This window comes from Stegodyphus dumicola, chromosome 4 (genome assembly GCF_044657685.1).
Source record: "Stegodyphus dumicola isolate Sdum_Otavi_A_Nest chromosome 4, ASM4465768v1".
Classification (NCBI taxonomy): Eukaryota; Metazoa; Arthropoda; class Arachnida; order Araneae; family Eresidae; genus Stegodyphus; species Stegodyphus dumicola.
The window spans coordinates 177,101,222-177,173,310 of record NC_140771.1 but is presented as its reverse complement, the minus strand read 5'-3'; the positions used below and the strand labels follow the sequence as shown (position 1 = coordinate 177,173,310).

Here is a 72,089-nt window from a genome sequence, read left to right as displayed (position 1 = left end):
GTTTTTACGCTCATAACGCAGTATCATATCTTTTAAATAAATAGCACATAGATACATGTATAAATATAATTTTTTATACTCATCTTTGTTTTCCATCATTTTTATATCCGGCATATAACGCGCACTAGTAAACTTCGATCTTATTTTTTTTATTAAAATTGCGCAATTTATGCCGGCTATTCTGTAATCTAAAGATTTTTTATTAAAGCGGCTAAATTATTTGATAAAATAAATTTCATAAAATGAGAACCACAAGATGTGGTCTTCAGCGACATGCCAATGAATTACTGATATGAATGTAAAGAATTTTTTGAACCAGCTGTTAGTTCAATTAGCAAAATAATTAAAAATTTGTCGAAAGAATAGTTAGCAAAATTCAAAGTAAAAGCTGTAAAATAATTAAGAAGCTTTACTGGCTTATCAACAAAATAGTTAAGAACCTTTTTTACTATTGTTTTCAAAACTTGCTCTCAAATTACTTTGCATCAGAAGTGCATTCATCTCTTTGTTCCTTCTTTCTTCACAATCTTTAAGCAAAAAATGTCTAAACTTTTATGTGATTGCATGTATCATCTAGAATGAATCACTTGATAAAATCATTTTTAATCAACTAGTTTATATCCAAGTTAGTTTTTTCAGCTCAAAATTTGACATTTCTTATAGAGTAGGTATTTGCTGGGGAAGTCTGTAATAAAAGTAAACGGATCTAAAAAATTAATAATATCTGAAATGCGTGAGAAAATTAAATCATCAAAAGAATGCTATTTAGTCCACTTTCCGAATAACTTAGATAATCAAATGAAGCTTTCCTCTTCTTGTAATTTCAAGTTGATTCTAATTTATGATGATTAATGATTCAACATTTCAGGTTTTACGATAATGTTGAAACGGTGCCTCAGATTTTGAAGATTTTGAATTTGAGTCATTTTTAGCGTTTCTTTTCTTTTCTTTTTTTTTTTTTTTTTTGGCTAATTTTTTAAGTAACGTGAAATGCATACAAGCAGCAAAGATATGATTATATATTTTTCAGATAATAACATATATGGAAGTCCCATTTTATATTTTTCAGATAATAACATATATGACGTTATTATCTGAAAAATGTTATTATCTGAAAAATATAGAATCGAAAGCCACAATTCTTACTGCTAGCGTCTTTTAAGCCCTGTCAAAAAAGTTAGAAAACATTTGGTTCTAGCTACTTTAGCCTCTGCATAATTCAACAATTGTTTTAAGTTTAATGGTTAAGTGTTCTTTATGAATAATACATTTTCAGTTACATACGTTGATAGTTAATACCGTACACTCATTATGTTTCTTATTTAGTGCCCAATGCAAAAAAATGAAACATTCAGAATTTTATAATGAAATATTTTTTGGGGGAAATGATACTATTTTTATGGGAAATGATATGTAGCCAATCTTTGTAATATTTAAATATATTTAAAGTTTGATAGATTATGATATTCAGTATGTTTGGTGTATCAGTTGCAATTTCGTTTTCAGTGGTCTTCAAACCATTTTTTCGCTTTCATTGTATTTTTTCAGCTTAGCTTCAACCTCATAGAGCAGTGGTCTTCAAACTTTTCCTATCAATGGAGTTTTTAGAACTACACAAACTGACACAGTCTATCTCTATTGATGTTATTCTGCATTCGTATTTCATATTCCATATTTAATTTGTTTCTATATTTCGTTTTTGTTGCCATATACATTGAGAAAAATGTTTCACTTAAATACGATGCCCTAAATGGAATTAAAATGTTTATATCTATGTGATAAACTTCTAGGTGTCCCGCATGAATCTACAGCCAACATTTTAAGAGCTTAAGTTTATATTTTAACGTTGAATCAGTTGATATCTCGATAAATTGTTTCCTTTCTTTTCACTGGCAAGCCTTCTGATTTATCGTAGTACTCGAACAGACATTTTTTGTTCATTTATACTTATGTTTTTCTTCTGAGAAATATTCTTTTATAGTTCTCTTAAACTCAAAAAGGTGCTTTATCGTAAACTTTTTAACATTTTTTTTAACTTTCTAAATTCAATTAATTTTCCATTAGCAAACTGTTTGTTTTTTCAAATCCTTACGGTCATTCTCTTTGACATATAATGACCACATGTTAAGCTTTAAAACTAATCTATAATTAAAGGTAGCTTTATATTTTTTAGTTAATAAAAGCTAGACAACTAGCATGAGTGCTTTATAAATTTTCTTATCGAATTTTTATTTTGACCTGCAAAATGTTGGCGATCTGACTCGCGGAGCCACAACACTGTTTCAAGAACACTCTCATAGCGAATGTAATATAAACAAGATCTTCTACAAAACTCATCTTCGACCACTCTAAAGTAGTTCTCGTATGCTTTGCCGTAAAATAAAAAAACTGAATCTATGACACAAAAAAGTGAAGTACATATATCAGATTGCTTCCGTCTACTAATTCTCCGCTATTGAATTCGCTTTTATTTTTTAAAAAAACGAAATGAAAAATTTGGGTTAGCGAACTGAAATTTCTCATTTGATTCACTTAATTGCTTTCAACACTTGAGGAAGTTTGAAAATTCTTTTTTTTTTAATCTCCGTGTAACTGAAAAAGTCTGATGGAAATATTTATTAACAACAGGATAATAGATAAATGTTTTTTTTGTAATATTTTGCTTGCAGGTGGGAATTAAAGCTTCACTGATGAGCATTTTTAAAGAAGAATCCCAAGAAAATGTGATGTACTCGTCCTTTTCGAAGAATTTCCGAAACGGCAAACAAATTAATTTCGAATTCTTTTTTATCATAACTGTTTTTGGAGTAGTAAATGGGTCTTCTTGAAATGAGTTTTTTATTAAGCTAAGAAGAGAAAGAATTACTGTGCTACGTTGGTATGAGATAATTTCATTTTCTTGCAGAAATAAATTAGGGATTAGAAATAGATATAGATTCATTTGTCTAAATAATATTTCTATGCGATATATGAAAGCGTAAGTAATCATCATTTAACGTTATTTCGTAAAATAGTGAAAAAAGCATCTTTAAAGTTGCTTATACTTTCATATATTTCAATTAATAAAGAAATTTAGTTTATTTGGGCCAGATCTTAAAAAAATTACTTTTTAATTCTTTCTTCATGCCTTATTTTCTTGATATTAATTTCAAAAATAAATTTGGAATGGCAAAATAGTATCGCACAGTATACGCAGAATGGGCCTTTGACACAAGCGCAGGCACACAGGGAGGATGCTCACTCCGTGAATGAATTTTAAAATATATAGCAGTCACGCAGTCCGGGACGAACTCGGCAGTACCCATACGGTGCCTGCCTCGTCTGATATGGCCTACGTATAAACGAAGGTTCTTGTCCTTTGTGAATACATTCAGTTTATTTCTACCATAATTGGCACCCTCGACGTATTAACGCAGCAGTAACCAGTCTCGGTGGAGTTTCCGTTAGCCGTACATTTCATATAGGACCACATGTTTCGAGATGTGTCTCTAGGGGACGTAACCGTAGCCCCCATATCAACGTTTTCGAAATTTGGCGAGCAGATTTTATCTTTTATTGAATGTCAATTTTTCTCACATATTTTTGTTTAACTGATAAATTATCCCAATGCAAAATTTCTGCCTTTTCACCACCAGGTAGATCGAAAAAATCTTTCAAATGAAGTTTATTTGGGATTTCTAATTTAGTTCACCGAAATCTGGTGGGTTTCATTTTAAATCTTTCAACTTTTTAATTTGTTAGTTATTGTTAGCAGTGACGGATTTTTAAATTAATATATTTAATTCTTCATTATTATCTGCTCGACGACTTTAATTGATGATGAGATTGAGTTTCTAAATTAAGCAGAAAATGAAATGAACTGAATGTAATTTCAAGTCATTGGTAAAATCAAAAAAAGGTGCCATTCATACTTTGTTATTACTTTGAATATAAAATATAATTTTCCTATAATGAAACGGAACATATTTCTTTATTATTTTCACCCATTGACGAAAATGTAGAAAACCTTTTAGTTAATATAATATTATTGTTCATGTATGGCTTAAATTAAATCGAAAAGTTCCTTATGTAAAAATAACATTGGATTATTAACTAAATTTTTTAAGCATTAATAGGAATGATATAAAGAAAATAAATAAATGACCTTTTTAATAAATAAATAAAATAAAAAATAATTAAAACTTTTGAAATAGTAAGTAGGTTATACGAATACCAATGAAATTTAGTTTACTGATACCAGTATTTATTTCCATTAACTTTCATTGTTTACAAGAGATCTAATAATGTCAATTAAAAAATTCATATAAGCCTTTATAAACCAATAGAAAATCTACAGTGAAATCATTTCTGTTGTATTGGTATTAATAGAATTATATTGATACCATAAGAAAAGCCATAAGAGATAGAAAGTTTTACTGGTTTCTGTGAGAAATGTTTAGCAAAGAGGTATACAGAAATAACGCAGAATAGGAATGATTACGATCAATTCACTTATTGTAATCATTCTTATTAATTAAGATTTTCTTTGAAGATTCGGATTTAAACTCTGTAATTGTTTTACTATGATGTTATCTTTAATCACAATGATCAAGAAAGTTATGATAGATAAAATATTAACTTGTTTCTTGCTTCTTAATACATTTATGTGTTTTATAAATAGTAAACCACATCTAACACGAACTCGCTAAGATGAACATTCGGTTACCATGAAGAAGAAAATTTCGGTCCCGACAGTCGTGTCTATGATCTTACAGGACGTTTTACAGGCTAACTCGAATTTCGATTAACACGAATTAAGAACTGTTTTTCAGTCCTTCCGTCATTGTGTTTTATCATTTAATCTGAACTTTCAAAGTTTTTCGTGTTGTTTTCATGTTTCTTTGCTAGGGCTGCGTTCAGAAATATTCTGTCCCATTTAATTGAAAACCTCACAGAATAATGTGTATTTTTTATAAAATAGCCATGATGACCAACACTGCTCAAAAATTCCAGTTAAAATTTAAATGAATTGTATTTACAATAAAATATTTACATAAATTTACTGGGCTTTAGTTTAGTTTCATATGAATTTTCAGAGGGCACCAATATGTCTTTATTAAAACACACCAGAGAGAAACATAACATTTTCAAAGCAATAACCTTGTTTTTGGCATAGATTTAGTCAAGAATTCAATAGATTTCGAGGTCAAGTAGGTATAGGTCCCTCTTCGTCACGAGCAAAGAAATCTGCAAGACCTAAAATTTGCAGCACTTGAAAACTTAAATCTACGCCCAACACGAGGTTGTTGTTTTTCTAATTTTATGTCTTTGTTTTCAGAACATTCTAGCGGCACTTTTAGACAGACCTGTAGATGGCACTCTGGAAGCTTTTAGGACGCGACAATAGCGTTAAATTGCAAGCAATGAGACAGCGATTCATTGCCAAGAGGACAGGCGTAGATCTTCAAACAAAACTAAACTTCTAGAGGAAGTACGCAGTGGTGAAGACAATTGCCAAAAAAGTATGGAATTACCAAATTTACCTTAACGTAGATTTCAGTTGTTCCTGTAGTTGACTATGCTGCTTCCAAAACAAGCACTCGATAGTGACTTGCTGTTAAGCAAATCACGTTGATGAAGATGGAGCAAACAAATGGTTACATGACTTTTATCACAGTATGGATGACACTGGACTTTTTAACAGTCTTTTCAAATGTCGCACCTTCAGAATAAAAGTTTACAAGTGCCATAGTGGAGCCCGCAGTAATCAACGTTTAAATGTTTTCATTGTGGGTAATGCAAACGGCAGTGGTAAGCACCATCTTTGGGTGATCGGTAAGTTCCAGAAATCATACTGCTTTAAGAAACTAAACACTACTACTTTATCTTGCATCTACTCTCATAATAAGAAAGTTTGGATCCACAGCCCATTATTTCGTAATTGACTTCTTCGTTTTAATAGTCGAAAGGTGGCTCAGAATAGGCATTTTCTTATGGCACTGGACAGGTGGACAGCCCATAACCTACCTGTTCTAAACTTAATCCATGTAAAGATTCACTTTTCTCCATGTAAAGATTTAGTTTGCAACAAGTCGTCTTCAGCCTTTGGATCAAGGCATTATGGCAATTATGAAGAGGTATTATCGCAAGCGATTTGTGAGACCTGCAATTCTCGCTGCTGAAAAGGTGACGAAAACGCCAACTTGGAGTGTGCTTCATGCAATAAAAGGTATCGCCGCATCTTTGAAATCGGTGTCTTCACAACACATTCAGAACTGTTTCAGCAGAGTCTGGAGGCAAAGGCGTTAATCGTCTTTACGAGTTATATGGTGACAACGATACCATTTCATCTGATAAATGGAATAGCCTACAAGACTTTGCGAATCTTGGAGTTAGTTTCAAAGAGTTTTAGTGCAGAGGACGATGTTGCCGTGTGTGTTGCTCTGGAATCTGATGTATAAGCAGTTGTGTCTGAGGTGCAAGAAATGTCATCAAAAGAAAGTGAAATTATTCCGTCCACCCGCGAGGCAAATTTACAAGCCTTGAAACACTGTAGAAGGTTTTGTTCTACAACATCCGATATACCTGCTAGTTTTACAGAAGTCGTGAGTGCACTGGGCTATGAAGTTACCAGGCATTTTTGTTCTCGTCTGCTGCAGCGCAAAGTACGGGAATGTTTCGATAAAAAATTATCCGTGTTTGTATTTTTTCAAGTTACAGTACAATAATTAATGTAGTACTGTAGTATTTTCTATGACGCCATACATTATATTGTAGTAAAATTATTCCAAAAATAAAATTTGAGTCCTAGTTAACATTATCTTTTTTAACACAAACTCTTGATTTTTCGGTCCTTTGAGATTCTTTTAACGAGTTTTTATTGTATTTTATAACTCTTCTTTTTGTAGGTAATCGTAATACTTCTGTTGTAATAGGCGAAATCTTCTTTTTAACATAAAAAATGCTCATGTTGTTGAATAGTGATAAATTGTTCTTATTATGAACTTGAATGAATTGAACAGTTGCTGTAGTTTCTGATCAGTTTTCAGTCGTAACATTTTCAAAAATTTTTTTAGAAAAGTCCTTATTATTTCATTTTAAAAATCTATATATTTTATTAAGGAACAAAGTCATCGTATATAAGAGACCCAAAACCCATAGACTGCGACTCTATCCGTTCCGTCACACAATTCCGTCCACAAGTAAGAAATATATTTCTTATAGCAGTTCAGTTTTTCTATGTTTTGATACCTCTTTAAAATAAATCTGAATTTATAACACATTTTGAAGTTATCAGTTTCTGAACTATTTTAAATTTTTAGTTTTGTTTAAATTAAGACAGAATTTCGTATATTGCGCATAATGCTTCATTAATAAGATTTGTATACTTTTGAGAAAGTGAAATAAGTTTGGTGATAGTTTGTGATCCATTTTTTCAACAGAAACTTCTCGTAAACATAATTAACTACTGCTTGAGATTTTGATATGCAATATAATACTAATGTAAGAGGATTACGCAGTCGTGAAGAATTCTACGTATTTACGTATTTTTATTTTAAAGAGGTATCAAAACATAGAAAACAAGTTTTACAATACTTTTAATCTAAACAAATTCGGCAAATTAAGTGTTTTTCTAGAAAAATGTTGATTATTTTTTAATATACCTACACATGAGAACAACGATTTTCTGCTTTAAGAACCAATAGAAATGTTCTACGACAGTGATTCTCAACCAGATTTGTCCTGTGCTCCCATTTCACCATTGATTGATTGTCATCTACCCCTCCTTTCCAAAATTTGAAAACTAAATAGGCATTTAATTAAATTTTGATTATTTTGTAGTATGATTTATAAATTAAAAAAGAAAAGTATAGAAAATGTTGGCAAATATACAAACCTTGACCAAAAATAGTTTTTTATATTCATAAACTAAAACTAAATATTTAATAGGTAAATAAAAGTCTGATCGCATTCTCCCTGTGAAACTACTATGTTATTCCCTATAGTAGGGAATTACCTGATTGAGAAATCCTGTTTTACGATCAAGCATCACCTATGATAATTTACAAGCAGTTTTAAAAATTTCAATTACTAAATTAACTAAAAATTAGAAATTTAATCAAAACCTATTTTTCATAATTAGGTTCGTTGTTATAAAATTCTTATTTACTTCTACTGATCTTGATAGTTAAAATGTTTAATTTTTAAATTAACTCAAGTGAATTTAAACAAGTCCGGAAAGCTAAATCTTTAAAGATGTATTATCAAATTTTATTTGAATATTTATTACCGTTTCTGTGAGTACATTTTTAAGATAATACATTTCATTTCATGCTTAATTTCTCCGCTTATACTTTAAGGAGCTAATCTCTTAACGCATGAGTAGCAAAATGAGCACAAGCATTTGTGTTCATAGGTATTCTATCCAAGCTCTGCAATAAAATTTCTGATTCAAATTTATAAATTTTCTTTCTCCTGTAAACGAAACTAAATACAATACTGAGAGTTCATTTTGTGCTTTGGATATAGATGCTATCTGAAAGTAAGACTTCTTTTATAAGCAAGTCACGCATAGTCTCAAAACGTTCTGAACAAGTAACAGTCGTATAGGGTGTCCGCCGATAACATCGCGGCAAAAACATCGCGGAAGAAAACGTCGCGGAGAAAACAACGCAAGGCGAAAACGTCGTGCTACAAAACATCGTGGGAGAAAACATCGCAAAGAGAAAACGTCGCAGTTCTAAAACATCGTGGTACAAATCATCGTCGTCGAAAATAAAGCGGTTCAAAAACTTCGCAGTTTAAAAACATCGTCATCGAAAATATCGTGGTAAAAAATAAAGTATCTACAAATCATCGCATGACGATAACTTCGCAGACATGCTTTTTTCAGGTTTTAATTATTGTAAATGGATATTCCCATAATGATTTGTGAGCGCAGTATGTAAAGAAGGATAATTTTTATTTTCACATATTTTATTAACTAATACATGTTTGCTGAAAAAGTAAGAAGGAAACTTAAGCATAAAAAATTAAATGCAAATTATAGATTATACTTTTCATGAAAAATTACCATTAAAAACTTTATAAAAATGATTTATTAATGGCCTTTGTTAGTTAACTATGTCGGTTTAAAATTCTATTAAGTGCTATAAGTTGCATTAATTTTCTATGCTTAAGTTTCATTCTTATTTTCTCAGCAAAAATTTATTAGTTAATAAAAAGTATGAAAGTAAAAATTATCCTTCTTTCCATCTTGCGATCACAAATCAATATGGGAATATCCATTTACAGTTATTAAAGCCTGAAAGAAGCATGTCTGCGAAGTTATCGTCATGCGATGATTTGTAGATACTTTATTTTTTACCACGATATTTTCGACGACGATGTTTTTAAACTGGGAAGTTTTTGAACCGCTTTATTTTCGACGACGATGTTTTGTACCACGATGTTTTAGAACTGCGATGTTTTCTCGTTGCGATGTTTTCTCCCACGATGTTTTGTAGCACGACGTTTTTGCCTTGTGCTGTTTTCTCCGCGACGTTTTCGTCCGCGATGTTTTTGCCGCGATGTTTTCGGCTGTAACCGTCGTATAGAAATCGATTCGTACATCAACGTTCATTTCATTTGCAACAACAAGTTTAAAAATGATATTTATCATTGATTCAAGAAAATCAAAAGCCTTATTTACTGACCTTTATGTCAGTCTCCATGAATTATGGCATCAGATAAAACGGAAGTGGTAGTGACATTCTTAATATTTACATTTCCTTTTGCAAATTCTTTTTGAGTCTCAGTTTAATTAAATATTGATTAGAAAAGTTTTTGTTATTTTGTTTCTTTAAATTTTCATTAGGACAGTTTTCTTAATGCAATCAAAAGTCACTAGTAAAAGTTATTAATAGCGTTTATTTAAAAATAACATAGATTTCTCAATTTAATGATTTCTTGGAAAATAAAAGAAAAATAATTAGAGATTTGATAAAATTACCGACTTTCCAATTTTGGGCTAAAAATATACTTTAATGCTTATACATGTAACGAGAAGAAATTTTGAAATGAGCTGATGATAATAATTGGCACTGAAAGGTTTTTAAAAACTTTTAAAGCCCCTTTAAATGCCCCACTTACCTCATTGTTTATTTCCTTTTGCTTCCTAATTGCAACATGCGTTTATTAAAAATCAGTGTAGAAGAAGCCAAACGTAATTAGCTGTGATTGCAACTGTCATCAAATTCCTTATTTGTGTGTAATCTTGTGAAATTTGAATTCCATTTGCACAAACTTTTCTTTATTCTTTTACGCAGCTCAGCAAAAGTTTCTATGTCTATTATTAATTAATTTTATTATGCATCATTAGAAACAGAAAATATTTATAATAGATATGAACAGAAGAGGTGACATAGTGAAAGCGATCAAGTTCTTGACTATAGCATTGCTGAAAATTGTGCTGTAACAAATATTAGACATTTTAACTAATTAAAATACTTCTAAATTAAATTTAAAAAAGACAATTTATATACGAGAATAAGTGGCTAAATTATAGAAGAATCACGTATGCTGCTGGGCAGATTTAAAAAAAATCTACATCTGTTAATTACCAAATTATACTTAAAATATTATTGTCAATTATAAATGTTTTAGAAAAATATAACAACTGGTTTATACATTTAAAATTGTTTTAAATGTGATATTCAGAACAAAAACAGATAAGAGGAAATGCTATTTACACTTTATAATTTTTCTTACAACATTTCCGTTCAGGTAACGTTTCAAATAAAAGACAGTAATTTATATTTATATTCACCAATTGAATAGCATTAGGTTTAATTTTATATATACATACATACATATATATATATATATATATATACATACTGTAAGAAAAATATTTAAAAATTTAAAAGTGTTTTAGTAACCATTTTAAGAGTTTACATTATATAAACAGCGCTCTGTAAATTTGGAATTTTTGGGATAAATCCTTTTACTAAAAATCCTAAAATTGACATAAATATGGTCTAACTATTTTAATATTTTTACTCCACATTTGTTATCATATACTCAACAAAAACAAGTATGGCTTTTGAAAAATATTGAAAAAAAGCAAAATTATTGGAATTGCAAATACAATTAAAAGCAAAATTTTCAAAGTTTTTTTTTATATATAAATATGCTTTTTATTTTTTCTCTCAGAAACTAATCCATTAATCGCAAAATCGATCCTTAAAGTTATGAAGAACATTCTAATAAGCACAATAAAAATTATGACGAAAACCTTGGAAACTGAAGAAAAAGAAAGCTATTTTAACTGTTAAATGTTCCTTCAAAAATTTCTAATTTAAAAAGAATTACCAGCAAAATTTTTTCCAGCTTAAAATCATTTTGCCTAATGAAACATTTAATAATATTCTTAAAAATTGATGAGAGTTTTTAATTAAAAAATTAAAACATTCAAAACGTACCAGGTGACCTTAGCAAAAAGCAATTTTAATAAAATAATTTTAGAAATCTATCTGTGTTTATTGAGATTACACTTTTGTTGTCATTGTGACTTATCTCATTTGTCTGACAATAACGTCAGAAGAAACGCATGGAATTATTCATCATGGCAAGGAGTGTAAAATTGCACCTATTGTTGGCAAGAGACTTGAGCACCATACAGGTGACAGTACGACTTTGCTCAATTTCGCTCCCAATTTTGATGGAGAGCAACATGGGAGAACGGGTCCGAGGCTCTCCCACGCTTCCCCCCGGGATTCGATTCCGGACGCTTCGATACGGCAGTCAGCGTCACTAATTAGTATCCCGGTTGCATAGCGAGGTGATGCAAGCGAAATTTAGCAAATAAGGTTTAACTGAAGTTGATTTTCTGAACATAAATTGACAAAATATATTTAAATAACATTTCAAAATTCAGCAGCCATGGTTACCAGCCGAAGTTACGTTCGCTCCATGACATTATTTGCTAGTAAAATTCAGGACATATTGGTAGTAGGTTATCTATGACCTGAAGTATCGAAAGCATTCAGATTTTTGAGAAAGCGCAAGTACCGATTATTTGAAAATTCCGGCAAGCTTCGCTAAATGGCATTCCGTTCTCATTAGAAACCTTAGCGTATCCTTATGATGATCACAACATGATGTTTGTGATCCAGATACTTCTGAAACTACAGCAATAGCGTTCTTCTTTTTTTAATGATTGTTTCTGTTGAACCTTATTAAAAGCAATCTTTCTAAATCTTTAGATTAAAATCTTTAACAACTCTTTTTAATCTCATGCCAAGTAACGTCTTTGGTAGAAAAATTACATTGTCAGTTTTCAGTGAATAAGCGCAAATTGGGGTTCCCACTTTACGCTTTTACAATTTTTACAATGATATCGCATTGTCTGTGTATTCGTATAGGTCTGACGATTTTTCCGTCCACAGTAACTCTTATATCAAATTTTCAAAAATGTCTGTTTTCCATTAAGCTTTCTTCATTCATGTAAAAATTTGATAACAATTTGAATTAAAGTGAACAGACGGAAGTAGTATTTTACATGAAGACCGTAATATTTTTTAATGGACAACCGGAAATAGTATTTAAATTGAGACTCATAACAGTTTTTAATGAAAAACTGTATTAATATATAATCCAAAATTTTCTAATTTTAGTATTTAAGACTTTTACAACAAAGGGGCAAACTTATTAGATATTGGTCTAAACTGTTAAATCGGAAGTGATACTTACTTGAAATCTGGAGTATATTTTCTTAAAGAATACTTCACTATATAATCCAAAACTTCTCAAATTTGGTATTTAAAACATGCATGCAATTGAGAACAGTATATTACATTTATAAGAATTTAAAATACGAATATTATTACAGAATTAAGGATTATTCATTATTACCTATGCATTAATCATTACACTTTTGTTTCTACACTGCAAAAATAAAATTTCCTTTTTATTTTATTGATCTGACGTATAATTTATTGCTTATCACTTAGCTGAAGTCATCTTCCATTCCTAATGGCGTAATCTTTATAATAAAAAAATGGCTTAGCATTTTGTGGGAAGATTTTATAGGAGATATTTTCAAAATCAGAGACGACGTTTGCCAGTTCATTCGATATATCATAGCATTTGAGCTTGTTCAACATTTAACTGTATTTTTTTTATCTGCTAGCTCTACGATGAAATTATTTTGAAGACCAATGAACGTGGTACATTAGCGTACAATTCTTCAATTAAAAAAATATAATTAAACGGTTTTCCAAATTATGTTGCCTTATTTCAACGTGAAACAGGAAATCTCCATTAAGTGATTCCGATTCTAAAAGAATAGGGGATTTTTTATGTATAAAAAGACATTTTCTTCTCTAATTAAATTACTTTAACCCGTTACCTTTCATACAGCCCAGAAAAATAGATCTTTTCCTTTAAAGATATTAAGCAAACAGCAAACTTTCAATAGCCTTTCTTGAATCAACGAGGTGTCTTTGATCATTTGAACAAAATTAAATAACATTTTGGGGACATATTCCGGTGCGACATTTAAAGTTTCTACTGAAGTATTTCGAATGATGATTTAATTTAATAAAACGAAAATCGTAATAAATATATTGAAGAAATCGGATGTATCTTGTTAGCTAACATTCGATTGTCGTTCACTGCTTTAAATGCAAGAATTTTATTCTTTTACTTACAGATTTCATGCAAGAGGTTCAAACGTAGCGTTGAAATATTGCTGTGCCTATACTCTGGAAATAGTAGTACGTAACTTCTATATATTTGGTGAGTTTGGTTAGAGAAAAATCAAATTGTTGTTTATACTGTTTAATAATGATTATACTGTTAATAATAATTTGTCGATAAAATTACTTGCCCATTCCTTATCCTTGAATAATTCGTTACTCTTGCAAAATTACTTCAGATTTAATTCAAACATTATCTAATGCACAAAAGCTTGCTTGTTGTTATTGTTGTTACTCTTCGCTAATGCGTAACAAGTGATTAAGTGATATCATTAAACGCTGAACACTAAATTGTTTACTGGGCCACTTTATACTGCTTCGCATTTCTATGCAGCTAGGTGAGAACATTGTTAATATTATAATTGCGTTAATGTGGAGCCACACTCCCAGGATAGTGGTTAGCGAGTGTCTGCCGTACCGAAAGGCCCGAGTTTGAATCCCGGTAAAGGCATGGATATTTGTAAATAATATTTGTAAATAATTTGTAAATGTATAGTGTCTCTACGGCATGGGGCGCTCTAAATATGCAGCGAGCCGAAAGGTCCTCTTGAAACGTTGGTGTAAAGGAAAGAGGGATGGGAGACCCTCAGACCCGTCCCCTCGTGATGTTCTCTCTCAAAACTGGGGGGGGGGAGAACTGAGCTAAAATCGAGCTGTCACCTACATGATGCTCAAGGCTCTTGCTAAAGACAGGCGCACTTGACTCCTTGCCAAGCTGAATGTCGAGGGCTTATGCTGAATCCTTGTCAGGCAAGTAAGCTTGGTAACAACAATAACAACAAGCTAATGTGGGAAAACTATGCGATTCTTCTAAAGAGTCATAATTTTTTTTTTTTATTGAAAAGGATTCTCAAATCATCTGCAATTTCAAGTTTTTCGTGCCAAGTCAGTTGTGAACTTAAAACGAATATACATGTTTGTTCACAACAGAAGAATGTTATCAATACAGGGATAAAAAAAATGCTTCAGGAAATCTCAAAAACTAGTTTCTTTTTCTGTCCAATAAGTGTAACTGCATTAAAAAATTATAATACAAATAATATAAAACTGTATAATGTAAATAATTTAAATCCTAATTCTCAAATTTTGGTAATACAGTTGAAAATGTTGCGCAGATTTATTAGTTTTTGTGGCTATAGTTTAATTCTTAATAATAATTATCTCGTAGGAAACGAAAAGTAAATACAATGAACTGTTAAATTTTTAAACGTTGAATCTTAGTAAATGCTTAGTAATTGTTGTAAAACTTTGAAAAGAGAATGTAGAAAATGTACTAAATTTCATTAATAAAATTTAAGAATAATTATTGCTCATACCATAGAAAGATTCTGACTTTTCAAGGGGAATTAGTCCATAAAATATCAATAGCTGGAATGTGATCGTGTTTCGTCCGTTTTGTATTTTTGAATCGACGAGATGTAAGACAATAGAAATGCTTCTGTTAGAGAAATAAAATAGAATGTAATAGAAACATCTCTTAGGAAAATTTCTTTCGCATTTTTTGAAAATCATAGATTTTTAATTAAAATATTATGTTAATTTGTATTGTTTAGCATTTGGATTAGATATTTTCTTTAAAAATGTGGAAAAAAAAACAAAACGCGGTCACATTCCAGTTATTGATGATTTTTGACGATTTTATGAAAAGAAACCAATTCCCTTTGAAAATTTGGGATCTTATCAGCAACAATTATTATTATATTTTTATTATTTGAGTTTATTAATTAAATTTAGTACATTTCCTACATTCTATTTTCTAAAGATTTACAGTAATTATTAAGCATACACACACATGTATATATATATATATATATATAAAGAGAAAGAGAGCCATGTACATAAATTCGACCAAAGAAACAGTTTAGTACTCTTCAAGTAACTTTAATCAAAAACTAATTGAAAATAGTATTATAATCTTAGCTGCTTTAGTGCTGCATTTCTGTTTAGTAAATCTTAAATTCCACACCAGATTTTTAAGTTTTATATGTATATAATATGTGTGTGTTATAAAATTAAACAGAATGTACAGGAAATAGAAAATTTATACCTGTAGTGCGATTAGAAATATGATGATATATTTTTATCTTAGCTTTCAGGAAAGAAGCTTATTTAACTACGCTTATACATTCTTAGATGGTTATTTTATATGAAACACTTCCAATCAGACTGTATTGCTCTTAGAAAGTATATTTTAATAAAATTCTTTCAGTTAAATTACCTGCAATATGAAAAGAATTTGTTTATTTTTAAATAGAACTAAACAATATGTATTGCAAGAAAATGTGTAAAGTAAATTTAAATTGAAAACAAAATAAATGAAAACTTTTTCCAGGTTAACACATCTTATAATTCATTGTATTTCTTTCCGTCGCTGTGAGATTTACATTTGATATCGTATTTGAAATTTAATGCTAATCAAATATTTGATTTGCGTCTCTTAATCAAAGATAGTTGTAGTATAATTCTTTTCTATTCATTTAGCTCTAATTAATATCACAATTCATGTTCCGAAAACAGTCACAGACGACTTTGAAATGCACTGAATCGGAGAATCTCAGACGATTTCGAAATCTGAAATATCCTTGTTTAGACCTTTTTTACAATGATTACTTGATGATTCATCCTAAGGCCGAAAACATAAATTAAGCAAAGGTCGTATTTTTTTTTCGGTGTAAATTTGAAGATACAAAAGAAAAATTCATTCAATTCCTGATGAAAAAGAAAAGAAAAAAATTCGATCGAGGGTGGCAGAATTAAAGTTGGGAAAAAATAAATAATAAATTTGAAGTATAATTAGTCCCGACATTTCAAGGATGGATTCTAGTAGTCTTGTCCCTAAAAGCCCCGCAATAACTCACGTGACTGCTGGTGTGTGAGCCTGGGAACTTCAACAAGTGAAGAAGGGCAAACGAAAAATATCTTACTCGTTTTAAATAACTTTCTTTTGAAAATAACTTTGCGGATATTAGATAGAAATTAGAGCTTCGTAAACAGCAATAATAACAATTTCGTATGCAGCAATTAAGGCTGGAAATAATAATTAAAAAATCACACTATTAGTGAATTTTGACATTGTATTAATAAGAGAGTATCAGAAACGTTTAGAAACATCAGTAAAAAACTTGAAGGAGAAATGAAATTTTTCTAAGTGTATAATGCCGAATTCTAAATTCTAATTTGAAGTTTGCAACGCATGGAAGCTAATAAAATTGCATTTATCTTAATTGCAATAATCCACAAAATAAAAAAAATAGATAGACGATTTCAATTTCTAATTGAATATGAATCTGGTGGAGCCGGAATTTTTAGGCCATCAAAAATTCATTGAATTTTATTCATCTATTGAGCTTAGACAGGGCCCGTTTAGGGTTATAAAAAATAGGCCTATCACAAATCCGATATCTAGGACAGTGGATGTTTTCAAACGAAATTGACAGGAAAAAATTTAAACTGTAAATTGTTTTAAATTTGAATTACCTTCAGATATTTATGAAGTGTTAGATGCCAGATGCCGCTGAAGATATTGGCTTAAAGATATTGGCCATAATTTTCATGACTTATACTGTACGTAACATTAACAATTAAATTTATTGTGATGATACAGTCTATGAATTTAGAGAAACGTAAATTAAAGTAATAAAAATATATGTACATTTACTGCATACGAATAATTTCATAAATATCATGTGTAGACAATAAATGAATACAGACAACAGAAAATTATACTGCATTTATTTCATCATAATAATCTGCTTCTAAAACCACGCGCAAGGGATATATAAACGTGTTGAGACATGCATTATTAAAAAGAAATTTAGGATTGAACCTGAAAGAAAAATTTCTCCAAGTCGAAAATTTAAATTAATTTTTTACTGTCATTTTTATTGTCATTATAAAGTAAAAATTGAATTTACTGTGGTAGATATACTCTCATGCACTCTTTTATAAATCTAGATGCAAAAATATTTTGAGAGAAAACGGAATTGCAATTTTAAGAGAAAAACAAAAAAGAAAATTTCTTGTAACTAAATCGGGCTCAAAACAATCTTGTGCATAAGGAGATAAGAGTAGTTAAATAAACCTATGGTGGCAAATGTTTTGATTTTGACAAGCAGAGAAAGATTTATTGCATTTGAAAAAAAGATAAAAAGTATAAATTAGGAGATAATTATAAAATTCATGTTTCTTAAATTTAGTGTGTACTTGATGACTCATGAACTGTTTATTATAAAGATATTTATATCATTAATTGAACTTGCCTATAATACCTGAAAAAAATATTAAAGCAGCGTTAAGGAAAATATGTGACTCTTCTAACTCTAAATTAAAAATTCCAACGTATACCGAAAAATAAGTATTTAAAAGTAAAGTTTTTCTTTAGGAAGACTTGACACTTAAGCTGTTCTTTAAAATAAAAATGCACACATTGCATTTCTTTATTTATTGAAATAATTATCTCTAATTACTGAACTAAATTTCATCTGGAATATATTCGAAAGAAATTTGTTGTCTCAAGCGTTTTGTGTTCAAGCATAGATTGCAAAGATTTCTATTTATCCTCCATTTGGAACCACATTCTGTCCTTATTGAAATCGTATAAATATCTTGCAAAAAATAATCTCGGTTGCTTAAAATGGAAGCAATCTCTTTCCAGATAGGACCAAATGAATATCTGAGTCTGATATAGCCAAAGGTTTACAAAATAGTTTCAAATAGTTCCTTGTTCACAATTTTCTTAAAAATGTGCCACTTAATCTAAGGATAAAAGCATAAAAAATACGAAGAATGTAGAACGCCGTAGAACATTATACAGATTTAGGATGAGAGCAGAAATGTAGCCGAACTAAGGGAAATATATAGAATTTTATCTTGCACAAAAGTAAAAGCAAATCCTTAAAACACCAGAGGCACATTCCGTAGGTGCACTTGTCGATAGTAAAGTGGATTTCAGATCTCGTCTTTCTAGAACTGAGCTAACTTAGATGTGAAGAAGTTTACTACTACGTGGTTCCTATTTGATTTCATTAACTATGGTCTGTGCCTTAAAGAACCCTCTCAATGACTGAAAAGTTGATAATTTGTTAGTACAAAGTTATAAGGTGGATGAAGAAAAATTCCTGGCCAAGCTCAAGTAATTCTTTTTCCGATTCATATTGAACCACTTAATTTGTGTCTTAATGCGAAGTCAGAAAAGATCATTCCATGACAGTGTCGCAAAGCTAAGATCAAACTTGTTTGAGACTTGGGGAAATCATTCTTTTTTTCTTAGTTCGTTTGCTCGTTTGCTTGTTAAGTTCAGCAGATTACAGATTATAGGTTGAAGTATGGGAGATATACGTTAGTTACCATGGGTCAGTTGGTAATGTCCCGATATACTAGCAATCTAGTACAAACGGCACCTTCGCTGAAATTCACGCTCCCGCCCTAGAAAGCACCCTGAAATGCCATCCATTTGGTGGGTGAACTTTAGGTGGATAACCCCATGCAAAACCTTCACTTCAAGTTCAGCAATAGCAATATCTTTTCTTCCAATGTTTAGTGGGATCAAGACAGGTATCGATGCAATGTTAACAGGAAATCAGCGATTCCAGAATGCCTACATCTGTAATTTTGATGCATAAGGATGAGCGTTCAGTTTCAAATAAATGGCATTGTTTATACGGTATTGTTACGGTATTGTTAACCTACCTCTAAAATGTTTGCAAGCTTCTGCATAGTTTATACATGAGTCTAACAAGCTGTTGCAGTCAGTCATAATACTCTGCAGACACTTTTAAGGTGTAAGCTGTTATCCCGGAAAAGAACGAATCACATTCTTTCTTTGTGCTTACGATATATAAACTAAATGCTATTTTAACGAAACGACCAAATTTGTTAAGATTGAGGCCCTCTTTGGAATCTAGCAATCCGCGGGCACTTTTGGGTTACTTCATGACTTTGTTTACACACATAGGAGATTTTGAAATATTACGATGAAAAAATAATATCTCACTAAATCTCGAAACGTGCGGGTCTTTACTAATTATTCAATACCTTAAGGAAGCCAATTTCAAAAACATTGAAGTATCATTTAAAACAATTTCAGAATCAATATTTTTTAGTACTTTAAAACGGATAATTAAAGCGTAATCTTGTGAAGGACAAAGCAGCCCAAATTCGAGTTTTTAAAAAATTGTTTTCAATTTTCAGTCTTCAGGTAAAAATTATGAAAAGCGGGCGATCAACTTTAGTGCTGACAATGGATCCTATCCATGAAAAGAATTTCCTGCATTCGAGAACCATGTATGAGCTGAAAAGTGTGTCAGGTTTGGTTTGGTTTGGTTTATTATATTACGGCAAAGCACTCGAGGGCTGTCTGATTTAAGGGAGGGATGCCTTCGTGGAGGACTTTTTAAGAGAAACTGGCTCGTATACACGTTACACATAGGGAAAACCGCGAAAACATCCATGCAGCCAGCCCGTTCGCGGAATTTGAACCACGGACCGAATTATCAGTGTTCAGCAAATTACAGTGTCGAATTTGCAGTGTCAGAGCAAATAGAAAAAGAGAAAAGCGCTCAATTAGAATAGGTGCAATTTAAGTTCAGAAAGTAATGTTATGATTCTAATCTTCAAGAAGAAGAATCATAAGAAACTATCTATTATTTTCTCTACCACAGTGATTGTATTTCCAGTACCCGGAAGGAGAGGTAATCTTGAGCTCTTTCGGGCGAGAATTTACAGAATATTAATCAAAAAGTCACCAGTACTGAAACAACTTTCAGTATGCAAAATATAATGCAAATCCATGAAACATAACACGCGAAGGAGAGTCATTCTAAGTTAAATTTATGTTATCCTTCATATTTGAATTAACAGTGCTAAAGATCTCAAATGATCAGTTGCGCGAGGTTGCTTTTCAGAAACAAATTATTTTGCAAAACTATGGTAGCTCTGTTGCCGTAAATATGTATTAGTCAAGAAAACAATATCGACAGCAACAGAAGAGGACAACAAAAAACAAATCTCAGTGGTTTACTTTTTTATTACAATTTAATTTAGCTAGTAGACGGGATGCTCATTGTTTAACTCATCATAAATTAAGTTAGTGTACTTGCGCGGAATAATCTTAATAATTTGAATTTACCCGTCAAAAGCCCTTTCATAATCTTTATTTAACACTAATGCCAGACTGAACTTGGCCATTTATTATATGAAATATAGTTAATATTCAGCTAACCTTGTACCTGTATGTTACCGTGTACCGGTATTGTAGAAACGTATCGCTAGGTTTCAGACTTAGCAATATAAACCATGCCAAAAAGATCTTTGCTCGGGGTTTATTTTTATAACTGCTGGTTGTAGGCATATATTTCTAATTACAAAAATGATTTAAAGACGCAAATATTTATCTTTTGACATTTTTAAAGGCATCAATTTCGCAAAAATTACGAAATCTAACATTTATACGATCCTTTAGTCTCGATATTTATATTTAGGAAAATTTTATAGTCGTTATAAAAATTAAAATACAAAAGGTTTGACTACTGTACGACAAAAAGTGACAGAGATACCTAATTTCAAGATTTATAATCTTTGATTTCATTTTTAATTTGAATTAAGGGGTTAGTTAATCTATATATATATATAAAGGAAAACGTCTGTGTGTTTGTCCTCTAATAACTCAGTCACTGCTATAGATATCGTTGTCAAACTTTCTACGATTCTTTTCTGAGTCCCGGAAAAGGTCGACGTTCACTTTTCCCCCAAAAAGTAGCTAAAATCAAAGATATTAATTAAAAACTTGGTAAAACGATAATTTTCACCCTCATTTTTCCCAGTGGCAACAGTCTTGCAAGCTGGAGATGAAAATCTGCTTTATTTCGAAAGTTGTTGCCACTGCTCGCTTCCAAATCCTAGAGTTTGCTAATAAAAAATTGCTAATTTTTACGATTAAATAAAAATAGTCAAACATTAAATGTATTATTTTCGATTCCAAAAATTCGTAGAAAGCCATTTCGATTGTTTCCATCCTCTTACGACTTTAATCAGCCGAAGTATTAGTTAAAAACTCTGAAAGCGTTAATTTTCGCACTCATTTTTCCAAGTGGCAACAGTCTCGCGCGTTGGTGATAAAAATGCTTTATTTTGAAAAGCGTTGAAACTGCTCGCTTTCAAATCGTAGAGTTTTTTAATCAAAAATTTGTAAGTGTTACAAAATCTACATACGAGGGTAAGTTGAAAAATAAGTTTCCTCTGTCGACTGTGGTCAGACTTGTGTATGAAAGTCAAAAAATAGAATGAGACATTAAAGATATGACATACCTTTATTTTTCCACATAGGTACCAAGTACATTGAGACATTTGTCATATCGCTTGATAAGCTTCAAAAAGCCCTCCAGGAAAAAATCAGGGCTTTGCATATGGAAGAAGCGTTAAACGGCTTGTTTCACTTCAGTATTGCTTCCAAAGCGCCTTCCCCCGAGATTTTTCTTCAAAGCCGGAAACAGATGGAAGTCGCTTGGTGCGAGATCAGGACTGTATGGCGGATGGTTTAGACGCTCCCAACCAAGAGTTGCAATATGGTTTTGCGTTGCCGTCGCCGAATGTGGTCTGGCATTGTCATCCAACAGCAGAATGCCAGATGTGAGAAGGCCAGGCCGCTTTTTCCGAATCGCCTCTTTCAATTTCGACAGGGTGTCACAGTAGCGCGTAGCATTGATGGTTCCAACCTCCAAAAAGTCCAGCAACAAAACTCTATGGGCGTCCCAGAAAACTGTGAGGAACACTTTACCTGCAGAGGGAGTTGTCTTGAACTTCTTTCGGACAGGTAATGACGGATGTTTCCACTCCATAGATGCGGCCTTCGATTCTGGCGTTAAATGGTGGACCCACGTTTCATCCCCCGTCACAATCCGAAACAGAAAGTCATTGCCATCTTCATGGTAACGCACGAGATGTTCCAGGCTGACCCCCATGCGTTGTTCCTTGTGTGTCGAGGCCAATTGTCGGGGCACCCATCGTGCTGACACTTTTCTGTATCGAAGAATGTCGTGGATGATGTTTTGAGCTCGCTCATGTGAGATTCCAAGTTCTTCCGCTACTTCATCGATGGTGATACGCCGGTTCGCTCTAATCATGTCATCCACCTTCCTGGTTCCGGCTTTGAAGAAAAATCTCGGGGGAAGGCGCTTTGGAAGCAATACTGAAGTGAAACAAGCCGTTCAACGCTTCTTCCGTATACAAAGCCCTGATTTTTTCCTGGAGGGCTTTTTGAAGCTTATCAAGCGATATGACAAATGTCTCAATGTACTTGGTACCTATGTGGAAAAATAAAGGTATGTCATATCTTTAATGTCTCATTCTATTTTTTGACTTTCATACACAACTCAGACCACAGTCTACAGGAAATCTTATTTTTCAACTTACCTACGTATATAAAGAAAAATGACTGTTTGTGCATTTGTTTGTTTGTTCGCGTTATTGATTTCTGATCAATTATGATAAATTTTTTGCAACATTTAATCGACTCAAATTGAATATAGGTGAAATATTGGATGGAATTTGAGCTTTTACGACCACTTGATTCACTTGGACGAAGATAATTAAAAAGTGCGTGCCATTGTTACTGATATAATGAGAGAGAAAAATGTATGACTATAAATCGTATTTTTTGCATCGTTATTCGAGATTTGTTGTTATTATTACTCTCAATCTGACTTAACTGGCATCGGGTACTTCCGGTAGTACATAAATAAAAATAAATCGAAGTCAATTTTTCTGCCTTAATTGCCATTCAGTGATATTCTTTTATGACTAAATAATACCTTAACTTATAATTATCTCTTTAACTTCTTAATTTTGTTACATTTTGTATGTCTAAAGAATTTTGAAGCACGTTTGCAAAGTCTAAAAATATGTTATTAATATTCTCATAAAATTTTATTACTTTATAATTATAATGCGATAATCATACAAGAAAGTCAAACACAATTGTTTCCCATTTTTTACAAAACTAAGAACCTCATCTTTTCTAAGAACTACAAATGTTTTCTCTTTTTACTTAAAACGAACTTTTTTACTCTTACCTTTGTACGAAGTAAAAAGGAAGTATTGTAATCGCGAAAAGTTTCAGGCAGCATATTTCAACAAAAATATCCCATTTTGACCTCTTTCAAATGCAATTTAACGATGTATTTCCGTGATATCTGTATACTATAAGGACAGAATAAGACACTCTTTTCCTCCAAAAAAAATTATAAAACTGCTTTAAAATGAATTCTGAAGAGAATTTTTCGTGGCATCTGTACGAACGTATGTACGTACGTACGTACGTATCTCGCATAATTCAAAAACGAGTAGCCTCAGAACGTTGAAATTTTGTATATAGGACTGCTATAACATGTAGATGTGCACCTCGTATTTTGGTTGCAATCGGCCGCACCAAATGTGTATATAAATATATTTATATATATATCCACTCTGTTACCCGGCTCAGTGATCTCAGTTTCTTTACTCTTATATGTTTGTAAATTGTACACTTTTTGCTTTAGAAATGATTGAATTTATGTTGTTCTTATCTTCCGGTTAATGTTTTTATGCCTTTAGTAAATCTGTATGCAATATTTTTGGAATTATCAACAATTTTAAAATTGTTTAAGTGCCGCTAAGCCTAATAATGTTTTTGATGGCGGCCATTGCTCTTGTTTACATTTGAAACAGCAGGATAGCGGATTTCTTGCCAATCTAGAGAAACTTAGCTTTGCAACAACGAAGATAACGCCTTCATTTATTATTTAAATCATGCTTAATCCTTTCTGGAATTTTTTCGAGGAAATAAGCGTTTAAGATTTACTTCGTAATTTTTAATACAGATATTTTGAGTTTTTATGTATTTTTGCCTTGTCGCGAAGTGAAATCTGAATTAATTGAATGAGAAATAGTCAATCGTCTGTGAAAAACTGTTTCTTTTTTATTGCTTAATGTTTCTTTTTTATTGCTTAATGTAATTTGTTTGCTTAATTTCTTTTATACATCGTTCTAGCTTTGTTATAGTATTTGAATAGAACATGTGGCAACGATTAAATAATTATTTAAATGATATAAATTTTGTGCATTTTGAGTTATAATATGAACGAAATATAATACTGTTAAGTAAACCTAGCGCCAGGGTGTCGCTATGGTAAACAAAGTGAATTTTAAAGAATGCATTTATTCTATTGTGGTTTATGCGCTGTCGGCGAAGTAGGTTTAATTCAATCTAATAAGTTTAAATGAAATGCAAGAAAAAATACGTATAATTTAATATTCCGTACAAGTAAGTCATGTACTGTACACATCAGATTTTTTACTTAATAAAAATAATATCATAAGTTGGCTGCATGTCAATATAGTAATTTGCTAGTGTTTTCTAGAGCTCGAATTTTATAAGATTCTGTTAACAAGATATCTATTCTGAAGAAGATTATATTGAGCTATTATTATTAACAATAATCTGCACAGAAGAGATCGTCACTTAATCTCTTAAGATCAGAAAACGTTTCCGAAATTGATATTTTATTTTTTGTTATGTGCAAATGCAAAAATTTAGCTCTTTAATTAGTGCCGTCCTTTGAGTACGATCTCGGGGTTTAATATAAAATATTTCGGTCATTTTTAGCCGCATGGGCGTCAAACCTTTTGCGCTTTTTTTTAAAACGAGTACAAAATTTTACTAAATGCAATTATGAAAACGAGAGGAAAGTATAAAATGTCAGATTTCGTAATTTTCAGAAAACTGATTTCTTTAAATTTAAAAATGGCAAAATAGGAATATTTACGTTATTTAAAACATGTTTGTGTTTGGAAATATTTATATATGTTTTCAGCCAGCAGTTGCGAAAATAAAGCTCGGGTAAGGACTTTTGTGGATAGAGCGAATAATATTTAGGAATGTTACCAGTATAAACCGTGGAAGGAACGATAGCTTAATTTTCTCTGTTACTAACTCACCTAGTAGTTTGCTTTGTCAAAGTGAAAATAATTCAATTTTTATTTGAGAAGAAATGAATTTCTTAAAATATAATTTAGAAGTCCTTGAGTACTCAGCATTTGAAATCAAGGTCTATTTACTTATTATATTAAATTTCCTTTAGCACGTTTGTCAAAATGACGTCTTACTGATAGTTTGGGAAAACTACTTATTTTATTGATTTATGAATTTAGGTTTGAATAGTTTGATTTACGTGAATTTATCTTTTTTTATGATTGATTTATGTGTTCCTTGTACTTTGCCAAGAACGAATGGCCTTTGACAAGGTCGGATATTTGACGAACATTGCTTCAAATCTGATACTGTAGGAGTTTCCAAAATGCGGGTTGCAAAACTAATTTTGGCGGATTGAGTTTTTGTTTTGTTGCATTATCATGAATACTTATTTATAATTGTATTTAATTTATAAACATTATTTAATCTGTTATTATTTCCTTTTTTACATTATTCTCGTCTTTTCCTGTCTCTTCATTGTTATTTTCAGAGCTACAAAGATTGTTTACATATTTTTAAAATGAATTCGAAGGCGTTTAGCTAATGCTTAATATAAAAAAGTATTTTTTAAATGTTTGCCTTTTCGTACTATAAGTCAGAAACAGGATTTCCTGATGGAAAGGCTTTCTGTAAAGTTCCCAGGGGTTTGATAGCCATTCCTCTTTCACTACATTCCAGAGCCCAGCAATTGTGGTAGATTTGAGCTTAGGAAGAGCTTTTCTCAACAGAAAAAAGACACAGTGGTCCATAGATGAAACGTCACTGGACTTTGCAGGAAAACGTTGAAAAGTAATGGATTTATCAGTTTTCATTTTTCCAAGGAATGCAGTGGTACTTTTCTAACTTTGTTGCTTGACGAAATTTCGCACTTTGAAAGTCACTGAGATAAAGAAGCGGAATTTTTTCTGTAAATATCAAGCTTAAAACTTTCTCCTGATAGAAAGTTGAGTTGATATTAACATTTTTTGCGCTTTTCTTTACTTTCAATTTCCTTTTGAAAGAGAATCCTGTGAGAATCATAAACCCTTTACTAAAACTTTCTTAACATTGACGGAACAAGATTTGTACATCAGGGGTATTAGTGTACTTTAAAACTACTTTGTTAGAGATGAAAATTGAAATAGATACTAGATTTCCCTTAGAAATTTAATCATTAATAGCTTTCTTTGATGGAAAGTGGTGTTATACTGGAAATTTGACCGATAGAATTTCATGTTTTGCAAACACAAATTCTTAAACAAATTAATAAACAGTGTTCAAGAATTTAAGTAGTTTTTGCATATAATGAAAATTAATTAAATGTAGTTAATGGTGTGAGCAGGAAGGAAGCATATTAAATTATTTGAGTAATCTTGTTAAAGATAAGCAGAGCAACTTCTAAAAACGAATAATTTCAATAAAATTAATGATCAGAATGTTTTCCTCTCTCTCTCTCTAAAATGCTGTTTAAACTAGTCACTAACTAATTTTGTGACTGATTTTTCTGACTGAAGAAAAAAGTGACGTTTGTTTTATTTCGCAAATTATTTATTTCTTTCCCTTTAAAAATGCTACTGTAATGGAATTCTTACATATTACAACATTCCTTTTAAGAGAAGTTAATGCTCGCTTCAATTATAGCGTGAGAATAAGACGAAATGATCGTGGAAGGTTTTCAACAGCATCCGTTGCGCCACACGACCACTCTTGTCATCTGGCTTTTGTGTGGATGATTTTTGATGAGCGTCAAAAGAATCGAAACAAAAGAAAGAAAATTTCATACCAGAATAAAATGTTTCTTCGCAAATTTCCCACCAATCCGTCATAACAGTTGACTGTAGTCACGTGGTCTGACTTTCCCAATGACGTATCTGCCGAGATTTGACTTAAATACTTTCTCTTTTAAATTCATTCAGTAGATTTCTTCTCATCTCGCCTTTTGTATTGTTTTCTGCACGTACATAACAGGTAAGTGAAAGTTTTGAAATGTCTTGTCTCATACTATTAAAATATTTATGTAGAAGAGCATTTTGACATCGTATTCGTATTCAAAAAAACGTTCCATGTAGAAACTCAGCTTTCTTTCGATAAATATTAGATAATATAGAGTATTTTCTAAAGACTTTATTCAAAAATATATTTATAATTTAAATAACTATCTTTTCAAAAATTAAATAATAAAATTTTAAAACTTTCTGAAGTTTAACGTTTGAAATTTAAATCAAAACAATAACGGATCTAAATAGTGTCAAAATTATTTCAGAAATCTATTATATTTTGTACCGATTTTTTTATTTTATCAACTTACAAGTTACTGCTTTTAAATGCTTTAAATTCCATACCAACCACAACAGCTAAGATAATTGTGAAAAATAAAGCATACGCATCTTTATACCGACTTTCTTTGTGACTTGAGTGACTTATACCGATTTTTTTTCACGCTACGGAAACTTAATTATTGCACAATTTTCTAAAGTATTATGATACGTTATTTAGTATAAGATAAATTTAAGTACAAAAATTACCTTAGATGTTAACAAAAATAAAGTTTTTACACGAGGAACGCTTAAAATATAATAATTTCTTAGGTTGGTGGTGTATTTAAAGGAGACAACGAAAAATGTACTAAATAGTTTAACTACTACACTTAAAGCAAAATAAAATAAATATATTTTCATTTGATGATATAAAATTGAGTTGTAAGTTACTGTAATATTCATTTTAAATACAAGGTTGCACAGATAAAATGCATATTTACCAAAAGGAATTTTTAAGGGTTTTCCCTTAAAAATGTTTTGTATGTAAAATGTTTTGTATGTAAAGCAGTATGGTAATTTAAAGTGTAGAATTTCATGCATGCTATTATTTATATAATATTGATGTTTCGATATTATTTCATAATAATTTTGCTATTAATAAAATATCAAAAGGCTTAAATATTCCTTAAAAGCGTTAAACTTTCTGGGATCTGAACTTTCTGGGATTGTATATAATTTCAGATAAACTTTTCAAAAAGTTGTGCGTTTAGCTGATGCAGCTTTTCCGTTGAAAATCATGCATTTATTAAAGTGCGGTGCAAAATTTTGACAACTCTATTTGCAATATGTGGTAATAAAATTTGATGACCTATCTATAAATGTAACTTCGTGTGAAAGGAAGGAATGCCTCCGTATTGAAAAAAAAAAAAAAAAAAAAAAAAAAAACTAGCTCGTAATGACATACACAAAAAGAAAATCACGAAAATCCCATGGAGTCGCCCGTTTAGCCAAATTTTAACCTATGTTGAACTACTTATACTCAGCGATTTTACGATTTGGCCTCCAACAGACCAAGCAGATTGGGAACGAGCATGTTAACAAACCAGTTTGGTACGAGTTAACTGCTAGTAACTTGAAACAAAAACTAGTAACTTGAAACTAGTAACAAATTAGTAACTTGAAACAAAAGCACTTACAGTGCACTTAATTATCCGGGTGGGGATTATCCGGTTTGAGGATAATCTGTGCATAACAGTATACTCACATCTGTGCATGGCGACCCACACATGGATCGGATCGCTATGCGCCAGATGGACCGCCATCACTTTCACTCAACGCTATGCGCGCGAAATTGTAATATAACAAACGCCTCCGAGTATGCTCTGCTCCAATACCTCTGAATTGGGTATATGCGTTTAGTTTCGGCAACTTTGGGTCAGTTGTTAGGTTTCTTTGTACAACTCTTGCTGAGGAAGAATATGATTTAATGAAATTCTGCGAAAAGTTTGCTGTATTGAATTCCATATACGAAGTAGCAGAAGTTTGGTCGAAATACAAACCTTGGTTCGATCATGGAGAAAGATTCTTGTTTATATAGAGAACGGAGTATTTTTAAGGACGTAGATTTATCTAGTTGTGGATAAGATGAGGCAATAACTGAGGTTATAAATAAAAAATGAAAATGTAAAATTCTTCGAAAAGATGTATCGAGAAATGTCAAGGAATGGTTCGATGGTGATTGATTGAGTCGGCTTTCAGTTCCTGAGTGATACGGATATTGTTTCAAATACCACAAGAGTAAAAGAGGTAGAGATTGATATTGAAGATGGATTTCAAAGGCAAAAGGGGATTCGAATATAATGATAAAATAGCACTTATATACGCTGTGAAATTCGACAAATATTCAAACGTTCTTAAAAACACAGTAATTTTTTTTTAAGAAATAAACACATACGATATGCATAAAAATTGATAGCTTGGATTACCTGTGATATCCGTGATGCCCAGATAATCGAGAGGGCATTGCGTATTAACTGTTACACTATTACAGCCTTTTGAGTCACATCTAATAAAGCCCAATGTCGCAAACTCGATGATGCAGGGTTGAGAGAAACATAATATGCCAGAAGTAAAGATGCAGTGTATGTTGGTGTCATGACTTTCCTGTGTTATCAAAGGGATTAACTAAGCCTTTTTTTCTAAAGTCGTTAATTTATTCTATCAAAGTAAGACTTTGTTTCATATTGTTAAAGAATTCAAGAGATTTGGGTTAATCGTATGGGAGTTGCATGTTTTACCAATTCTCAACACTCTTCCACATATCTGTATCAATTGTAAAGTAGCACAACGAAAGAAATATCAGCTTCCTGCCTTTCAGAAATGACAAACACCTTCAGCTGATGCTGTTCTTTGCGAACAAAGTATGAGGCAAAATTATCTATTATGAAGAAGCATAATTACAGAAATATCATCTGCATGCTTTTCCAGAAATTACATTGTTTTCTTCTAATACTGCTGTTTGCAGTCACAGTGCAGTATATAATCAAAAGGCAGTAATATTAATAAGATATTTGAAGCAAATACCGTTATATCTAAAATAATATATACTACGTTACTCGCTTAATTTCTCCCAAATAAGCAAATACCATTATATCTAAAGTAATACATACTATGTTACTCATTTAATTTCTTCCTTTAAATTACAGCCTGAAAATCTGGGGGGGGGGATTACGCGGTTTTTAACAATTGGGAGGAATGAAGAAACAATTTATAGGATCAGTAAGCCAGTGTATAAATTAGTCATAGTACTATTATTTCTAATGTCTGCCCCAATATTATTAGCCCGAAGGTAGTGTTAGTCTCGAAACGCAATTTTAGGCTGTTTCATTTTTCATTCGAGTCTGTTGCCATTCTGAAAAAGAAATAAGCTATTATTCTTTCATATATAATCTGTTTGTTATTAGTCAAAAATTAAACTACTTAAAAGCAATACATGCAGTTTTTAAGAAAATTACTTTTTTACATTTTAATCTGTTTGATTTAAATTAAAATGCATTTAATTCACGATATAGCTAATTAAAAAACATTTATATTTTTATAGAAATACATTACACTTTTTCACTCTTTAGATATACAGATATACAGAAGACATATAATCTTCCAATGTTAAATGCATATTCATTTAATACCCTATAAAACGTTTCGCTATTCCACTTGGGCCATTTCTAATGATATTCTAGAAAGTAAATTCTAAAAGAGCCGTTAAAATCTAAAGCTTTTCATATTTTTTAAAAACTTTTGTTTTATTTCCATATTGTATGTTACTACTTGTATCTTGGACTACAGATAAACGCTAAAATTCTAAGTTAAATAATTTAAACTAGAGAGCAGATAACAATAAACTTTTAAACAAGGAAGGACAACATGTAAAAAGCATCTTCAGCACACACCTGGTTCCGTTAATGCAAAAGAAGTTTCAGTAAAGGGTTTATGACTTTTGTAGGATTCTCTTACAATGGGAAATTAAAAATAAGAAGTGTGAGGGGTGGAATGCTAAAATTAACGCACTACCAAGAGAAAAATCTTGCTTGTAGTATTTGCAAAAAAGTTTCCATTTCTTTATCCCACTAACTTTCAAACAGTGGAACTTTCTCAAGACAAAGCGGTAAGTCATATTTCGAAAAGTATCACTGCATTCCTTGGAAAAATGAAGAATAATACAGATATTGTATGTATGCTTTTCAACATTGTCCTGAACTCCCTGACGTTTCAGCTGTGCAATATTGTGTCTTTAATTTAAAAAGAACTCTCTCTAAGCCGACTTCGATTAATGGACTCTGTAAAGTAGTGAAACACGAATGAAAAATACATCTGGGAATTTTATGAAAAGCCCCTCTATCTTAGAAATCACAATTCATATTTATAGCCCAGAAAAAATGTTATCAGATCAAAGATTTATAAAAGTAGTCTTTACATTTTAAACGTTAATTAAACCTCCTTGAAATAGTTCTAAAAATGTGTAAACACTCTCTGTAGTTCGGTGTAATGGATTCTGTGATGTAAAAGAGAAACTAAATTACTTACTAAATTACGCTTCGTAATTTGCTTTAAAAGAGTTCTCCACAGATTCGACTACTTCGAGAATTATATAATAAAAAATAGTCAAAACAAATAAAAATTTGTAACCTCGTTTTCGGGCGAGTTAGCTTTTGGGATATCTTAACTTTTCTTGACAGTTTATTGAATAATGCATTGTGCTACGGAGAACTTAAATAAATCGGAGTGGCAAAACGAATACCACCTTGATTCTATATAAAATCATCATGTGTTCAATAGAATCGTTTTTCGAAAGATATTTCAGTAACCGGAATTAATTGAATCACTTTCAAATTCTGAATTCTTGGTAGATTCTGAATATCCAGTAACTGATAATTCTGTTGCTGTTACGGATAAAACAAGGGAAGAATAAATATAAGTAAAAGTATAATACCATGCGCGGAAGAAAAAAGAATACTGCTGATTAAAAATACAATTTAGAAAGTGAACTTAACCATTCCGATTAAAATAATTTACAAGCATTGCTTAAATTATATAGAATTTCTTTAAATGAAAGATAACACTAATAAAACCGTTTTGTAACCCTTACCACATTTTTGAAGGCGATTTATAGGCAATGAAAAAATAAATTACTATTGAAAACTTTCTTAACTTATTTTTAACGAATCTCTATTTTAAACATCACAGTGAACAAATAAATCTGTAAAAACGTCCGTATTAAAATAAGAAATAATTAACAAGATACCATTTTATGGTTTTAAAATTTAAATTTATTTGTTAGAATCCAATTTTTAATTTTTGTTAAATTTCCTTTCCTATCCATAATTCGACAATTGTATGAGTAACACAAATCATTTGCCGCATGAGATTTCGTCCAAAATTTCTTAGTACTCTGCCTTAATTTTAGAAAAAATAGTCTTTGATGAAATCATTGGAGCCTGGTACGAATGGCTCAAAAGTTCAATAGTAGAGATCTATCAAATACGAGAGATACAGAGCTAACCATTACGTTTCATGCCCTCAAATATCACAAATGGAGGTTTGACGACCTATCACATTCACGTAAGCAGATCTGTTCCTATCTTGCCCATATTGTGAAAAAAATCACGGATTAAACGCTATCCGAGCTTGTGTCATATAAGCTGTAACAAAAGACACTATCGTGAGCAGTTGAAAAATAAATAATCGAATAAATAGTCAAGCAATAACAGGTCAATATTACATCTCAAAACGTTTGATATCAAAGGTATTTTAATATGTTGGAGATACTAGGGCAACAAGAATGAATGTACATTGCATCAATGTAAAGAACTAATTTCGAAAATTTGAACTGAAGCTTCTTCTTCAGTGGAAGGAGTGAAAATAACGAACGAGAAGCCTGTACTCACGCGAAAATAGTAGACAAAAGATTCAAGATCCAGTAGCTTTGTTTCTTTCGTTACCTAGTCCACTAAGTAAGGAAAGAAGCAAAACTACTTGTTCCAACTATTGACAAAAAGTAAAACCAAATATAAAATAAAAATGGTATCATTAACTAGAATTGAAAGATTCTGATGAATGTAAAATGTCTATGGAATAAAGAATTTTCTATCCAAACTTTCAAAACTATTCCTGCAAATTTATGCACCTTAACGCTGACTCTTGTTGCTTCAGCATATTTTCAACATTTTTTCTTTGACATGTTATTTTAGTTAATACTCAAATATGCTGAATATGGCCTTTATTAGAAAATAATCTTTATTAGAAATATGATCTGACAATGTTGATTCATTCTACGAACACCATAAACAACGATTTAAGGAACTTCTGCCCGTTCAACGAAATATTTACATCTCGGTCAATTTGCAAGGAGGGCTGTGGAAATTATTTAATTGTCGTCCAAGCTTGTCTTATGTATGTTATATGGAATCAATTTAAGAGAATTCGTTGACGTTTTATGCAAAGCAAAATTTCAGATTGCTGGTATTGGTCTGTATCCGGAGTTTTAAGAACCTTTGCGATATCATTCATAGGAATGACGTGAGGACTCATAAAAGCAAATAATATGTTAATATAACATTGGAGGATGCCATCCCGATAGCGCAGTTTAGTTATTCAACCGCTAGAATACAAGAAGATTGGTGAGGCCACCAGATATAATCCTTGCTTCAAAATCAAACTGATGCTTTTGTAATTGAGACGAATTTTGATAATGTATACAGACCTTCTCCATACCAAGTCCGTCGTCAGTTTCAACTAGTATCTAAGCAGAAACATGACTCATCTGTACATCCAATTCTTAGTCGTTTTGTTCGCTAGTAGATTTCTTCTATACAGTAAGACCCCGCTTAACGCTGTTTCGTTTAGCGCTGTTTCGGTTTAGCGCTCTTTTATTTCAACCCGGGGATTCCACGAAATCGCTCGCAGCATACGGGGATTCCCCGAAATATTATGCAGCGATAGGTTTCAAATACATATCCGAAAGAGTGTACTTGTATTTCTTGTTTGGTGCGGTATTGTACAGACATATTTTGAAGGAGTAAATGTGGAAGATGTCGAAGAAATAATTCAAGAAGCAGCGGCTAGTCTTTCTAATGATGAGCTCAAGGAATTAACTGAACAAGAAGAAAACAAAAATGTTGACAGCAGTGATTCAGAAGAAGAGCAAAAAGAACTTTCGATGGCGTTTGTAAAAAGGAGTTTGTTTACCATAACTGAAATAATGGATCAATTCATTGAAAATGATCCGAATTTTGACAGGAGCTCAAAAGTAAGGCGTGGTGTTAGAGATGCTCTATCCGTTTATGAAGAACTTTTAACAGAACAACGCAAAAGAAAAAGGCAAACAACATTAGATGCTTTCGTCACAAAAGGGCAGAACACTGAAAACGCGGAAGGCTAACTAAATATGACTGACTGAGAATTTTATTTGTTTTTTTTTTAAGAATATTCGTTTTGTTATTTATATTTTGTTTTTATTTTTGCAAGAAATAATAATGTGGTATTAATTTGGGCTTTAAGAAATAAATGTTTGATTTTATTTTTATTTAAAAGACATACTTTTTAAATTTAATACCTAACCAGTTTCCTAGCCATCTTCCCCTAACCCCAATATTTACATGTAAAGATAGCCTCGTTTAGCGCTGTTTCGCATTACGCTCTACTTTGATGGAACGTATCCCCTGCGTTAAGCGGGGTCTTACTGTACTTCTTTAAAGAGATTTTTTATTACGCGATGAAGTGCATTCAAGGATTGACTATTAAGCTTTCATGAGTCAAGGTCTCATGGTAGATGCACGGATAAACAAGAATGGCTTCACAGAATTTTAACTTTACCCATTTCTTGCAGCTCACCTTTATATAGTTATTTGTAAAGCTTCAAAAAGTTTCCCTCTGAATTTGCAATTCAGTATTTTACTTTCCTAATGGCTCAAGCATTATCCATGAGTTTGTGCATTATATGTAAACTATACTTGTCGCTATTTGCCGTTATGTCATTCTTGCTACCGTGATTCTAACAATGTGAAATCTTTCAAAACTTGAAAGTAGGATATTATGATTCCTTTGACTTCTTAACTAGTTCTTTTTGTCTAAGAGCTCTCTGAATCCTGATACCATAACTTTCCAACCCAGTTTTATTACTTGCATCAATTCACTGATTATGAGCACCAACTGAATCCACTAAACTGAATCATTACCAACTGAAACATTACCAACTGAATCTCGTAATTCCGATTCACATAGAAGACAAATGCAGCTGCAGTAATTCAAATGAAGGTATTATATTTGAATACATGAGCAAAATTAACTCTCATAAATCATCATAGTACATTTGTAAACTAATTTAATATTATAAAAATATGTCACACCTCTTTTCTCGCAAACTCGCTCTATCTCTTTTAATGAAATTACGAACTTGTCCAGAGAGAAAAGGAGAAAATTTTTAAATATCGTCTGTTCACAAAATGAAGAATACGACTAGCAAAACAAATGCGTTTCTGCGGCTAAAAAAATTATTAAATGCCAGAAAACAAAATTAGCCCTACTATTTCTTCTGAGCAATTTAACAATTAAATGCAAAATAATGACCATATGTTAAGTGGCATATTTGTATGTCAGTCTGGTTACATTACAAAAAGATTTATATCTATTTATTACAATTTGATACTAATAGGGACCACAAATCATTACTGAATATTTTTCGGCAATATATTGTATGCTTAAAAATAGCTATTACTACTTGAAAATAAATACCCTAATGTTTAATGCAATATATTTCAATTAAGCTTCATTAAAACTTCTAAATAGATACTTTAGAAACCACGTTGGTTATATTATGACAGTAATCCTCATTTATTGGAAAATATATGCTTATTTTCTAAATATTTCAGCTGATAAATATTGAAATATGTATTTGTCTAATATTCTTGAACTGATCTAAAAGTATGAATTCTCAAAAAATATTTATTGTTGCCATTACTGTAAATGTTTTTAATATTTTCAAGTTATATAATATCGCGAGGAACTAAATTTATCATTCAACCATCAAAATCAGCTTTCTGAGAATGCAGCTGAATTCACTTAGAAGAAAATAGCAGGCTGTTAAAACTTTCGCTGGAATAAACTATATATATTTTTATTTTTAGGTGTATCAGAGATGTTCTGTTATAAGGCAACGACAGTTATGTTTGTAGTATTAACTGCATCCCTATTACTACAAAGTAACACAGATGCTCTGTGCTTTCAGAGCTGGTGCGAGTACTACCCAGGTCTTCAAAGCTTCTGCTGTGACATGTTGTCTATCCAGGACTGTTGCAACACTTCTGAAAAACAGACTGATGATACAAACTGCATAAAGGTGCAGTAAGTATGAGACATTTTCTGTAACATTTTTGTCTGCTAATTATTGGATTTCACTAAGCGCGCTTTAATTTTCATTATTAATCATGAAAAATCTCTACTATATTTATATACAAACTGGAAAAGAAGGTAATTCATTGGTATTTTCGTGTTAATAGGAATATCGTTTAGTGATTTATTGCACAAATTAATTCCATAGTTAGTTTTAATCACTTCTGATATCAGAAACAGTGACAACAATAACATTACTATTGCTGAAAGTGTATGTCATATAAGATTCTTAAAACTTAATCAATTATCAACTTGTTCTTTGTGAACTATTATGTTTAAAGACCTACCATATCCACTGTCTTCTTTGATGTTCAACAATTAATTTTGAAGAGAGTCTAAATTTTAGGAAACCAAGAAACATAATTCCTCATAAAGTAGAAGAAACTGTTCAACCAAATGTTCTCATTCTTCAAAGTTCCATCCTCTGTATTAATAATACTTATTTTTATTCAATTGGTTGGTTATCAAAATTCGGCAAAGCCTAAGAGAGCTAGCTGCCTAAGGAAAGAGATACCTTCGTGGAGGACATTTTGAGGGGAATGGGTTCGTATTCACTTCACACATGAGGAAAATCACGAAACCCAACCATGCAGGCAGCTCGTTCGCTTTGATTTCACCCCATAACGAACAAGACAATAGTATTCTCCGTATCATCTATACATCAAATTCATCTCTTTATCTCCCATCTGAAACTTATAAACAATTTGCTTGTCCTTTATCCCAAGCTTATTATATCCTAGCTTGTAAAATCGCAGCTCATAATTTCATAAAAAGCTTAATAAAAAATAAAGGAAGCAAATGATAGCAAATTTTATTTATTTAAGTTAAAAGACGATATGCCAAACATTTTTACATTTTCTCAAATGCTAAATGTGCCCGCCTTTGCTGACATGACAAAGCTTTATGCGAGAATCCATTTCGTCTCTCAAACGTGCCAGTATATCATGATCTACCAGAGCCACAGCATCAGTAATATAGTTCCGATGATGCTGGATAAGCAGAGAGTAGAGGTATACAAATCAAACGAGTATCCTTGATCAAACGCTGCAAGAAAATGTCACATGGATTTGGCTATGCCATCAACATGTCATCTCTTCATCCTGAGCGTCCTATCCATCTTTGTCGCATTTGGTTGAGAACAAATGGTGTAGCAAATTTTGACTATCGAGGATCATACTGAAAATGATCTCTGTGTTAAAATGTCAGATAACTGCCTAGTTGAAAACGATAATTATCCCTGATTTCATTCAACTTTGATCCTAATGGACTTTCCACTATGCGGAAGTAAATCCGTTTGATAATACACAGATGCCTGTCGTATTAGCCAAAAAATGGACACAATGAGTTTCTATGAACTTAATAATTTCTTTTCAATCTAGTAAATTTTGAAATCAGCTGTGAACTTTATTTATTTGTTCTGAATTTTTTAAATTTTTAAAATGTTTCGTAGCATTATGAATAATCTTAGGTAAAGTTACTTTCCCTAATAGTATTCTTATGCAAAAATAAAACCAAGACTTACTTATCAAATTTGATTTATAATTACGTTTCTTCTTTTGCGATTTTTATGAAATTCGGATTTTTTTCTCTTATCGTCACCGGAGAGAAGATTATTGACTTACTTTTATGCTTATTATGCCCCATCAGTAATGGATTACTATCCTAATGTATATAAATCTGAAGCTAAGTATATTTCCAATCGATCCAACTTTTCAATACGTATTATATGCACAAAGGCAAATGTTATTTAATGTGCTGCTCATATACTAGAGTTTCTGTACGCAAATGCGAATTAAGACCTCGAAATTGCTTATTCGTGCTAGGCAAATTTAAGCTTAAAAGTATTTTTACTTAGTATTTTGGTAACATTAAGAGTAATTTTCGTCAGATATCACTTCTTCAGCATACCAGTTACAAATTGTGAGATTTACTGCATGTATATGTGCAGTGTCTAACATTCCTGAAAAGATATCCTCCGCATGGCAAACTAGTAGTAAATAGCTTTGACTAATATCTTCTTAAAATTCGATTATGATATTTGTACCTTGATGATGTGACATGACAGATTTTATTTTAACCAAGAAACCTGCCTGGGCACGCATTTTTTACATAATAGAAATTTTCATGTGTCCTACCATTTAAATCTTCGAATAGTTTCGTAACTTTTATATAAACTTCATTAGTTTCCATTCTGCTTGCCTTATCTTTCTTTTAATATATTTTGATTTTATATTTCCTTAATTTGAAGGCTACATGTTGACAAAGAGTAAATAAATCAACTGTATCAAATCATTAGGTATTTAATCAAACTGGAGAAATCGATGTAACAAACGTTAGATAAATAAAGCACTTTTGAAGTCGATCTAAAGTAGCTGAAGCTCAGCTGATCCAGAACGTTCATAAAAAGGTTCAAAATTGTTTATCTGATTTTAATGAATGTAAGAAAGCGCGATATTTGTGTAAGTGAATTTGATGAACTATTTGTTACTTATTGTACATTTTTTACACTACTTTGTATAAGTACATTGTTTTACACTAACTCTGTTTATAAAACATACCTTTTAGTTTTTTAATTTTTTATACATTCAACGGAATCATTTTAATTGAATTATATAGAATGAGAGACAAAAAGGCGAGTGTTTTCTTTCACCGCATTATATTTAAAATATTAGTTCAAAAATGTTATTAGAATTAAATGGCACTTTCAGAAATAATTGTTTCAATCACAGATTCGTTATGAAACTTTTCATTTTAACTTCCTTTTCGCTCATATCCAAGGGCTTTCCCGTCTCTAAAATTTTCTCAGCTAAACCTTGATGCAACTATGAATTAACTCTTCTTTAAGATACAATTTTATGGCATAGTTTTCATTTTACAAAATTAGGAAGCTATTTGAATTCGATACTCTGTTGTTTTCTAGTATGCAGTAGTACGTAAACCTCTTTCGTTCAGTACGTAAAATTAGCTTAATTTAATGTATAAATAAGCTTTCTTTATATAAATAGGATTTATTTGATATATTAGTGATTTCAGTTTAATATATAAATAAACTTTCCTTTAATATATGAATAACCAAAAATGCTTTGCACTCATTCTCAAATATTTGCTAACGGGTAGTTATTTTTTTTTTTTTTTTTTTTTTTATGATTTGATTTTAACTCTTCATTTGCATTCATCTCTCTTCAAAATGACCTCCACCAAATATAAAATAAAATTCGAGAAACAAAAAAATATAGATCTTTTAAACATTAGAATGAAATTGTGTTATTATTCGTATGGTAAAACACCATGAGAAGTGTATAAAGTTATACTTAGTCTAATATTGGATGGTAAATACACCATGAAGAATGTATAACGTTATACTTAGTCTAACATTGGAATACTAATTCAGAAGTCAAACAACAAAAATCAGCGTTATATTTTCAAAATTTTCACAAAACTAGTTTCGATGGTTTTAACGAACCACCATCCTCAGCTGCAAAACCTATTATTTTTGTGGTTTTGAAAATTTTGAAAATATAACGCTGTTTTTTGTTGTTTGACTTCTGAATTAGTATTTATTCGGCGTGTTATTGTGTCTTAATTAACATTGGAACTTTAGTCCTATAACCCTAATAAACACATAGCAATTTATCGCTATGTCTGAGATAGTACAACAAAGACTCACAAAAGCTTTAACAATATTTTTATTTAAACTAAACTTTTAATAAAACAGGGCACGGTTCATGCTGCTGATAACCACTGCTTATGACGATACAGATTAAATAACAGTCAAACAAATTCCAAACCCTGATCAATAGTCTAAGACTACACAATTAAATACTAAGCTGGTAAGTATCGGCTGCTAAGCGGAGAAGGCCGAGATAGCTACATTTAGTCTAGCTAAGATAGTTACACTTAGTCTAGCTGGCAGAAATCTAAAGCATACTACGCAAATGAACAATTAAATACTAAGCTGGTAAGTATCGGCTGCTAAGCGTGGAAGGCCGAGATAGCTACATTTAGTCTAGCTAAGATAGTTACACTTAGTCTAGCTGGCAGAAATCTAAAGCATACTACGCAAATGAAAGAAACATTCACTATCTCAACATTAAAAAAAATATATCCAAGATACACGACAATCTAATTTGCATTGTGGTGAAGAATACGGAAAGAAATTAAAGATCGAAGTTATAATAACTGGTTAGTTTAAAATAAGTACCTTACAAATGTATCGATTAAGAATTAATCGTTTTAAGAGGTTAGATTATTTGAATACAACAAACCACACGAGAATGTCTGACTAAGAGGAAGCATACTTTCGATGAGGATCTTTCCAAGAAATAATGGGTCTATTTACGTTACACGTGGGGAGAATGACGTAAAGCAACCAGATAGCAAGCTTGTTCGCTTGGATCCGCAGCTAAGTCGAACCAGTTATATTCAGCTATCTTTTTATCTAGCTGCTAAGCACTAGCAGGTCAATTGTTGTACGAAAGAAATTTGTTAATTACTAAAGATCTCGTTTAATAACAATATAACACTGCTTTTATTAGAAAGTTCTTTTTGGCCGTTGATGCTATTCAATGTCCTTGCGCGAATGTCTACGTTTTAATTAAACAATTGTTTATCTTAAAAAGGCGCATTAAATGTGTGTGTTTGTATATGTAGAGTATATCCGCACTTCTTTAACTATAAACCACATCTTGTATGTAAAAATTAAATATTAAAATCTTCTAAATATAACAATAGAAAACGTTTCCCATGCGTCAGACACCGGTACCATTTTAATAACATTTTCGTTAGTGAAATAATGCATGCAGATTCGCAAATAATTATAAAATCACAAAAATCATGTATTATCGCACAACATTAATAATGAAATAATAGCTGAATAATGTAGGTCATCTCCTACATCAACACAAACTTGAATATGAAAGGTAGATTTCTTCCGTGCATCTTTACATGTTCAGTGGGTTTGTGAATAAGATGGTTACGATAGTACGTTGATTGTTACCTGGGCATTTAAAATCTGTAATCATGTTCTGGCCGAATGTCAAATGCCCAGTTCTGGCTTGGTTGCGCACACTTCTTCCCGTCGTTGCAAACTTCTCTCGTAGCTGGACTTCTCGTTAGTTGGCCTCCGAAAATCGTTGCTGATCGCTCGGTTGGTCGTCGCATTTGAGGGACTTTTGTACCTGTCTTTGATTTTTGGGTACGTTTCTATTCTGTCTTCATGGTCCCACATTATCCATAGGTTTACCTTTTCTCAGACTGGTAGAACTTATATTTTTCTTCTCTTTTTCACCACTCCCAGCGCCTTTTATTTTTCTTTGCCGACCTTGTACTCCGTATATATATGTATCCGCAGCATTTCTTGATGGCCCTTCGTTGTTCACACTTGGTGATCCCGCATAATCTCTCGTAGTAGTGGCACATTAACACACTCATAATAGCGCTTGGTCTGCTCTTTCACTATTTTTACCTTTCATAAATATTACTATTCCCCTTATTCGCTCAATCTAAAATGGGCCTTCGAAATTATTACAAAACTTCACCATCTTTCCTTCGCAAGCGGAAGAGAATGTTCAACTTTCAAGTCCTTATTTCCCACCTTAAAACTGATAAACCATATGAAATTAAAAGCCCTTTCAAAACCCTTTCAGAGTTTTTTGTTTTTTTTATTTTTTATTTACATTAATTTCATAGTAGTATGTACTAATTCAGTTTAAGGATTGATGTTAGCTTAATATATTTTATGCTGTGGATGTTTTGTATGATTTCTCTTAACTCAAATTACTTATGCAATAATACTTCATCTTGTAAATTTATAAAAATAAAACATGTTGTTTTATTTAATTTATGGAATTATTTTTTTCTTCCAGGTCGTCGTAGCCGCTGAATAGAACAGATATGGAAGAAACAGTATTTTCTAAAGCACGTGCATTTATATTTATGGACTAAATATTTTTTATGTAAAAACTAAACTCTTCTTTTGCTCATGAACTGTAATTGATTCATTTCTTTTTTTAATAAATACTCATTAATAAATGTTTCACCTTTTCTAGTAGTACAATCTGAGTTTCGATGAAGTTTATTCAGACTAAACTCTTCCAATGAAGAAACTATCACTTGGGAACTAGGTTAATATGAAAATGTTTTCCTTTCATAATTAACTTCCTACATGTTTATAAAGATGTACAGTGGCTCACATTTACTTACAGACACTTGCGTTTTTCTGTTTCATTTGCAAATATCAGTTACTAAATATTAGCGAAATGGCTTTACTTTTCTTTCACATACACTACTGATCATCCTCTTTAAAACCTGCTCGTTTTGAAAAGCGTTTTTAATTAAAAAGATAATAATTTGTTCACACGTTTCGAAAATTAACTCACAGAAGTGTTCGGACATTTTGAACAAACAGTTTTTATTTAGTATAAACATAAAAATAACGACATATTTAATATTTCATCTTATATGCTTTAGCTAAATTTACCTTTTTATGCGCTTTGGCGTAGATTCAATTAATTTTTTCAGATAAAAATGTTCCACTTTGTTGCATTCCTCCGTAAGAACTTCTTTTAGAAGAACTTTCGAAAAAAATGTCATGTTTTGTTATTCTTTTCTCCAACTCATTCTGTATATGTTTCACAGGAACGGTACATATACGGAGTCGAACGGAGGAACATATGCGGAATTTAAGTCGGGAAAACATGGAGTAGTTTTAATAACTTCAGGACAGTTGTGTACATAAGAGAATATTTAAAGCTGCACGTTTAGGATCCTTATCCTGACAGAAGTTGAATGTATTCTGCATTCCAATTTTTCTTTAAGAATACTTATATATTCATATATAGCCATATTATTTTCCGCAAAAGCTAAATTTTCCATCCTAGAGCCAGAGAAATTTCCCTAAAACATTATACTAAGCACTATGTTTTATGGATTCAAATCTTCATTCGACTTTTCTCCCACAGTAATTCGGCCATGAACACATTAATTTTTGAGTCGTCTACAAATATAATGTTATTCCAACACGATAAATCGTTTGTTTATCATGGCTTTTGAGAAGGCCAGGTGTATTTTCATCGTTTTCTTGTTGATTTTCTTCTCGCTGAATGCCCATTGTAACCACATGCATGCCTTAATGACTTTTCTTATACGAGGAACTTTAATAGTGGCAACTATTTATTTACAAGGAATACAAAAGTGATTCATGTCACCATGTTTTACAGTCCTTCAATATAGTCGCCAGCATTGTGTACAACAAGTTTCCAACGATGTGGAAGTCGCAGAATACCTGTAGCAGCGCCTGTTTTGTTGATAGTTTGAATGGACCGGTCTACTACCGCAAGAATCTCAGGAACAGTTTGGAAGCGAGTGCCACGAAGTGGTTCCTTCATCTTAGGAATTAAGTCATAGTCACAAGGAGTTAGATCTGGGGAGTATGGTGGATGGTAAAGCACTTTCCAGCCCCATCGCTTGAACAAATCAGTCACAGCTTGCGCTGCATGCGGCCGAGCATTGTCATGCAAAATGAGAGGAGCGTTCTGCAGAAAATGTCGCCGATTTTTTTCTCAACCTGGTCGGAGATTGTGCTCCAAAAATGAGCAGTAATACTGCGCAGTGACGGTTTGCTGTGGGGTAGTGGTATGCGTTAGGATGACACTATCACACTCGTACACGAGAATCACCATAACTTTCACATTGCTGGGGTTCTGGCGAAATTTCGAACGTCGTGGTGACCCGTGATGACGCCATTTGTTTGATTTTCGTTTCAGTTCTGGCTGGTACGATCGGGCCCAAGTCTCATCCAGCGTAATGATATGTCGTAAAAAAGCATCTCCTTCGCGCTCATAGCGCTCCAGGTGGGTTCGGGCAGCATCGTATCGTAGCCATTTCTGCATTTCCGTCAATTGATGTGGAACCCATCGTGAAGCAGTTTTTCTCACGGACAGGCATTCCTTCAGAATGTGAAGCACAGTCGTATGCGCTAATCCTGTTTGTTCGGCCAGCTGATGAATCGTTTGTCGACGATCACTGTCCATTATTGCGGCAACAGCTTGCACGTCTGCGTCGCTGTCACTCGGATGACCTGGCCGCAGCATGTCTGCCACGTTTTGGCGTCCTTCATTGAATGCTTTCACCCATCTTGCTATGAGAATAGCAAGTATATATATATATATATATATCAATGCAGATTCTGTAAGGCAATGCAGATTCCCCGCAAGCCTCTTGAAGCCCTTGATGACACTGTCGTGCTGTACGACCTCTGGCACATTCAATTTTTATCCAACATCGTTGTTCTTGTTTTGAAAACATCCTGACAACACTTACTTTAGACCGCGAGATAATACAAGGATCTGTTCTTCACGTCACTCAGCATACGCATGACGTAGGCAGAACGAGTCTTTTTGCTGAGAGGTAAGGTAGGTATGTAGTTTACGTGTGGTATACGCGATATTCTTTGGTTTTGTTGCGTAGCGTTTTTTCAGCTGTGTTGCCACTTTTAAAGTTCCAACCCTTGTAGTTTCCGGATAAAATTGTATTGCACACCATTCTTCTAAATCCGCTGAAAATTTTACAGTATTAATTGTTTGATTTTACACAGGATAAATGTCCGAATCCTTGCAATTAGTTTGGAATGTTGTGCATTTTCAGCAGTTCCATGCAGTTTTGTCGCTTTGATTCATCCAGAATAGTTGAGAGATTTACCTTTGTACACATATTAGGTTGTTTTGAAGCAAGAGAGGCGAAAAATATACAATGCCGTGGCCAGGACTCGAACCTGAGCTACTGTTACACCACGAAGGCATGCAGGAAAGTATCTGATTACTTAAGGATTTTTTCTTTTTGGATATTTCGAGTAGTTTTACCGTCTTTAAAATGACTGATACTTAAATTTCTAACAGAATTCCTCGTTAATTTGTAACGTCTTTCCATATTCACTTCAGATATGGAGCTATTTTTATATTTTGCTAAACAACTGGTAATTTCCAAATATATAAGACAATTCTTGTGATGCATATTATAAAACAAACAATTCTGGCAAAAACATTGCCTCTCAAAACATTGCCTCTCAAAACATTGCCTCTCAAAACATTGCAACAAAACTTTCATTTTAGTTATTTTCTTAAAATGAAAAAAGATTTTTTCTGCAAGAGGATAATTTACATAGCACTTATACATAAATTCGATTTCATTAGATTCGACCACATGCCTACTTTCAGGATACAGAATACTACTTCAACAAGAATTTACTAATTTTCACATATAACATTAGTTCTTTTATGCAAACACAAACTGAAGTTCATGACTGAAGATTAGAACTATTTTAAAAGCACATTCAGTAAAGAATAATCAGAAATATTTATTGCTAAAATTACTGAGAATATTTATTATTGAAACTGGTCTAGGACGGAATGCTTTAAAAGTTTATAATATATTTTTTCTTGTTTTGACAAACATATGTATATATGTATATATATATATAAACATATATATATAAATAAACATATGTATGGAGCTATTTTTATATTTTGCTAAACAACTGGTAATTTCCAAATATATAAGACAATTCTTGTGATGCATATTATAAAACAAACAATTCTGACAAAAATATTGCCTCTCAAATCATTGCAATATATATATATATATATATATACATATATATATATATATATACATATGTTTGTCAAAACAAGAAAAAATATATTATAAACTTTTAAAGCATTCCGTCCTAGCCCAGGTTCAATAATAAATATTCTCAGTAATTTTAGCAATAAATATTTCTGATTATATATATATATATATATATATATATATATATATATATATATTGGTAACTTTTAGGCGATATATATTGGTAACTGATGACTTATATATATATATTGGTAACTGATTATATATATATATATATATATTGGTAGCTCTTGGTAACTTTTAGGCGAGCTTTCTACAATTTTTATTTTTTACTTATTTTGCAGCATATTGCGCAAGATGTTTTCTTGACCAAAATTGTTATTACTGCTTTGCTTGATATATATATATATATATATGTATTCGTCTTTGTGAAACATTAATTTTAAATTTCTTACTTTATATATACGTATATAAATATATATATATATATATGATGTACCAGCTTTTGTCAGGAATAAATAGATTGTTGAAGAATCATAAATGTAGTCGTAGCTTAAATTATCAGACGATAAGTTTAAAAAAAAAACAAGATCCATTTATTATTTTTCAGGAGAAATAGCAGTTACAAAATCAGATATCCAGAGTAAATAAAAAGAATTGCTAATAACTTTTTGTATGAAGTTTACTGCATCGTGACATTTAAGAAAAATCCCGGATATTCTTTTGCGAGTCCTTTTATAGCCTCTGGAAAGGCGGAGCTTCCAAGAAATGACGTCAGCCTAGTCAGCCAATCCAGTTCGCTTTAAATATTTCCAGAACATGTTATAAGTACGTGTAGAAAAGGCGAGAAAAACAACTTGACTACGGGGCTGTAGATTTAATTCCACGTACTTTCAAATAAGAGAACGTCGCCATTAAAAATGAAAAGAACATACAGTTAGAATTTTAAGTGTATCCTTGACTAGGGAATTTTATTATTACATATATATATATATATACGTATATATAAAGTAAGAAATTTATATATAATGTTTCACAAAGACGAAAATTTTGAAATTCATAATTAATAGAGGAAAATTTTAATCCTTAGCTCTAATCTCTAAATTCGTAAAACTATTAAAATAGCTCTAATAGCTGCTTATTGTATTTCATAATTATAAAACTTTTTTTAAAAAAACAAAATATAAATATGCCTAGTATTTTCGCGCTTTTATCCTCTTCATACTAGCTGTTTTCTAAAACAGCCTATTTAGTCAGAACTTCAGAAAAATACACATATTTACAATTCAGATGATTTCAGCATAAAACATATTAAGTGTATTATGAGCTTTATATCTTCGTTTCAACTACTTTACAACTTCTTTTGATTAACGGTATTAGCTAAGAAATGTGTAATTCAATGGGTACATTCTAATGTAATATACTTCCTTAATCAGGAAATAAGGAGAAATGTAAAAGGTTTCAACCAAATTGTATGATATTCAATTACTGGTTTACACACTGTTTACTTACCGGATGATGGGTAAAGTTATAAGGTATTTCTCTCACTTCCCTAGCGTGCCTTCGTTGGGTAACGGTAGCACGCTGGGCCGGTATTCCAGAGGTCTGTGGTTCGATTCCCGGCGAAGGCGGTTGTTAATTTTTTAACTCTCCGGCCTCCAAAAAAACACTTAATGTCTCTACAAAGTAGAGAAATGCTTGTTTTAACAAATATGCGCACAGATATATTTTTTCTTTACGAATATAACTATATATAGATACAGATATATTGCACAATGCTAGAAATTTGCACTAGGTTCTGTTTACAGCGACTGAATAAAATAGAAGGTTAAGGTTTTCTCCACATCTAACGTAACGTTTTCTTTTAGAATCCTTCACAAATGCAATGCTGTCCTTGGGCAGAAAACCATATAGTGCGTTCTTATAATAAAAATAATAATATGTCTTGGAGGATACTGGTTAAATAATGATGCTTTTGAAGCAAAGCTATATTAAACACATATTTCGTTAAGTCCATGATAAAAGAACATAAAATTAAATAAATTTTAATATAACTAATTTGTAATTTAATACTAACAATGTTTATCAAAAACATAAATGCATTAAAATTTTTCTAAGACAACCACCAACGTTGCAGAGAATTTTTGGAATTTTCAGGGAGGGAATCATCTTAGAGAAGCCGACGTCATTGATAATGATTAGCGATTATGCATAACTGAATTACCATATTCAAGTCTGTTAAAAAAAGTTTTTTAAAGAAGCGTATTGTTATAGAAGTGCACTATGTCTTTTTGCTAATAATATTGTATTAATAAATTACAAATTAGTCATACAGAAATAATACCAATAATAAATATAACAATTAGAAATGAAATTTATGTATTTATTTATCATTTGTTACATATGGCTTATCATTTATAATTTTCTTAATTACTGTAAATTGAAAATATTTTTTAAGTACAAAAAAGTTATTAAATGTAAAAACAAAACTACAGAAATTTTATATTATAAATTTTGTCTAGTAATTTCAACATCACAGTAAAAACTTTATCCAATGAAATTTGCCTCCTTAACTTTCTTTTTTTTTTCTCTTGGTAATTCTTTTCCTTAAGAATTTAAATTTCATAAAATCATTAATTAGTCATTACCTTATTACTACTAACCATCTATTATAATTTTACAAATTTACTCTGCGGTAAACCATCGGTATCGTGTTTTAATAAATTTTGCGTGATTCTCAGTTGCGTAGTAAGAACTTTTGCCGCCTGGGGCGGTCTCCGAATTTGCCACCCCCCTTGATAATGTCAAAATTTCGTGTAAAGAAATATGGTTATATTTATTTTTGAGGAAAAACTTTAGTTCCAACATTTTAAAATTTTATTATTTTGCTTCATTTTTTGTTCTCAAACCATTCATAACGTTGTAGAGATTTATTTTATTGCTTTTGCTGTTAAGCAGGCAATAGCGAAAGATTTCTTAAATGCAAAGTACTTCTTAAGCTATTTTTATTTGGGAAACTCTGCTCACAGTTAGAGAAGTTGTGAGGAAATTTCCCACTATTAGAGTATTTGGAACTTCGTTCTGAAGATTGTATTTTAGAATAAACTACAAAAACTCAAAAGACTGCTTTTCCACGATACTGTCCCAACTTCCCGAGCAATAAGTGAAATAAAACTCTAGAAGACGTCTTTTGAAATTCTTCCTTATGAATGTCACCATAATCATAATTTAGTTGATATTCGTTATCTGCATTCGAAAATGTCGACGGAACAAAAAAGGTATAACAAATGTATGTAGCGAATGAAACCACAAAGTTCTAATACTTTAAAAATTGTTTCCTTCTCAATTTAGTTTCGTACGGCAATTTAGAATCCAATTATTCTTGAGCTGTCTCGACAATCTATCAGACTAATTGCTAGAAAATAATGTTTCACACAAAAAGTGCCGCCCTTTAAGGGGGCTCATACACCTTAAACCCCTTAACACCCTTCGAATATAAGACTGTTGCAAGAATTGTGATATTTTATTTATTTTAAAATGAATTATTTCCAACTTTTTACAGCTGATTACATAATATAGCTGCTTTGGAAATTCGTAACCAGAAAGTTTGTGTTGCCATAAATATTTTTGTAATTTAATCCGCTTTGTGACAAAATATTTCGTCACGTTTCCACCTTGCGCGCACGATATTTTAAAAATGGTTAATGGTACATACTTGAAATTGGATGGAATTCTTTATATGAGCCCTATGTTTTAACTGAACCAAAAATCTGATGAATGTTTTAATATTAAAAAAATTTATGGACGGAAACATTACAGGTTTTTTTAATAAAATACATTTTATAAACTCGACTCCAAATAGAATAAAAATTTAACATGAAATTCTTAGAATTTTTGGTTCACAGTAATTTCCAAATGTTATAAAAGCTATATATTAAATATGGAATTAAATTATGCAACAGAATGTTTTAAACTGAGCGCGCAAGGTGGAAACATGACGAAAAATTTTGTCAAAAAGCGGATTAAATTATCAAAATATTTGTGGCAACACAAACTTTCTGATGACTATTTCAGAAAGCAGCTATATTATGTAATCAGCTGTAAAACGTTGGAAGTAATTGCTTTTAAAATAAATAAGTTATCCCAATTCTTACAACAGTCACATATTCAAAGATCTTATGTGTTTTAAGGTGTACGAGTCCCCTTAAGGAAAAAAAATGTGCCACCTTGGCGTACCGTTCCCTTCTCCCTCTTCTTGTTACGCCACTGACGTTTAATTGCCAACTAACAGAACCATAAAAATAGACAGACGACTAATCGTCCCGCTTTATCTCCTAGATACAGTAACATAAACAAATTTAGATGTAAGATTAAAATAAATTTATTTACTAATAGATTAATCTGACGATTGCAGAAACTGAATATTCAATACCTGCGGAACATTTAGAACACATTTTCGAAGTTAATTAAAAATATTAATTAAAAATTAATACTTGGGTAAGTAAGCTTTGGTGTGGGCCCTAAGTACTCCGCGAAACAATTACATATTTTCGAAGTTGAACTAGACCAACTAATTCAGTTGCAAGAAGATGAAAGTAGCTTAGCAAGTCAGATAATCTGCCAAAAGAACTCTCCCATGTTCAAGAACTCTGTGCTTATGTATGTTAAGTAATCTGTATTTTAGTGGGTGTTGACGAAGGCAGAAGTAATAATAAAGCTCAAATAATAACAACGATGTAGAATGCTACACAAAGCTCAAAATGGTAGATATTAAGACTGCATACGTAAGGAACATAAATTTCAAGATCTTCTCGTTTCCTGATGATTTATTGCAATGTCCCTATTTCTTTAAAATAGCAATTACACCCAAAATTTGTTCTAAAAGATGTGTCATCAGCTTTTGATTTATCATTATGTACAAAATGAGCTTTGTTTAGTCAACTGAAGATTTTTATTATTAAAAATGCAATGAGTGGAAAATACCTGAACGTTTACAAGAGTTCCTAACTCTTCACGAGTTACCTTAGTAAATTCAGAAGCAAAATTCTACATTGCTTATTACGGAGATCATACTTCAGTTACACTACTGAAGTATGAGATTTTATAGGTAAAAAAGGAAAAAATTCGAAATTTCCCCAAAATATGCATTTCGGAAACAAGATCAACGAGTATAAAAAAAAAAATGAAAAGCATCTGCAAAATTATTTTGCTGAAGGACAGAGAGTTGAAAAGTTATGATAAAATCGATATATATTTAAAAAAATCGTAGGTTTTTTTCCTTTATATTTTGCAATGAATTCGGTATAATTGAAGCTATTGTTGTTTAAATTAAAAGTATCTGCACGTTGTTATATATGGACGGCCTGCGTATTCGCCCAAGTGGCGACTCCAAGGGTCAACTACGATATCCGATATATCATAATATGGCATGACAATCTCGTCAATTAGAATATATTTATAATTATTTCTTACATAATCACAAGAAGCCAGAAAATGTTTTATTTTAGCATTATTGCACAGTATTTTACATTTCTAAGAGTACAAAGTACAAAGTACCTAGAGCTCTCATTTAAGTTTCTAGCTAATCCCCCACCCGTTATATTGATTGTAGCTGCATGACATACATGGATCTAACAATCAAGGCATTTGACAGCACTGCTTTAGTGCATTATCACTGTTGAAAAGAGTGATAGCATACCCATACTCAAAATATTGGACTTCAACATATTTTATCAACATTTTAACATGGTCAGATAATAAAGACCAAAAGAATAAGACATTATCTATCAGAGGTGGCTGATGTCACGATAGTATTCATTAAAATTAACAACAAGAATAAATAATGGAAATATCTTAGGATTTATGCATATCAGAGGCAAAAAAACGACATGTACTTGCGTGAAGCAAAAAGGATGCTAGTCAGAGTTGCAAAAGGCAGTAGTCACACATAGAGCGTAACTACAGTATCAAGTCACACCCCATTTCAGTGCTGTTGCCACTCAAGTACAATGTGAACTGTTTTCTACAAAACTCCTATTCAAACTATTTGTCGCCTAACAAGAGGTGTACTGTTAACCTAATTCTATTGTTACATACGCCTCACGCAAGATAAAGTATATTCTGAGTACATGTTACCTGATCAAGCGAATTATATTTCAGCTGTTTCGAGGAGGTAAAGTTATTTGTGTTTAGAGGGCATACCATGAGACAACAAATCCATCCTATAAAGTATTATGAGCAGGGCAATAGCGACTCTATCACTATATAAGATGTATTATATGGGAGTACCGAGGACCACAACAGTTGTAGCTCAATATTTTCTATCACAGGACTGATGTGTACAGGATCATTACTCGTTTGAGATCATTTGCATAGTTTTATAAACTGATAATACTCCAGTGATGATGGTTTGCATCAGAAGGATAAGCCTCCGTTAATTGCAAGTGACAAAAGACACTAGCTTTGTCTAGCACTCTTCGTATTAAAGGCCTAATGAATACACCTGAAACTTCAACGAATGCCTTGGAAAGAATTATTGACAATCAATGAATGTTTCGAGGATGTCAGTATATATTCTGAGAGATACTTACTATTTCTTTGGCTTGATACCACATTGAAAAGCTACAGTTGTTCAAAAAATTGTTGAAAATTTGATACTATTGCTCTCAGGTGTGATTAATATTTTCTGACTTTACGTTGATTCTGACTTTACCTTGATTATCTTTATTCAGACTCAGCCTCTAGCCTTCAGGCAATCCAAGGCACATGCAGTAAAAGTCCACTCGTCAGGGCCATACAAAACTCTTAATAAGAACACCAAAATACTATAGTCCTGAGCTCCAGTGGGTACTTGCCCACACCGGAATATTGGGTATTGAATTGCAGATGCAACAGCCGAAAGAGTAGCAACTGACCCCCACGTTCGCACACTTGACGTGCCTCTCCCGGGCTCGTTGTTAAAAGCTGAGCTCGAGAGAGAATTACTGAAGCGTTGGGAGACACAGACCACCGGCAGAAGAGTTTACAAATTTTTCCCAAACGTCTGCCGGCTTCTAAAAAGTGGCTCTCCTCACTTCACTCAGTTTCTAACAGGGCATGGGCCCTTCATGACTTACCTGCGTTGCTTCAGTCGACGCGAAAGGTGCCATTGCTCATGCGGGATGACAGGAGATCCAGATCACTATGTGTTCGTTTGCAGTGAGAGTGCCGAACATCATCTTAGGCAGCCAGTAGCGGACCACATCCATGCATGGGCCGAAACTACTTGCTATGCTATGCATTGAAACGCATATGCGATTGAGTAAATATTGCATGCAAAATCTCAAACAGGTTGGAGTAATTCTCACCTGCCATCATCGTCACCAGCACAACCCCCGTATGCTCTGTACCTGTAATGAATTTATTTTATCTTAAGTTAGCATTTTTTTTTTTTTTTTTTTTTTTTTTACCCTGTTTATACTTATCTCCTTGAACTGTAAACCCTGAATTGTGAACATTGAATTATGTGTTTTGCCTTATTTTATGTATTATTTTCACTGTTTTGCCTTATTTTATTTATGTGTTATTTTGCTTTCTAGTATTTTACTTTTTAGTATTTTTAGTAATGCTATTTAGTATTTTGCCTTATTTTAGATATTTTTTTACTGTTTTGTCAGTCACTCTGTTAATTGCTCATATATTGAATTGTATTCATTTATTGTTCACGTTGTGGATGTCTTTCGCAACCACCTATCCATAATTCTGTAAATAAGTAACTGAAATTGTTCTCCTCACCCGTAATGCACTCTTCTTCCATCACTGCACTATCGTTTCGCCGAGCATTTGTTTGAACCGCCCCCAGCACTCGTCTTGAACACAATATGTTTCAAAGTGTGTTATGTGGGCCAAGTTAATTCCGTAAGCGAGGCTAATCTGGTCGATATGCTAACTGCTCCAGTGGATCGGTTGCCTCGCTGTCGGTGGAAAGAAAGAAAGTACCCCAGACTCAAAGTAAGACAAAAAATGGCTAAATAAATAAGATAAAATTTTTTCATTGGAAAAACCAAAAAAAAAAAAAAAAAAAAAAACCTGCAAATTAAGACTTTTGGTAAAGGGCAAGTTAAGACTTTTTGTAATATAAAAAATATTACAATAAATTTTACCATTGTTAAAAACATACATAGAATCACTACATATACTTGCTTACACCCACGCACGCAAAAAAAAAAAAAATTAATTAATAACATATAAAAGTTTACAGTAAAAAGATCGCATAATATTAATAAGCTAAACTTTGTTAGCATATTCTGTAATTCCTTGTACAGCAAAGTACGGTTAGGACTTAATAACCTTCAGCATTACATCCATGCGTAATAATATTAGTAATACTTGTGATACTGTCTTGCTTAACTTTTGTATACAAGTGCGGTATTTTGGAGTTGTAAATACTAATAGTTTATTTCTATTATTTTTTTTTATTATTAAAAGAAACACAAGGAGTTCCCCATGTACCACATAGTATCACATGGAGCTTACAGAAGTAAGTATGAAACACAATACAAAATAAACAGTAGGTGAAAGTTAAAACAAAATTAAGAAGGATTACAAAATTTTACAATGAATTGACAAAAATTATTAAAGGCACTTCTCTCTTAAATAAATTGGTAAAATTCTGGAGGCCAGTTGATATTAAAACTTTTCAGTCCCAGTTTCAAAATTTTCTTTCGCTGTCATATTTAGGACAAAGAAGAAGCACATGTTCAACATTCTCCTCCCCACCGAGGCTACAAGTTAGATTCTGATCTTAACTTAAATCTGCTCAGATAACTTTTGAAATTTTCGTGGTCATTAAGAAATAGGGTTAATTTATAGTCCGTGATCACATGACAGTCTCATTTTGATGGAAGGCGAAAATCTATTAGTTAAGCTCCCTTTATTTGAGCTAATGAATTCTAGATTCCACTACTCCCCAATACTTTTATACATGACCATCTTATAAAAGGAATTAGGGATACTGACAAAAGTGTCAATTTCACGCTTGGTGGCAGTCTTAGTAAAACATCGGCCCGTTCTTTCCCAGCAACACATGTATGACCACGAACAAATGCAAATGCAACTGAAATATTTTTATCTTTTAGGTTTTTAAGTTGCTTTTGAATATTAGAGGAAAAAATACATTTTAGAGTCTCCGAAGATCAGTACAAATGAGATAGTCTCAAACAGCACTATTTTGTTCAAAGATCCATTTGATGAAGCACAAAAATTCAGCTATAAAAACGGTACATTTATGTCTTTTTCTAAATTGAAAGTGCTCAAATTCAAGACCATTTTTGAAGACAACAAATGCGAGACTAACCTTGCCATCAGTTTCGCTGCCATCAGTATAACAAGTTACAGGCGAATCATCTAGATTTTGTTGCTAAATTAAATAATATTAACAGCATTTCTTTCTGAAGCATGAGGAAGGTCAGATGGAGGTAAGACACAATCATATTCACAGAACAGCAGAAGCAGATATATTTTCCCTATAGGCAATATAATGTAGAATGGCAATGTCGATAGGAGGAAAGCCAGAAATTGCATGAACAGACTCATAGCTAATGGTACGTTATCCACATATGACCCGCAGAAGTATCCGCATTTGAATGCATAGTATATATTTGTAATTTATCTTCTTCTTAAGCGACATACTACAGTCTAGAGCCATACACAACGAAGGGTGCAATTCCTTGTTTATAGATGAGCGAATGAATGTTGTAATTAATATACCGTACGTGTTACGTGCAATGCGACTTAATACAGGCTGGAATTTATCACATTTCTCCGCAACATAAGGTAAGTGTCGCTTCCAAGAAAATTTACAGTCAAGAAAAACCCAAAGATATTTCATTTGCTTAACCACAGTCAAAGAGGTGCGTTGAGAAATAACTGAGATGCATCATAACAAATGCTTCTCTTTTCAATAATCATAACTCTAATTTTATCAGAATTTTATCAGGTCCAATTTAAAACCTTTTGATTAGTCAGAGGCGAGATTTAAAGTCTCTTCTGCCTGGAAAAAAGTAGCAAGAAGGTCCCTACTCTGAAAGCAAAACAGGATAATCATACGCAAAGGCTATAGTATTACAACAAGTTTATTTCAATTAGAAGAGATATTTCAGAAGAATATCCGAATATCCTTCTAAATTGCCAATATGATTGGCTATTCTTACAAATAATGAATAATATCTGTTTCTTCATTTATTTTGTTCACATTTACATCATACATTCACTTTGAAAAACGATTTAAGTAGTGTAGAAACATTTTCCTGTTATAGCCAAATAAAAATTTGATCATAAACGAAATTCCCAAACTTGTTTTAAACATGTTATAAACTTATCTCCCTGTCTCCATAATCCAATTTTCTTTCCTACTTTTCTGTGTCTTGTTTCGTAACTAAACTTCTAATGGTTTTACCTAAAAACGGAACAATAATAACGATATCGCTCATAAGAGTTGCAAAGAGATCAACCATTTCATTATCACGAATGCCAAAGTAATTTCATGTCACTTTTTATCCCAATAGAAGCAAAGGCACTTTTAATATTTAATACATTATACATTCTATTTTTATAAGACGCTAAGGCTTGCAAAACACTTCGATTGTGGCAAAAAACCTTAATAGTATCATTGTCTTGAAACATTTCCAGAACAGTGGTTTACCATGTGAAAGCTTCTATTAGAGGTAATTCGGCTAGGAACACTGAGGAAGAATCGTAAGTACAAATTATGATTTTTTTTTCTCGTAAACCCATTATTAAATAATACTATAAACGTTGCAGCTTATCTTGAATTTAAGAACCATCACTAAAAATTTCACATCCTTGACTATTTAGACCACCATAGTGTCACGCAAAAGCCTTATGTTTTGCTGGTGGTGTAGATCTCTCTTTAATTCTAGAATTTTTATCGCTGTTGCTTATTTTTATGTCTTAAACTACAATATTTTCATTTCCATGAAGAGAAAAATACAATTTTTATTACATTTTGTCTTTTAGATGAATAATTAAAACTCAAAGAACTTGGGAAGCTGCCACGATGCAATTCTGTACGCTTTAATCATCGATAGCAAAACCAATCATTATACCAGTGTTAGCTTTTAATCACTCTAGCCGTTCCAGTGTACGAAACAGGATGACCGTAAAGTATCATGCTTTCTAAATGTCTAAGACATAACTATTTAAAAATTTTCACTTTTAAAATTTTATATATTTTAAGCAGAACTTTTTACTTGTTTATTAAAATTTCATCCATTAATCCTTAGAAACCGAAGCCTTCACTAACCTGTATACTTAAAACCCCGAAACACCCGTCCTCGTCCATTACCCGTCCCGTTCGTTTCCTCTCCTCCCGTCCATTAACTATGAAGAGATGTGAAAATTTTAAACGACTCTCTTTCCACTTCCTAACAATGAAGCTTCCATTAGCCTTTTAGGACAAGCTGTCTGTAGTAAACTGATACAATGCATTTGGGAAAACTGCACCTGCTAATGCGTACCTTAGGGGCAAGGAAGAAAACAACATCTAATTTTATGAGGTATGGCCTCCATGCAAATCTAGGATCAATGATAAACGCAAATATTTCATAGTAACACTGTTTGTAACGGGGATATCATTCCAGTGTAGTTCTGAGAGTACATTTAATCTAGAACCTTTAGGAAAACTTAGCAACTGACTCTCTTTGATATCAAATTCAACTGATATAAACACTTCTAATAAATTTTCTTCAGCCAGCTCGCAATGATATTCCACAATATCAACTTAAGACAAGAACCTTTCAATGCACCTTTTCATAATTGTTCTACAGCATAAATACCTTCTTTTTTTTTTATACTGTGTCATGAGATCAGATAAAGAGTGTTTGATCAATTTAAAGATATTCTTGGGCAATTAAAAGCTTCTAATCTCCCAATAATCCTTCTAATCCCTGAGCGGTCACCTAAAAGAATTGAAAGTAGACTTGACATCCGATGAAATTATATTAATATGTAAATTATTTCTTTTATTTTGTGAACAAAATGCACCACAACATCACATTTGTCTAGAACAAATCTAAAATGTGAAGTTAAATCAAGTTATTAAAGAAGAGTTTCTGTTAAATCAAGTTATTAAAGAAGAGATGATGTAATAACCGTTGATTCATCATTTCATAAAGAATAAAGAAAAAGATTGAAGACTTGCTTGGAAACACGATTTTTGGCATTAAAAGACTATAATTAAACAGAAATGAATGATAGGTTCTATAGAATTCATCAAAGTATTTCCTGAAGCTTAAGTGTCTAGAAATTTTATATTTCAAACGTAGTTTATTGAAACGATTTCCAGCAAAATCAAGATATTGCATCGACTAGCTCTAGCTTACCATGACCTCAAACATGAGATGATAAAGAACACTGTAAAAAGCTTCCAAGCATGCATAAAATATTTCTTACTTTCATACTTAAAAAATTACGTGCTTTTTCGTAGCTCTCCAAAGTGCAGCAGTAGACTTGTATAGAAGGAGATTCTGGGTATCAGGTGATCTAATTTTTTCCCTCTAATTTCCGTTTTTAAGCTGTCAAAAATGTCAACAAAGAAATAATTAAAAGAATTAATGAGCACTGAACTTATTTCCTCTTTTATGATATTTTACTAATTATCGCACATATCGATTTTTCCAAACTCTTAAAATTAATTTTCATACCATTTCGCTTTTGCTTAAATCGCTATACCTTTTTAAAATATAGTTTCTACATACAATTTGATACACTTTTTGTACATGCACTTTGCACATGTACTATTTTTTACCTGAATCTTTAATGCACAGAAACTTGACATTTAGTTTATGTACAGAAGGTGTTAAGAACTTTAGCTAACTAAGTTTGCTCTTATAAATATCAGCCGATTCTTTTTTCATTTTGGCTTGCCAAAAATCGAATGAATAAAACTATTGAATACTGCTACCATGTATACATTGGTATCATTATTAAGTTCCTTGCTATTCGAACAAGTTGACAGCTTGAACTTTCCTGTTTTCACACATTCTAATCTAAATAAGGGCTAATTTCTCTTATGAAACTCTCTGTTCTTCCTAATACAGACAATTGCTTTAACTAAGTACTTATCTTAGTCCAAAATATAATTACTAAAATGTTAAACTCCATACAAATTATAAACTTTATGCATAGTAACTTCAATATTTCAGCTATTTTTTCAGTCTTAACAAATATTTTATTAGATAGTCATACTACACCATCGCTTTTCTTCCATTCTCGTAAGGAATGTATTAATTATAATGTTTTGTCAATAATTTCTAAAAATATTTAAACATATTTTTTTTCCTTCTTTAAGGGAACTTATAAATGAATCGTCAAGGCTGTCGATGAAAGGCTTTATTATGTAATCTCAGTTTCTGTTAAATCAAGCACAGCAAAAACTGTGCAGTAAAACATTTTCTGCAGGTTTGTCCTGCAAGATGAATTTGATCGGAAATTTGTGAATAACCATGCGTGTTTTCCTTCCATCAAGGATTTTCCACAGACTGCAAGGTCTAGATTCACCGATGGGGAAAATGTTAACAAGACATCACAGAAATTATTCGGAGTTTGAGTACTTTTTGGGTAATTCCACTCTGCCATGATATACGACTCATTGAATTGTTCCGTCTATCCATCTTGCACTTTTTCGCCTCCTTGCTTACCGACAATAGCCATCAAGTTCATTTCAATTTCTTGATCAGCCATGCGGACTGTTCTTGCTGTATTTTTTTCGAATTTATGACGTCATGGACAATCTATATATTATAAAGCTCTTATTGGTGATATTTTTTTAATGCATTCTGAACTCAACATTACCATTTATTAATTCTTCCGGGTTCCTAGCAACACACACATTTTGCCTTCTCATCCAGAGGTAAGATTTGTGCAAAAGAAACTCGTTTGGCATTTTTCTAATTTAAAATACATTTAGTTCTTCCTTAAAAATGCAATGAATGTATTTTATATGCTCTCTTTTTATGTAAGCTTACGAACTGTTCGCAATATATTAATATGTATGAAAATTTTATATTTTGATTTTTTAATTGTTGGACCGTGGCTGAATAACCACTTTATAAAACATGGGTCATAAATTTTATGTTTTATACTACATTTTCAATTTAGAATTCAGAGGAAGGAGCGCTATGATTTATTCGTGCATTTTATTTTGCGCTCTACAGTGGAAATTTGGCAGATAAAATAAAAAAATGTACGCATATTATTGTTTCGCGGAAAGATGTTTGCAATTATAAATGTGAACCTTTTATTGTACCCTCTGATTTCACGGCATCGAAGAGCAATATTTATTTAAACTATGCAATTTAGAACTATTTTATCAATACGCGAAGGAATAGCTTTATAATTTAAATTTAGGAGACAGGAATATAAATACGATCACTACGTTATTTCAGTTTGGTTCCAGAGAACGGAGTAAAGAAACATGACAGTCTTTTTTAAAAACTCAGTCTTAATCTAAACGTCAATAATTTGAAGGTAAAAGACATAGCAAATAGGAATTTTAAGTTATATAAAACTAGAATTAAATTTTTATGTTGAATTATTAGGTAAAACCTAATTACCTTGAAATCTACTTTTTATGTAACATTCCAATTTGCAGCAATATTTATTTGTTGATTCAGCATTCATTAAAAAGAAACAAAATCACTTGAATTAAGAAAAAAGCGTTTTCAGAATGCCAAATCGTTACTTTCTAAATTCATTACCACTTATATTAATTATCTGCTTTTAATGGTATACTTACAATGTAGATGTGATATCAAAATGTTACAATATGATGATACCCTTTAATGTGATATCAAAATATTACAGAAAACTTGAGAATCAAAAATATTTCTCCTTTAATAATTTTAATCACAATTCCTTTACAAAAATGAAAGAGCATTCTGGATTGGATTAGATTGGATTATTCAATTATGGCAAAGCACATGAGGGCTATCTGCCTAAAGGGAGGGATGATTTCGTGGAGGACTTTCTAAGGGAAACTGGCTCGTATACGCGTTACACATGGGGAAAACCACGAAAACGCCCATGCAGCCAGCCCGTTCGTGGGATTCGAACCTCAGACCGAACTACCAGTGTTCAGCGTCTTTACCGCTCGGCCGCTGGTGGGCGAAAGAGCATTCTGAAAATCATGCCTTGCAATAATTGTAATTTGTTTCGCAATATTTTTTTTATTACATTATTTTATTTTGTGATGAAAATACATTGTACTTTCCAAAAAATAATAAGTATAATATGTTTAATTGTAAAATAGAGATTTATATAGCTACAATATTTTTTCCTGAAATTGTTAATTAAATTATATTTCACGGATGTATTTGAGAAAATGAAATACGTAAGACGATAGCATAAAATATGGATATATCGTATGTTTATTCTACATCGTAAGAATTCCCATTTAAAAATAAGCAAGTTCTGCAAGGAAAAGAAAATATTACATCACCTACAGTCCAGCTATCAAAGGTAGAGCTTTTGTTGGAAGCGTGCTATGAAAGTTCGATTCCCATTTTGGGAAGAGAAAGAAAAATTTCTAAGATTTCATTTTCCACGTAAACGCAAACATCGTTTTGTCTTTATCATTTACTGGGAAACGTTTCCCTTCTTTTTTTACGTGTGTATGTTTAGGCTTTTTCTTGCTTGTGTGCCGTGTATTGTTTAAATAATAAGGGACTGTTAAATAATAAGGGCAAGATCTTAAGAATACATTAAATAAACTGAAAGGCATCTGAATAACAATGATTATTCTTTTTGAAAATAGTTTGAGCAGCGCAAGGGCTTTTTCGCCCGTGCACAGAAGCATCTAGTAGATCAGCCTAGCATGGATATTCAATATCTGATAATGTATTGCCCATTTCTTGCTATAACAACAAAAGTCAGACCTTTACAATGACTCTGAGGATTTAACAAATGAGAAAGTATGGCATAAAGTCGTAGAGCACTCAGAGCTGCTACTGGACACTAATGGACTTAAAATGATTTCTTTAATTCGTCTCGCGGATTTTAAATGCTGTTAAAATGATACTACTGCACTTAATTAAATTACTATTGCACTTTAAATGCTACCGCACTTAACTTCTTGGTCTTAAACCGGTTTAGATGAGTTTAAATATAGTTAATATCCTCTGAGACAGCTTTCTCAGTGACTAGCTTATTTTACACAAAAATTATATTTTCATTAGGAAACTACAGTTTGTACATATTATGTTTTTTTATGCAGCTAACTTTCAAAAGAATTAAAAAAATAACAAATTTTCAGTTATGCATCTAAATGAAGAATTTCCACTATATTTTCATTGTAAATTTAAAGTAATATATTAATGATTTGCATACAAATAAGTTAACCTACCAGAAATTATTTTCAATTATTTATTATATGTAGGCTACATCATTTTTTATTCAAAATATAATTTATTTCTGTACATTTTTACTCTGCCTGATAACCTTTAAATAAAATGTCTGTTTTTGAGTTATGTTATTTCCTTTTATGCATTCAAAAAAATGTTCGGAAAGAAAAAATACTGCTAAATTACAGGTAAACAGCTTCAATTAGCAATTTTACTGAATTACGGGTAGTTGAGAAAGTCGCTAAATTTACAGCTCCCAGCCCAAAGCAATCCTGTATAAATATTATCCAAGCTTATACTTCAAATCCATCTGCCTGCATTATACCAAGGAAAGAAAACTGAGCATTCTGTATGCCAGATATGAATTCATCCATCTGTTTGATGAGGAGAGGGAAAACCTGATTCTGTCTATAAATATCTGGTTGAGATAAGCATTTTAGGAAAGTCTAATTCTTCGAAATCGTGAAGTTTTACGAAGGAGAAGAAGCACTGGTGTTATCTTAGCCGTTCAAAAAGAAAAGCTTACAGAAAAATAGAAATTATTCAGAATTTATGGTTACGGCTTTGTGAAGTTTATAGAGTTTGTACCTCCTTTGTCAACATAAACTAGCAAACTTGTATCAAACTCGTAACAGACTTAAAGCGAATTATGGCTGTGTCTGAGGTTAACGACAGAGACTCGGGAAGACTCGGAATAAAAATAACATTTTTATTAAATCAGAACTTTAACATAAAAGCACTTCTCGCGTTAACACGATCGACTACCACAAGTGGAGATGTAACTTAAAGTAACAGTCAAAGTCATTAAAATTAATATTAAACTTAACCCAGTAGTCACGACTACACAACTGATTTTAATTCTAATTTGGCTTCCAACTTCTCACCGGCATCGATAACGAAAACTTAAAGAATTAATCAAGCTTATGAAGCTACAAGCTTATCAGAGCTGGCGAAACCTAGTAATGCGGCCTCGACAGGCAAAAAACACGCTCTGTCTTACAATCTAAAACCTTCAATTTAAATACTCTCAAACAATTCCACATTTATGATGAGTAAACGGAAAAGGATAATTAATAGTTAATCAAAATTATGATTAGCCTAGAAGTTCATTCACATATTCGCACTAAAAAAAGATCTTAAATAAGTTCCAGATGAAGCCTCGATCTCTAACACTTTAGTGTATGTAGACAACACATTGCAAAGAATTTTTGCGCGCAATTTGACATGACATATTTTTTTGCTCAATGATTTAATTACCCCTTTCATTTCTTATTTTTTTGTACACATTGCCTATACTTGCACTTTCACCTATAAAAAGCAAGTTTCCTTTATTGAAAAGGTTCTAACACGTATACTTGCAATAGTAAACGTATAAGGTAGTGTAGTAAAAAATATAATCTCATGATATATCTAAATGGAATTAATATTTGGACTAATCTTTTATTACAGGCAGAAAAGCAAGATAAAATGAAAATAAATTTGTTAATCGTAGTCGGCGCTTGTATCGCAACTCTTCTTCCACCACATGCTGAAGGCTTCGGATGTTCGAATGACATGTGCGGTGTCTTCCCCTTCTTCAGTCCTGTGTGCTGCATTCTGGCACACACTTGTTGCAACATCGCTCTCCAGAGGTTAGAGGGAACTAAGCCGCCTTTACGAGAATGTAAAACTAACGCGATATCCGCCGAGCCAAGGTAAGGACAAATATTGGGTTATATATCAGAAAACTTTTACCATCCATTTAAAATATTTTTTTGTTTTTGTTTTTATTTAATCACTCTAATTTAAGACGCAGATACTTGATAACAAACAGCTTTCAACGACATTATGAATCGCTTATAGTCATTAGAATCGATTTTATAAATGATATAAGCCTACGACCCGATCTATTAAATAACACATTACTTGAAAGTATTTTAAAAATTTAAGCATAATAATCTTAAAAGAGGATATTTAAACAGTATATTTGCCTTTAGTATTTCATAGTACACTCAACCTGCTTCAGAAATACAAAAGCACTTGCATAAGCACTCATCCTGCCTGACCAAATATGATTTATGATGTATGCAAGATTATAGCAAGTTCTCGAATTTCGCGATAAAAATCACTTAGAGACAGAAAATTATGGTACACATTTTAAACTGATCCTTAAAGAACTCTAGTGAAACAGTTAAATATTAAAATTTATTTTTGAATAGAAGGATTACAAAAATCTCATCAAAGTAATGTGGGGAAAATATTTACTTCTTCAGTAAGTGGAAATATAACCAAATGCATATGTTATTATAAAACACATACAGTTCAAAACAGCGCTTTTGTGATGCTGAATAGTTAAAAGAGTGTTACACTATCCTATTTCAGTATGAATTCAGATTTTAATTGCAGTCTTAATGATAGGGTCTACAGCTATATGAAGTTCGTAAATTTCTGCTTATCTAACACCTGAAATGCATAAATTAATGTATTGTAAATGAAAACATATATGCAATTTTAAAAACAAAAAAAAAAAAAAAAAAAAAAAAAAAATCTGAAATGTTTCAGATTTTAAATTACGTCCAAAGGGGCGTTTTTTTAACGTTTTGAGTGTTACCTTTATTTATTAAATATCATGTTCTTTGCACTTAAACCATAAAATTCAGTTCAAGAGCAATATCGCAAAATAATGTTAAATTAAGCATATCTTTAGAATTTTCGATATACACAGTCTCGCGAGCTGGAGATAAAAGTATTTTTTTTTCTATATAACGTAGCCATTTCTCGCTTTTAAAGCATTGATTTTGTAAATCAAAAATTCGTTAAAGTTTTACAAAATATAAAATCTATAATAAAACAAATTCCAAATTTGGGATTTCAGATGCTCATATTCGCAGTAGGATTTCGTCATTCAAAATTATCACAATGCGAGAAATAGACAATCATTTATGCAGATTTTTCATTATTTAATTTCTTCAAATATAATGCAGGACTCTAACATTTTGTGGCAACAGTTTGAAAAGTGAACCGACGTTTATGAGTCCGACGCAAAATCGCAAAACGAAAACAATAGTCCTTCAGGGACAAAGCCCCTTTGGACTAAAAATTACTTCCGATGCAAATTTCTTTATAATACTAATTAAACTTGGTATTTCTTTCTAAATATGTTGAGAATCTTTAAGATGAAATGAACAAAAAATAACTTTTTTAAATGATTTAGTTTTTTCAAATCTCAATTCGCTTTTGAAAATCAGTTACGTTACTCAAATGTTGTATATAAAAAAAATTAAGCAAGCGAATTGCATGAAGTATTGTTTTAACATCTGCTATAGATTACATTATACATGCTAGGTTATTTGAAGAGAAATTATTCGGAATTAATGGCTACCAGCTTTGGTAAGTTTAAAGATTTTGACGTTCTTTGACAGCATAAACTAGTATCAAACTCCTACACATTTGGTAGTGAATTATTGCTACGTCTGAAGTTAATGAAAACAAAGTGAGTGAGAACTGAGAAGGTTAAAATAACCTTTTTATTAAATCAAAACTTTCACATAAAAGAACTACTCAAGTTGGCTCAGAGCTTCTCACCGGCGTAACAATTATATATCAGCAGCAATAACGCGAAACCGAAGAATTACAAAACTTAACAGACTGGCGAAACCTGGTAGCATGGCCTCGAGAGACAATTTATCAGGCATACAAATGGGCTATCTGCTTAAGGAGAGATGACTTCGAAGTCTTTTAAAGGTAAGTCTACTCGCATGCATATTACACATAGAGAAGCTACGAAAATAAACCATGTAGCGAGCCCATTCGCCGGATCGAACTCCCAATATTCAGCGTTCTTAATCACTCAGCCACTGGCGGAGCGTTACATCATTTTATAAAATTTAATTGTTCATGCAAAGAAATGGTACACTTTCAAATACATAGAAGCTTTAAGTACCTCGAAAACATGTAAGAAATTCGTAGAGAAATTTTGCAACATTTTTTTAGTGTCTTAATTTTTTTTAGTTATTTTCCTAATTGCCAATTCTGGCTAGTTTATTTAGTATTTTTAATTGAAAGCAATTTTCAGATTAAACCAAACATTTAATATTTAAAATTAAATTCATAAAATTCACTGAAAAAATATGATTTTGTTAATAATTATGTTTCATTTTAATGAAATACCCATTTTTTGTTCACAGCAATACAAGAATATTTCCTCTACCACCATTACGTTTGATTTGAAAACTGCTAGAAAGCTACAAAATGAAACTTAGGTACGCATTAATATATCATTGTAATAATATATTACAATAAAAAGAAAATTTTGGTATAAATGCAGGTATTTCGGCGTGGCAGATCGAAACTTATTGTTCTCAAATTTTCCTGTTTGCATCTGTTTTTAACAAAATGCTTAAATTTTTGGTTGTATTCTCAGGTCTTATTTAGTTTTTGTGTTTTTATATAATTTACAGGCTTGCGATTTCTCAGAAGTTCAGATTATAAAATAATTTAATACACAATATATAACTTTTAAATTTGCCTCCAAGCTTTTCACAAGTAAGCAAATCAAATTTATACAGTTATTTGCGATCATTTTAATTAAAACACGTTTTTAATTACAGTGGAAAACACAAACTAAAAAATAGCAAAGTATTTTATTCAAAGCTCTCCGTAAGAAAACATTTAAAATTCCTTCTTGAACTTAGCTGAACAAATTCTTAACTTTCTAACCATTTTGACTGTAAAATAAGTCTACTCTGAATTCATGCTTAGGCGATGATTTCAGATGTAGTTAAGTCTAATAAAGTAAATTCTACACATTTATACGCAGATGCTAATTTCATGCACACACAAAAAAAAAAAAAAAAAAAAAAAAAAAAAAAAATTATTGCTAAAATTATAGAGGAAAGCAGCAAATTCTTCGAACGATTCTAAGATATTACTGCAATCCGATATGCAAGTGTTATGATTAGAATGATGACTGATATTTCGGAAACATATCTATACTCAAGAATGGAAAGTATTGCTTTTATGCATATGTTATTCTGTATTGATGAAACAATAAAGACGTGTGTTGCGAAGAATCATCATTTTTTATTTTAGCAATAAAAAATCTACTGAGAAAAATACTAAAATCTGCATTTGGCTTTAGAAATGCTGCAAAAAGCTGAGCTTTCAGTCAAGTCCATAAAACTATATTTAAGACAGATACAGATAAACTTCCATCTCAGTTTTGAAACCTCAGCGCTCTTCCCTTACAGCCAACTTCGCCGACGTTCGGCTGTCCAAAATTCCCCCTTGCCGCACAGACACTAAACTTTTACAAGCATTCATGCTTTCGCCAGGGTTCGGGCCTGAGCCCATCGGTATGGAGTCAGTGTCATTAACCACAATACAGACTAGGTAGTTGGAATTACCACCTAAAATGTGAAATGAATTTTTGATGAACTCATTTCATGTATCTATTTTATTTATGCCTATCCAACTAACCGCCTTTATGACGCAGACCACTTCTCTCCATAAATTTGTCTCATTCGTGATCTCAGACTCTACGTGGAAGATATCTTCGATGTTGATGAAACAAAATTTCTTCATGTACATAAGTACCGTATTTGCCGGCGTATAAGACGTACCCCCTTTTTATACACATGTTTGAAGGATAAAACTGTATTACTGATCATTATAATGAATATAGTATTTTAAATATAACGTAATACAAATACAAAGTAATACTTTCTGCAAATACCCAATCTATCTGGGAAAGAACACCTTTTAATCTTCATCAAAACCCAGACACTCATTTCCAGAGCTAAATGAAGAATTACTTGAAACGTCTTCTAAATCAGTATCAGAGTCCTCTTACACCAAATTGTCCTCTGGACCATCAAGCACACTGCTAATGCCACACTTCTCAAATAATTCAGCCACTGTCTCTGTTTCTACAGCATTCTATGAAGCTTTGGCCCATTCACAAACTTGCGAAATGCTAGGGCTCTTCCTTCTTCCAGATGGTGTAACTTCAAAATCTGAAGACTGCATCCAGTTGTTCTACATCCCCTTCATAAATTCCTTAAATAGTTTAAAAATGCAGACATCTAAAGGTTGAAGCTGACTAGTTAGGCCTCCCGAAATTACAGCTAACTGAATTTTCAATTTTTTGAGTTTATTTTTATTACCTTCTGTTCTGTGAGAACGAAACTGATCCCATACTAGTAGGGCAGGTTCCTTCAACAGTCTGCCAGAGCGCCTCAACCAAATTTTATCTATCCATAACTTCATTCCTCCTCCATCCATCCAGCCTTTTGCGTGAACATGTATAAACACTCCTTTAGGTATTGTATAAACAATCCTTTAGGCAAGGAAATTTCCAGAAATGAATGTAATCAAAAACTGAGTATTGACATATAAGACGCAGTTTCGACAAGATGCACCCTTTCAAAGAAAACAAGTGCGCCTTATAAGCCGGCAAATACCCAAATATCACACTAAAATAGAGGCTTCTTTTAAAAGCGTGATAATATGTAGCTTTTGTGTTTTCTATTCACATTATGTAATAGCTCTCAAAGAAAAATACGACAAGCCAAGCGTGCTATTAAAAATAGATTTCGATTTCTATCAGCACTCTTTATAAGTTAAGGAGAAATGTTGCTTCAGCAACTATGAGCTATATTTGCCAATGTAGAAAAATCAGAGAATTTATGATATACAGATGTGTTAACATATGATGGACAATAATGAACTTACTGATACAACTGTCAAGGTGAGTTATTTTTAGTGTAAGGATTCAAAATTTGTCTAAAATTAAGCAAACAATACTAAAAGTTAATTCGAACTACAACTTTCGATATAACTCAAGTAATTTAGAACTCAAAAACTAAAACAGCCTCTTGCTTGCGAATAAATCAGCAACCGATTTAAAGCTGCTGACAGTTAACAAATCTAAACACTAATTGAACTTAGCATCTGGATATGTACTAATTCTCAAAACAAACAGGTTCGTTAGGTTAATGGCATATCACATAAGCAATATCGCTCTAAGGCAGAGCTTTTCAAATTTATATGTTCGCGTACTCCTACCACGAAAATAATTATAAGTTGTACTCCATATAATATAATATAATATATATATAATATAATATAATATAATATATATATAATATAATATAATATAACGTAATCTAATCTGATGTAATATAATGTAATATAGTTAGTATGACATTATATACTGCATAATTTAATGTAATGTAATATAATACAATGTAGTATAATATAATGTAATATATCATAACATATATAATAGTATATTATATAACATAATATAATATTATATATCGTAATATTATGTCATGCTCTATAATATAACTTAATATAATGTACATAGTATAATCTAACCTAATATAATATAATGTAATATAATGTGCATGCGCTTTAAAGCGAGATCAATTATGATATTCAGCTTTCCAGACGCCAGTGAAACCGGATACAGCGACCTGACCTCGCACTGACACGAGGTACGATCATACACTCGCAAGTGATTATAACCCTACTTTCTTTGGTTTACTCCCAAGTATCACTTCGCGTATTCCACTTTAAAGACCACTAATTCAAGGAAAGGAATGCTTTCGTGGAAGACTTTCTAAGGGAAACTGTCTCGTATTCACGTTACGCATGAGGAAAACCAACCATGCAGACAGCTCATTCACATGGAATGAATTCAGATAGAATTCCCTGTATTCAGCGGTATTAATTTCTCGGCAACTGGTAAGGCCTTCAATACAAAGATTCTAATTTCAACTAATATTTACCCAACAGGCTCAATGAGCAGTATAAAAGCAATCCTCCAAAGACGACAGGTATTTCTTGAAGCGGGAGCTAATTTCATTACGCTTAAAAATAGCACATAATTTAAACTTATATCTCGCATATCAGAAATTAGTTTAAAATCTTCTGAGATGATCGAATTCATCTGACGAAAGAAGACGTTGTAAAAATTTAAAATTTAACTATTACAAAACAAACAGAATTATTTGATGTTAAATAATATCAAATATTGATAAGGTAAATATGCTACACTTACAAGAATGCATTTTCGAGCAACGTGGTATTTTGTAACTGTAGAAATGAATTATGTAAATTTTAATTTGTTCTGAAGGCGTGTGTTCATTAATGTTTTTTTATTCCAGGTAACTTAATTTGTACTGCATGTTGAACAGTCGACAATATTTAATGCGAATGGACAGTCTACACCATCAATAAATTTTTAAATGTCTAATATTCGAACTGCTTCATCACCCTGACATAGCCCGAATAAACATCAAATAGAACTGATGGAATATTATTTCAAGGCTAGTGCAACGGAATGACTGAAAGCAAACTGTCATAATTTGCATTCCTCTTTCAATTTGCTTCTAAGAATGTTCGGAAAGGGCTTAAATAAATAAAAAATATCAATATATATCACTTCTGAAATATCATCCATAACTTATTAGATATTATCTATAACTTATTAGATATTATTATATTATCATCCATAACTTATTGGATCCATAACTTATCCATAACAATACATATCACTTGTGAAATATCATCCATAACTTAATAGATATTATTATGGAATAATATATATAATTTTTATTTATAGTAATAAAGATATTTAAGAAGTAACCTTGAAATTTTTTTAATTGATTTTTGTTAAAATATTTTCATATTGTTTGTTTTCTTTGCTTTTTCAAGGATTAAAACTTTCTTATTATATTTTCATAGTTTCTCTTTATATATACATTTTTTGTTGTTGTATGAATTTAAATTGAAATATGCTGCACGTTGAATGTTTTTTTTAATATTCGAAACTATATTACTTTATCTTTTAAAATATTTAGATGCTGAAATACAGTACATGTATATATGCAGAGCCGTGCCTAGTATTTTTTCACCTGAGGCAAAGAGGCAGACGGGTGCACTATAGATAATCAAATTAAATGTATCTGTGTATGCTCAGATTCTACAAAGATGATAATATAAAAATGATCTCTTTAAGTCTTATAATATTTTAATCATACCTTTTATTCAGAAAGTTAATATATGTAGTACTTTATAATTTTAAAAAAGTTAAAAGTACCTCTCTGATAAACAGCAAATAACACTGAAATAATATAAATAAGTCTACAGCTAAAAATTATTACATTAATATCGAAGC

General features: G+C 31.7%; 2 long non-coding RNA genes across 2 annotated transcripts; both read left to right on the top strand.

Annotated features, from left to right (window-relative positions):
* The first annotated feature begins 27,516 nt into the window (after positions 1–27,516).
* On the top strand, positions 27,517–42,940 carry LOC118185331 (uncharacterized). The gene is made up of 3 exons (XR_004757581.2): positions 27,517–27,669; positions 36,641–36,857; positions 42,770–42,940. It is a non-coding gene; the product is annotated as an uncharacterized LOC118185331 (long non-coding RNA).
* A 17,343-nt stretch (positions 42,941–60,283) lies between these two features.
* On the top strand, positions 60,284–71,647 carry LOC118185332 (uncharacterized). Its single transcript, XR_004757582.2, has 4 exons — positions 60,284–60,438; positions 64,376–64,620; positions 67,093–67,167; positions 71,077–71,647. It is a non-coding gene; the product is annotated as an uncharacterized LOC118185332 (long non-coding RNA).
* Positions 71,648–72,089: the final 442 nt, after the last annotated feature.